Raw genomic sequence first — 57940 nt, 5'->3', positions numbered from 1 at the left:
CCTGTTGGGTACCGTCTATGGGGTCACACAGAGTCGGACACGACTGATGTGACTTAGCAGCAGCAGCGGCAAGCAATTCAAATAGACCTTCAAGATGGCATGTGATTTTACCTCAGAAGGCATTTCAAGGAAATGGAATGTGGGATGAGGCATCAGGTCAGGGAACCTGCCACATTCAGGCAGAACCTACTTTTGTTACAGCTCAGAGCTTAAATTCTCTGGGTGTGGTTCCCAGAGCAGCAGGCACTAGCATGAGTACATTTCAAGCCCCATCCACTGCTGAACAGGTCCAATGGTCTGTGTTTCAACAGCCCCACCAGGTGATTCTGAACCACAGGCAGAGAGTACATAGAGACTGGTGAAATAGAAAAGTCATCCCCCAATTTTTGACATCGTGCCTGTATTGGTAAAACATCTAGGGTTATGCATACCCATGTGTGTATATTTCTTTATACACTGTGTATAAATCTTATGTAAATTATAGGACACATGAGAATAGACATAAAAAGATAAAATAAGTAGGAATACAAGCTCTAGTATGTTCTGGCAGCACACTGTAGATCATCTTGACTGTCCCAGTGTGGAGGCCACTGATGCGGGCAGTGGCTGTGTGGTGGAGGCTCTTCTGTTTCAGGTAGAGTCCTTCTCTAGTGGGAAATAGGCAAATCAGGGTCCTGCTTGGAGCCTCATCTGGGGGCCGTGGCGGTACATTATGAGTGTTTTACTGAAGAGTGGAGCAGGGAAGCCACCTAAGCGGGCATTTCAAGGTATTCCTGGAGAATACGATCTCTTACTACAATCCTCCTTCCCCAACAATGGGGCAAGTTTAGGAGGAGCAGAAAAACTGCCCTCACGAAAAGGTGAATTTCCTAGCTACACTGAGTTTTTTGGGGGGTCAAGGATCTCTAGTTCTCCCCTACCCTCCTCCACAGTGCCTTGCAGCGCTGTGCAGATTTTTCAACCTGTTGATACTCTTACTGGGTTCGCAATTCAATCTGCAGAGCAAGCTGGGAGAATTCACATTTTTACAATAATTTTCCAAACCACGAACAACTATTTTAGTTCTATTTTGATGCTTCCCATTAAAGTTTTTACAGAATCTACCCTAATGTTTGTATGTATCTGTTGTGAGCTTAAATACATACTTCACGTTTTCTTACCTTCTTAAATGGCTGTCTCGTGCTTACAACTTCACTTACCTCTGCTGATCTTCTAAAGACTGCAACCCCAGGCGCTCTGTGCTGAGCGCCGGGGTGCGCAAAACCCGTGGCAGCCTCCGCAATCTCTACTGATTGGTAGCCAACCTCATTCTATAGCCCCGCCAGTCCTCTCCTCTCGAGGGCTGAGTGGAGGCCCGGGAAGTGAAGACCCGCGCGCCTCGCCCCGCCCCCGAGTCTGGAAGTCTACTGTCCCATCCGCCCCCGCGGGTCCGGAAGTCAGCTGGTCCCGCCCCCAGCTCCGGAAGTTGGAGGCCGGCGGGTTTTGAAGTCCTGCGGTCCCGCCCGTCCCGCCTCCGCGCCTGCAGGTTTGTGTCCGAGGTGAGTGCCGGGACCGTGCCACGGTTGCGGGTTGGGGGGCACGGGGCGTGCTGAGGGGCGGCTCCCGCAGCCGAGGTCCTTCCGGGAGCGCGGTCTTGGGACCCGGCCCGGGTCGATGCCCCGGGGGCCTGGTAGCGCTCGAGGCTAGAGGGGTGCACAGTGTGGCCGCAAGGGTCAGTGGAGAGTGTCCTAAGTGGCTCTTGCAGGTGACAGGAGTGATCTCGCCCCGCGGGCGGCCGAGTCGCGTGTGGAGACAGGCGAAGCATGTCAAGTGGAGGGAGCCGGGGCTATCGCAGGATCTTGGCTTCGTTTGTGTGAACTGAATCCACTCTTTGTTGTCAGAAATTTGACTTAACTTTACAGAGAATACCTGAAAAGCTACCCAAAACGGGGCCCCTGGAGCCAGCATTTTGAACGTATTGCATCGTGCAGGGCAGAATTCTCCACGTGTGGACGATCAGTCCCCTTTGCTGACTCGTTCATTAAGCCGGTGCTCCTGGCCGTCCAAACCCTCCGCTGGGTGCGGACTGTTGTCTCCGCAGCTGCAGGAGCTGACTTTTTCGGTCAGTGCCTCTCATCAAACCATGATGAGACTTTCAGTTCTCTTTTTCATAGGCCTGTACAGGGAAATGAGGGTGTTCTGGTACGTTCTGATAGGGTGCCAGAAGTTTGAAGGCTGCTGGGGGCTAACGGTTTCCAAGAGACTGAGGTTTCCAGGTAGGAAGTGGACAGGTGATGATCAAGTGTTGATGCTTTGTGAGCCAGAGCAGGGGACATAGCCCCAGTGCAGCCATTACATCTGTGCAAAGAACCTTCCTTACAGAGGACATGGGTCCCTGGGGGGTAGATTTGCCTGACCACAGAGACTGCAGTCAACACAGGCTGACTGGTTCCTGAACCTGTGTGGACCTTGTTAGTGGGCAGCTGGGTATCTTGTCCTGGAGAGGAGCTGGGTTCTTGTCTGTTAGCAGTGGCCCGAGGGCTCCAGCTGTCTGTGTCCTTCCCCAGGCGCCGTGGTCTCCTGTTGAAGGTGGTCGCAGCACGTTTCAGGGATGTATATGCAGGTGGAGACACGCACCAGCTCCTGCCTCCATCTGAAGAGGGCTCCAGGCATCAGATCCTGGTCCCTGCTGGTTGGTAAGGATGTTCATATTTCTCAAGTTAAAAATCCAACTTTAAAAAGGATGAAGATTAAAATTTTCTTTGGTTCTACTACCCCAGGAAATAGCAACTATTATGTCTTTACAGCTTTTATCCTTTTCGAGTGCTTGTACAGATGATCAGTCTTGTGTTTTTTCACCATTTAACATCCTTTGGCTAATAGTCTCCATGCTCCTGTGAGGTCCCTGTATTTCCTTTTTCGCTTGCTTTCATACACCCAGTCTCCCGTATATGATGTAAGTCAGGGCCTGTGTGATGGAGACAGTAAGGAGTAAGGGTGGGGAGGCCCCTGGTCCTCTATCCCTGTCAATCCCCATTGCCCTGCACTCCCTGGGCAGCTGCACATGTCGATGGGAACTGAGGTGCGAGGGGAGGTGCTGCTGCACCTTCGGCAGCCTGACTCTGGGCCTTCTTTCCCGGGACTCTTCCTGTTCTGTCTCATGCGGGGTCGTGACTCTTCACCTGCAGTCTTGTCTTCATTCCACACAATGTGCTGTCAGTGGGTGAAACCCACATCAGGTTCCTCTTTCTGGTTCCCCTGTCAGCTCTGGAACCTCAACAAAGACATGTGACCAGTGAATACTGTGACTGATGTAGAACATTTTTGTAAACAGACTTCCTGGTTGTTTCCACAACTACTGAGCCTGGCGGTTTTCTTGCCCCCTGCTCCCTGCTCTTAGCCATCCCTGGCAACAGGAAGGGGCTGCTTACCTAAGTCTGAGGGTCCTGGGAGGAGGTGGTCTCTGGGCTAGTGGTGGCCCAATGGGAAGGTACCTGTTTTCTCCCCACAGGAATCTTGTCGATCGGCCTGGCTGCTGCCTACTACAGTGGAGGTGAGGAACGTCATCTGCCCCGCCCCACCCCTAGGAGCTTCCTTAGCTGATTAGAAAATAGAGAAAAAAAAGAAACCCTGTCATTTGTAATCTGACAGGCATGATTTTGGGGATTGCCCCCACCTCTAAATGGGGCTTCCCTGGTGGCTCAGATGGTAAAGAATCTGCCTGCAGTGTGGGAGACCTGGTTTCTATCCCTGGGTTGGGAAGAGCCCCTGGAGAAGGGAATGGCTACCCACTTTTGCCTAGGAAATCACTTTTGCCTAGGAAATCCCATGGACAGAGGAGCCTGGCAGGCTACAGTCCATGGGGTCATAAGGAATTGGACATAAGTGAGCAACTAACACTTTGACTTTCTGCCTCTAAATGGTTTGCAGGCGTGGTCTCACCTTCGTGTGCTGGTGTGTCCCCCACAGCTTGCATTCATTTACATCAACATTTTCATGTCATAAAATGACATGACAAAAATGAAATGACAGAAAGGCATTCTCATGTCTGCCTCAGGTCTTGTGGCAGGTATAGTCTATGCTTTCAGCAGGTCCCTGGAAGTAGTCCCCCATCTCTGCTCTCACACCTGGTGCCATGATTGTAACCTCAAGGAGTCACCCAGGTGGAGAGCTGAGGGCAGAGCTGGTGGACCACATCCTGTCCTGTGTGACAGGGCCCACAGTGCCAGGTGGCTTTGGCAGGGGTGGGATGTCCTTGGAGGCATGGGCAGTCAGCTGGGCCCCCAGGGGCCACTCCTGCTGAGTGTCTGGGAAGCAGCTGTTCTGGGCCGAGGCACCCTGTGCAGGCATGTTGACTTTTGCCCCCCTACTACCTGCCCATGGCTGTCTCCTGTGTTTGCTCCCCAGATAGTCTGGGCTGGAAGCTCTTCTACGTCACGGGCTGTCTGTTTGTGGCCGTGCAGAACCTGGAGGACTGGGAGGTGAGGCTGATGCAGGAAGGGTGCCCAGGCTTTGGGGCTCCTGGGTTTTCCTGCAGGGCTCATCAAAGGAAGAAAGATTCCAGGGGCCTAATTCCCTCCACCCCGATCCTGAAATGTGAGCCCAGTGGTTTCTGGCCAGCTTGACTTGGCCCCTGGGCGTTGCCTATTTGTGACCATTTGTGGGCCACAGAATCTTCTGAAGCTGTTCTCCTAGAAGGGCAAGCCCACCTCCCTGTTGTCCTTCCTCATGTGCCTTTGGGTTGCCTGGCCCCAGTATTGCTGTCTGCCCTGTTCCCTCTCTTGATGACCTTATCCTCAGTGCTCACCTCTCTCAACTGTGGAGAGAAGTACCTGCTTCTCTGCACACCCGAGATCCTGGAGGGTCTGGCTGCAGGGGTCAGGGGTTTGGACTGGGATAGGAAGGAAGAGGGTGCCTCCTTGTGCCTGCTCTGGGGAGGGTGGGGACACAGTTGGTGAGTTTGCGTGTATTAGACTGGCGCACAGGCCAGCAACCAGGTGACTGCCTTGTGGCTGGCGTTCTAGGAAGCTGTCTTCAACAAGAGCACCGGGAAGGTAGTGCTGAAGACATTCAGCTTGTATAGGAAGCTGCTGACTCTCTGCAGAGCAGGCCATGACCAAGGTAAGGCATGGGGCGTGAACAGGACATGGGTTACTCTGGGGTGGACAGAAGGCAGTGAGCATCTGCGTGACCTGGAAGGGGGAAGCTGGCTGCTCGGTGACCAGAGCTGTGTCCTGCCTCATGGATGCTTTGTGTCCCCAGATGTGCCCTGGCCCAAAGAAAGTTGCCTGGTAGCCCCCAGCTCAGTGACTGGCCACTAGAGACCAGGAAGGCATTTTCCAGCAGTTGAGGAAAATGAAGCAGAAAGCTGGGCAGTCCCATGCTTAGCCAGCCCCTGATGTGTTAGACAGGTGGGCTTTTCAAGGCAATAGGCCTGCTGGATGTTCCCTCTCATTCAGACTGGATGTTAACCGGCAGTCACAGGACCCTGTGCTGTGGTCACTTTCTATGACATCTAAGGCTGGGTCCCGGCATCCTCTGGGCCTCCGACCTGGAGTGACACGCACTCCTTCATGACAAGCAGGCTCTGATCCTCTGCACTGTGCCCCCAAAGCCACTGTGTCCCCAAAGCCACTGTGTCAGCATCCAGGCGAGAGGCGCAGGGTGGGCGGGGGACATGGCTGCTGACCTTGCCCCGCCCACAGTGGTGGTCCTGCTCAGTGACATCCGGGATGTGAATGTGGAGGAGGAGAAGGTCCGGTACTTCGGGAAGGGCTATGTGGTGGTGCTTCGGTTCGCCACAGGCTTCTCCCACCCTCTCACCCAGAGTGCTGTCATGGGCCACCGCAGGTAAGCCGAGGACGGGAGACGATGGGTCAGGGCTGCCCACTATGCCCTTGCCCCCAGGCAAGTGGCCCTCATAAGGGACTGTGGCAGGGCAGAGAGGCTTCAGGAACATGGAGGAAGTGGGGCTTGGGGGGACAGGCATGGTACCACCTGCTAGGTGGTATCAGGGGTCCCTGCAGGGACGGAGAGGGGAGGGGCACATCAGGGGTCCCCAGTGGCAGAGAGGCCTGGGCTAAGGTCAGGTGAGGGTGGGGACCGGGTAAGGTGGGGTCCTGGCGGGAACCCTGGAGGGCAGTGCCTGTGAGGAGGCTGGCGTGGTCTTCTGGCTCCTGCTGGAGGCCAGGACCTCTGCCACGGTGACCCGTCCTCCCTCCTGGTGGCGGCCTGGACCAGTGATGTGGAAGCCATTGCCAAGCTTATCACTACTTTCCTGGAGCTGCACCGCCTGGAGAGTCCTGTGGAGCTGTCTCAGAGCAGTGACAGTGAGGCTGACGGCCCCGGAGACCAGAGCTGACCTCCATGGCACCCCTCAGCAGGGTTCTGATGGGGCCCCAGCAGGACTGATGGGCTGCCTGGGAGTCTTTCTCCTCGGCTCTTGGCTGTGTCCCTGGCAGCCCCAGGGCAGGACCCTCAGCCATTCCTGCTGCTTGCTTCTGTCCTCCAAGTGAAACCACAGGGGGATCTTCTCTGCAGGCTGATGTGCCTCTTCCTGGAATCAGCCCATTGGGGCAGTAGCCTGGTGTGGACAGGCCAGACCTGCTAGCCATGTGGGGCTCAAGGCCTCTGAAATGGGAAGGACACCCGGGGTCCCAGGGCACGAAGCATAGGACTGAGCTCTCTGGGTCAGGGTCTTTGCCAGGACTCAGTCCTGCAGGTTACAACAAGCTTTCAGCAGGCAGGTGTGGGGCCTGGCTGGGTCAGCCTCTGAGGATGCTGTCTCCGCCTGTTCTGTGGATCCTAGCTCCTTCCCTGTTCCCCATGTTCATCCCTTCCACTAGCCAGACGCCCTCAGTGGTCAGAAGTGAGGTGCTCACCCGTGAGCTCCTGGTGCTCAGGGTGCACGCCAAGGGGCCCATTTGATTGGTGTGCTGTTGCCATAGTGAGACCTCTAGAACCCCAATGGCTCATCTCGAGTCCAGATGAGGCAGGAGACAGATGCTGGCCTTCTGTTTGCGCTCCAGAATGGAAGTAACAACAGGGTAAATAGCCAGTGTTTGTCTCTTTTAAACACCTTAGGGTAGTAATCATGCAAAGACAAAGGGGCAAAACCCTGTTTTGAGTAAAGGATTAAGGGATGTCCACTCCTCCCTCTTGTGGGACCAGGGAGACACTGCACATACACAGAAAGGTCAAGTCGGGGTTAAAAGTCAGGATAATGCTAGGCCATAATGAGTCTTGCTCCTCCCAGAAGCCTTCAGTTGGAGATTCATCTTGGCTGAGAGGTGCATGCACACCCAAAGGAGCATCTCAGGGTAGGTCAGGTGTGGAAAAGAAACCAGATAACTGGCTGAAGGTAAAGACCTGGAAGAACTGACCTATATAAATGACTTAACCGCCCCTTTCCAGTGCTCCTCCTGAGAGATGCCCACACCCGTTCTCTCTGGGCGTGCATCTCTGCCTTGCTTCTTTCTCAACAAACCAGTTCTCCGTGTGCTCTTCCGCTTGTTGTCATGCTAAGTCTCAATAAACTTTGTACCTGCATTAACAGTTTTTGCCTCCTTGATAAATGCATTTTTCACCAGAGGCAAAGATCCATGGAAAACCAACTTCTAGCCTTCTAGCCCTTGCCGGTCTGATGGCCAGGATTGCTGGCTCTCATCCAGGATATCCAGGATATCCAGGTTCAGTTCTGGGCAGGGAATTAAGATCTCACTTCATACCACCTCTCATTGCTGCCTTGCCCAGATCACAATCAGGATTGCAGCTGGGCTCTCACAGGGAGGATAACCTCCTGTCCCTGCTCCCAGTGTAGGCAGAGGTTTTCTCTTCTAGCTTCTAGCAGCATTTAAAAATTTGCACCCATCCCTTGGAATCTGTATTCCCAGCTTCTCTCAAACCCTGGTGGTTGGGCCTGTTTGTATGTGGCCAGAATGGGCGAGGCTCATGACTGCCCCTCAGCAGGGCCTGGGCAGCTGGTTACGGCCACCCCCATGGCATCTGGGTGCCAGCCACACTGACCCTCACCTGCATTGTTGGTTTTCTTCTGCTTTCTCTGAACCCAGGTCCCTCCAAGGTACAGCACGTGCCAAGAGCATCTCTGGGGAAACCTACAAGGCTTCCACACTGGGAATGGCCTGGTAGACCCATGGACCCAGGGTTCTCAGGCTGCCTGGGTGAGAGCAACTTCAGAGAAATGAGATCCTCTTCTTTCTAAGTAATGGCTGCCAACCAGACCTATGGGGACAGTCATTTAAACATGGCAAAGTTAGGTTTCCAAATGGTTAAATCTGGAGTGCTTTTCTCTTAAAAGGTGTGACATGCCATACACTGGTTTCTGGTGTGTTCGTCCCAGGGCTGGAGGAGGCTCCAGGACCAGAGGGAAAATGTTTGGCTGACTCTGCTCCCTAGGAGCTGGGTTGGGTGAGAAGGGTCTCCGGAGCATTGTGAGGGCCCCACTGTAAGCAGCCCAGGCCAGGGTAGTAATGAAGCCTTTCAAATTTCTAGTAGCATGATTTCTGGATTCCACTCTCTTTTATTTCAAAAGAAAGTTCTAATGCTGATCACTGCATAGGCCCAGAAGGCCTTTTCCTTCCATATTTACTCTGAGTGCTGCCCACTGGCACGGCTGTCCAGGACTCAGGAGTGGCACCTGGGGCTGGGTGCAGCTAGACAGGGGTGCAGGGCTGCTGAAAGCCTGTGCTTGGCCTCTCCCCTCAGGGGTCCTGACCTGAGTCCTGCCTGGGGCTGGCCGCTTCACCCAGGTCCTGTAGAAGAGCCTGCAGCCGCCGCAGGCTGGGGTGCATGTTCTCCTCCAGCCACTCCTCCACCGTGTCCGGGTAGAAGACGCGCTGCAGGGCAGCCTCCAGCTCCCCTGCGAGGGCGTTCCACCTGGCCAGGAGACTGAGGACCAGCGAGACAGTTAGCCTGCCCAATGAGGGCCCTGGGGCATACCTCAGAGCCTCCAGAACCCCACAGGTCAGGACATCCTGGGCTTCAGTTTACTCATCCATGGAACTGGGCCCTTCGCACCAGCCTCATAAGGTGGTTGGGAATCAGTGAGTGACTGTCAGTTTGACCTTGTAACTAGCAGGCACTTCACAACTGGCCGGCAGGGTTTTTCTTGGTGCATGAACCTGCTGTGACAGCTGAAGGCATCTTATCCTCAGTGGGGACAGTCTGTGTTGGCCTCTGCTCACAGAGCTGGGGGAGCGGGGGGAGGGCCGGCTGGGACCCTGTCCCCACGGTGACACATGCGGCCACAGCCCTAGGCAGTCTGGTCCTACCAGGAGCCCCAGATCCGGCTCTGGGCGTCTGGTGACCCTCAACCCTGTCAGGCAGGAATGTCCAAGCTTCTCGTAACACCTTAGGGCACAGCTGATTCAGTTGGGTCACCCAGGAGTCTGTGGCTGTGATACCTAGTCAGCTCGTCCAGAAGGCTACCAGCGCAGTGGAGGGTGGGCAGTGCCGGGGATGGACACAGCGGGGCGGGCCGTGGGCTACCTGAGTGCCTGGGGCTGGATGTGCTCGATCATGACGGGGTGGATGAGCTTCCTCCTGCGATGGTAGGGGCTGAACCAGCCGGTCACATACCTGCAGTGGGGTGGGGGCCAGGGGGCGGGGGGCAGATCCACACACACAGGTGGGTGCACTGTGGCTTGTAAGGCCGCCTCGGTGGTTGTAAAATAAGACCTTTGAAAATCTGGTAAAGATTTTTAAAAGCTTCCACCTAGGAAGCTTCCTTGCAGTATTAGCTGTCCCTTGCCCTGCCAGGAGGTGGTGGGGGTCACTCCCCCACCTGCTCACCTGTCCCTCTCCAGCAGCGCGTCCACGGAGCTGCACAGGTGGAGGCTGACTTGTGTGACGAGGGCCAGAATGTCGCTGCCAGGGAAGGAGCCGGCGCCCTCACTGCACGGGGAGCCGCCGTGCTGAGGAAAGGCTCAAATGGGAGGGGAGAGGCAGGGCAGGGAGTGAGAGTGTTACCTCCTAAAACTCATTTCCTCTAGGCTCGAAATCCCAAGAAAGTTCTCCACTCTTGCTTTGACATTTTCAGCAAAGTCTCCTGAAACCAAACATAGACGGAGGTCAGAGAGGCCCCTGGAAGAGGTGGCCTGGACCCCGTGCTGGCTGGACCTCCCGACCTTTGGGCATGGGTGGTGGGCAAAACAATCGAGAAGGACCGCTGGCCAGGTCCAGCCGCACACATGCTGACCTCAGGGATGGATGAGCCCAAGGCCACAGCAGCCTGGCAGGAAGGTTAGAAAAGGGTAGAGTCCCAGTATCTGTCCTTCCACATCCCTGTGGCTCAGCACAATCCTAAACGTGTTCACTATTCAGTCCTCACTTTCCTCAACCACCTTGACATCTTTCTGCTCCAACAGCACATATATCATCAGGTCTCAAATGGGAGTTTACCTAACCAGGGCTTCGCCATCAAGCACGCCTGCTGGTTTCGTCCATCTCTAAGCATCTCTGCCTGCACCTGGCTGCTCTCATGAGAACCAGAAGTGAGGGAGCTGCGGGCCACACCCACTGGCACTGGGCATTCAGGATATTCACCCAGTGAAGACGGGCCCTTTCCTGCACCCTATCCATGAGCTTTCTTGTGGGTTCACTCTGCCTGAGGAGCCCGTCCCTCTACCTTCCTGGCCTCTGTCTTGGGTTTAGGCTTGAAGACCCAGGCTGTAAGACCACAGTCCAGCCAGGTGGAGGTGGCAGTTGGGGGCCCCGGCACTTGGCTTCCTGGGAGGAGCAGGGGACCATACCGTGCAGCAGTGCCTGCAGACAGACGGCCAGGGACGGGATTCCCACGGGCAGCAGCTCGCACAGCACAGAGAAGTGGTCATACCTAAGTCCGCGGGAGAGGGACTCAGCGGATGCTCGGGCATGAGCCACCGTGAGACAGGACAGGGATCGAGAAGCTTCTGCTGCTTCCAGAAGCTTCCTTGGTTTTGTGGTTATGCAGCTGGCAGTCACACTCAGATCCCACCCAGAGGGACCTGCCGGGGCTGAATGCTCTGCAGTTGCCACCTTGAAATTCTTGGAAGTTCATCTTTGACTCAGCTCTGTAAGTGAGGGCTGAGGGTCAGCAGTTAGCCCCACCTCCGGTTGCCTCCCGTGGAGTCAGGGCCTCCTGCTCTTGGTGTTGGGGCCCCTGGCCTCCCCCTCAGGATGGGACCTGAGGCCAGGACTTGCCTGGGACCAGGCGTTAACTTGTAACTCTACTTTTCAGATGGTGTGAAATTCTGAATGAGCTGAGGTCTGTCTTCATGCCTCTCCCAAAGTGGCTGGGGTGGTGTGAACATGCAGAGACACGCACGGTGCAGACAGAGCGTGCACCAGGAGGGCCAGTGCCCCGGGGTGCTAACACCCTGAGCCGCATCCCTTCAGCAGTGTGGTGTGAGGGGCTTGACCCCAAGTGCTTGTTTTGTGCGGCTGGTCCTCCCACACCCTCCTCAGAGTGCTGGCTGCTTCCTCTTGACAGAAGGTGAGAACTGAGGCCCAGACTGGATGGGCTGAGGAGGGCCATGTGTCCTGAGTGACGGGAGCCGCTTCAACCCTCCCAAGGGCATCCCTGGGCCCCCCGTGGCCTCACCTCTGCCAGCCAGTCAGGATGATGCCCCGCAGCGTGTCCGCTGGCACACTGCCCGCCACCTGCAGCCACTGCAGGTGGTTTCTGAGGTGGTGCTCAATAGGGGTCAGGCTCTGGTTCACTCCTGTGGCCCCCTTGAAGGCGCTGGCGGCCCAGAGCCAGGAGAAGCCGCTCTTCTGGTACTTCTCCACAAGGAGCGCTGGGTGAGCAAGTAAGAGGTGTGAGTGGCAGGCCCTGACGAGGTGTAGCTGTGAAGCCCAAAACACATGCTTGTCTGTGGGGAAAACCAAGAGGAGCCCATGACCGCCCGGCTCCGTTCTGGTACTGACCTTTCCCGTGGAGGTCCAGGTCGGCCCCATAGTCCCAAAGCACAGGCTCCACCAGCTGCGGCACCCTTGACCCTAGGAGTGGAGAGAGGCCATGAGGGCGGGTCCCTTCAGCCTTCAGCCCTCCTTTCTTGCATTAAAATGGATTTAAGTACAGACTCCGGAGAAGACACTGGCAACCCACTCCAGTACTCTTGCCTGGAAACTCCCATGGACGGAGGAGCCGGTGGGCTGTAGTCCATGGGGTCGCTAAGAGTCGGACACGACTGAGCGACTTCGCTTTCACTTTTCACTTTCATGCATTGGAGAAGGAAATGGCAACCCACTCCAGTGTTCTTGCCTGGAGAATCCCAGGGATGGGGGAGCCTTGGGGGCGCCCGTCTGTGGGGTCGCACAGAGTCGGACACGACTGACGTGACTTAGCAGCAGCAAGTACAGACTCAGTACTGCACTAAGCGTTTGGTCATAAACGCCGCAGCCGCCAGGCCAGTCAGCTCTGGAAGTGACTGGACGCTGCTGGAGCTGCTAAGGCCATGGGCCTTGGTGGTCCCTCAAGGGAGGGAGCTGCACTGTGTCTGCACGCGGGGCAGGCCCAGGTGCAGCAGGAATGCACTGCTAAGCGGACTTATTTATAATGAATTAAAATTTAAGTGGCCACACGTGGTAACGGCTGCAGCCAGGACACCTGGACCTTGCAGAAGCATGTGTGGCCATCTCCCCATCTCACCCCAAAGCCTCAAGCTAGGCCTTGCTGGGCTTGGGCTCGGGGGGCCTCTGCTTACCTCAACCAGCCAGTGTGAACCTCAGTGGAGCCCCTACAGGGCTGGCAGTGCAGGCGTGTGAGGCCAAGGACCCTAGAAGCACTGGGTGCTCTCATGGTCTGCTGGGGGCCCCTGCTCCGAACCCATCCCCTGCTCCCGACGGTCGGTGCCGACCCAGGGCCTCATGCTACCCTCCAGGTCAGGTCTCTCACAACCACACTCCTGCAAGACCTTTTAGGGAAATGGCACTGTCATATGAGAAACACGTGAAAGTGGTCCTAATAACAGGATGGTCTGGAACTAGAAGCTTCATTGCAGCTCTACAACAGGGTCTAGGTCTCTCCTGAGCAGCTGGGGGCTCGGAGCACTTGGCTTCCACTCCTCGTGGCACCAGGAAGCCCCCCTGCTGAGCGTGGCCTGCACCACCACCACCACCACCACCACCCCCCGCCCGCCAGGGCTGCGCCCTGCCGACCTGAGAGCTGGTCCTCTGGGATGTCCCGCAGCATGTCATCCCACATCAGGGGCGTTGTAGTGGGGTACCGGGCCCGCACGTGGCTGGCCACCGCCTCCATGTGGGACAGACACAGCTTTGCTTTGCTGTTGGGCTCCTGCTGCAACCACTGTCTTGAGGTCTCACCCTCTCCAAGGTAGTAGACCTAGGAGGAGACACGGGTGGGTTGGCCCCGGGACCACTCATCCTCACCCACAGGTTCATGCTGTGGCCTGGGAGAATCTCGGGGAAGCTGCCCATGGGGAGGGGGCGGTGAAGGGCGCCCCTGCCTCTTTACCAACACCCAAACTCAGCTCAAAGACTCCCTTGAGCCTGGGCACAGGGGCACCACAAGAGCCAGAAGGTAAAAATGACCAGACATCCAGCAACACAAGATGGATAAACAGAGCGTGGCCTGTCCACACGCTGGAATATCACTCAGCTGCCATGTAGATGAATGAAGCTGGAGAAGGTGCCCAGGGAGAGAAGCCCACGCATGCAGCAGCATTTCACTTACGGGGTGCTGGGGCGGGGGGATAATGCAGAGATGCAAAGGAGACATGGATGCAGGGGTAGAGGGCGGGGGGTGGGTGGGGAGATGAGAGGCCCTGCACTAGGCAGGGATGAGGGCTGCACAACACTGAGAATCACTGAAAAGTTACCGGACTGTTCACTTTCAATCGCTTTCGGTGGTAAATTCTATATTACATGTATTTTTTTTTAAAAAAAGGTTTTTTTGAAGAAGAGGATCAAACTCTGGAATAAAATGTCCACAAACCACTGTCCTAGCTCAGATGCCTGAGCTCAGACGAGCAGAGGTCTTTGGGTCACTGCTCGGTGGCTGGTAATCTTCCTAAGATCCTGTGTTTCTTGAGGACAAGGTGGGGCACCCCTGGGAACTGCCTTTCCAGCCAGTGCTCCATGACCCTAAAGTGGTATTTCCCTTCTCCCACTGTCTGAAAATGCACTGCTTCACCTGGAGAAAAGTAACCGGCTCAATCTCATGGCCACCTTGGCCCCAAGGACATGAACGTGCAGTAACTAGGGGCTGCTCTGCTGTCCCGTGGGTGCCTGCACCCCATTGCACCCTGCTTGGCTCAGCAGGTTTGCCCACGGGAGATCACTTGTCAGCGGGGACCACGGCCCTCACTGGGGCACATCTCCTCAGCCAGCCTTTCTTTATTTCTGGAGCTACTTTTCTATTTAAGAGAAGACCCCACAAGGTGGGAGCAGGTGACCTTGAGGTGAAGAGAAGGGGCTGCTGCAGATTTAGGGGAGTCGCCTGCTGGCAAGGGGAGGCACCCACCTCATCGCAGCCGACGTGGAACCACCGGGCGCCCGGGTGCAGCTCCATCACCTGGTCGATCATGGCTCTGACCAGTGCCACGGACTCCTCTTTGTGGGGGTTCAGGGTGTTGGGGAAACGTGCCACTTCCCGGAGGTGAGTGAGAGCCTCATGCTTCAGCACAAACTGCAGGGAGACAATAGGAAAGCTGGCGACCCTGGGGAGAAGCTTATGCCCGAGCTCCCCACAGTTGGGCTCCTGCCCCTGCACCCTGCCAGCCTCGTGTCTATTAGAGTTCCCAGGGGGGCCAGATGGGGCTGCCCTGGGCACCGGAGCCAGGGCTCTGAGCAACGAGGCTGCTTGGTCAACAGCCCTTCTCCCTTCCACCTCTAACTAGGCTGAGTGAGAAAGTGGACAAGACAGTCTCCCTTCACAGCAGAATTACATGTGGGTGGACTTCTTGCTCAAGTGAAGAGGCTGGCAAACTACCCACTCCCCACCGCTCTGCCCAACACACACATACACACACACACACACAACAAGTACAAAGTGGAACCATTTGTCAAAAACAACAATTTCAGGCCTCCAGAAACCAACCAAAGGTGAACAACAAACTGGGAAATGTTTGTTCATGAAAGACCGCCACAACTTTGGGTAAAAACAGAGATTCTGCAGCTTCTGCCCAGGGCCCCACCCTGGCTGGGCACCACCAGCAGCTGGATGTGGGTAAACCCAGTCCTTGGAGACCTGTCAGTAAGAGTGACAAACTGTTCTGAATTCTGCAGTCCTCACAGAACCACAGAGGTGACACATGTTCTCCTTCACACCAGCTGGCTGGGGCCACACACACACACACACACACACACACACACACACAGGCCTGAGAGGGCTGGGTGGAAAGCAGGAGCCACGGCAGACTGAGCACTGGCTGAGCTCTTAAGTGTGGCACCCCAGCCCCTGGGGCATGACGTGGAGCCTTACGGGCTTGGGCACAACTACTGCCCAACCTGCGTGGAATCACCAGCTGTCAAGACAGAAGAGTGACCCCCTAAGAGCAAAAAGTAAAAACAAGAATAAAAACCTAACAGAGGCATTTGTGGCCACACACATCTGGGGAGACAGAGTAAATCCAGGCAATTTAAAACTACCCATGGGGGAAGAAGTCAGATTCGCTGTAACATATGATCTGAAATGTCCAATTGTCAACCAGAAATTGAGACGTGCAAATAACTGGCAAGTGGGATGGACACTCAAAGGAAAAACAAGTCTATGGAAACTGACGTTGAGAGGGCCTAGATGTTGGATTTATCAGACAACAGCTCCTCAGCTGTTCACAGAGCCTCTCTGTGCAGCGCTGAGCTGTTCCCTGCAGGTGGCTAGCCCTGCCTGTGCATCCCTGAACCCCACACCTGGGTGCAAGGTAACTTCCCTTCCTCCCACTTACCTCCATGTGCCCAAATGTCTGCACCAAGGGAATGACCTCCAGCTCATTCAGTGTGGCCAGGTGCAGGATCTCTTTGATTTCCGAAGGGCTAGAGAGACAAAGACCACCCTAAGAGGTGCAGGCCGGCCTCCATTTAGGCTCCCAATCCCCGCTTGTCAGGTTCCTGGGGGACTCTACTGAGGAAACTAGTAGGGTCACTAACTCTGAAAAGCCCAACAGGTATTCTTAAGCTTTCAGAGAAGACTTCCATGCTACAGTTCAGGAAAACGATGCTCTGTTACGTCATCAAGTAACAGTTTACTTCTGACCAGCTATTCTGACTCAAACTCTATAAGAAGCTAAAGTCATTTTACCAGAAACTGGGCCACACAAGGAATCATAGTCTAGAACAAAGGTGGGAAGACAGGGCCTGAGGGTAAATTCACCGCTTGTTTCTGTACAGCCCATGACCTAAGATTGGTTTCAACATTTAAAAATTGTTGAGAATAATCAAGAGAAGAATAACATTTTGTGACCTGCAAAAACTAAATGGGAGGGCTTCTCTGATGGCTCAGCGGTAAAGAATCCACCTGCCAGTGCAGGAGACATGGGTTCGATCCCTGGGTTGGGAAGACCTCCTGGAAATGGCAACCCACTCCAGTATTCTTGCCTGGGAAACCCCATGGACTGGAGAGCCTGGAGGGCTACAGTCCATGGGTGGCAAAGAGTCAGACACAACTGAGTAACAAAAGAACAAAAATTGTATGGAATTCATCCTTCAGTGTCCACAAATAGGGTTTTATTGGGTCATAGCTATGCCCACTCATGGCCCACTGTGGCTGCTTTTGCCTCACAAACAGTTGTAACAGATGAGATGGGCTGCACAGACTGAAATATCTACTGTCTGGCCCTTTACAGAAAAGGCTGGTGACCCCTTTAATAGAGTACCAAGACTAGGTGGAGTGACTCATCTGAGAGGGTTTGTAACCCCATCTACTGGGGCTTTCCAGGTGGCTCAGTGGTAAAGAATCTGCCTACCAATGCAGGAGAGTCAAGAGACGTGGATTCGGTCCCCAGGTTGGGAAGATCCCCTGGAGTAGGAAATTGCAACCCACTCCAGTATTCTTGCCTGGAAAACTTCCATGGACAGAGGAGCCTAGCAGATTATAGTCCATGGGATTACAAGGAGTCAGACATGACTGAGCATGCATGCATTTGTTTATCCATCTATAAATGGACAAAACCCTTGGAAGGAAGTCACTGTCAGCACGCCTGAGTGTTCGTCCAGGTCAACGTCCTGCTACTGAGACTACTGAGGATGCCATCCGGGAAGGGCCCCGGACCACTCTACTCTGAGGTGTCATTTATGAATTCATCTCAATTTCTGTGTTTGAACCATCTCTAAAGTTAATCAGTTTTACAAATGAACTATTACATAAGGTTCTATCTTTAAATATACCTTTTTCAAGCTTCACTGGAACCCTGGTACCTTTTTCACTTTTAAAAACAAAGGAACAGAACATGTTTGTTGTACGAAGAAACACAAATACCTCTGCCATCACCACATTAATGCTCTGGAGCACACCTTTCCTGCTTCCCACTCACAGGCACGTGTTGGGAGTTCTATCACATCGAGCCAAGCCACCCTCCAGAACAGTTAGGCTGCTCTACAGCCCACCAGCAGGAGGCTAGTTTTTGCTCACCCTTGTGGACACAGAGGACTATTTTGTTTTAAAAGCTTCTCCAATTTGGTAGCCAAAATGGCATTTCATTGTTTTATTATTACCATATACTTCTTTCTTTTGGGGGGATCAAAATGTTCTTTGTCCAATTTTCTTTTGGGCTATTTGTTATCAATTTACATGGATACCCATAATTTTAAAGCCAAATGGGGTACGCCCATGACCACGCTATCTGACTTTCCTGATTCTGATCTGCTGCTGCTGCTGCTAAGTTGCTTCAGTCGTGTCTGACTCTGTGCGACCCCACAGACGGCAGCCCACCAGGCTCCCCCGTCCCTGGGATTCTCCAGGCAAGAACACTGGAGTGGGTTGCCATTTCCTTCTCCAATGCACGAAAGAGAAAAGTGAAAGTGAAGTCGCTCAGTTGTGTCCAACTCTTAGCAACCCCATGGACTGCAGCCCACCAGGGTCCTCCATCCATGGGATTGTCCAGGCAAGAGTACTGGAGTGGGGTGCCATTGCCTTCTCCGTGATTCTGATCCTTTCCCCTTTAATCCTCACTTTTCTGATAAAGATCCCACTTAGGGCCTTAAAGACCCTCCCTCCTTCTTCTGCATGGACACCTGTCAAAGTGTCCTCCATGCATTTCATATCCACAGACAAGACTGAAACATATCACAGCGCTTCCTTCTGGGGGATCATTTGTGGTTGTTGTTGCTCAGTTTCTAAGTCATGTCTGATTCTTTGTGACCCCATGGACTGCAGCACGCTAGGCTTCCCTGACCATCACTATCTCCTAGAGCTTGCTCAAACTCTTGTCCGTTGAGTCAGTGATGTCTTCCAACCACCTCGTCCTCTGTTGCCCACTTCTCCTCCTGTCCTCAATCTTTCCCAGCATCAGGGCCTTTTCCAATATATCAGCTCTTCACATCAGGTGGCAAAAGTATTGGAGCTTCAGCTTCAGTCCTTCCAATGAATATTCAGAGTTGATTTCCTTTACAATTGACTGGTTTGATCTCTTTGCAGTCCAAGGGACTCTCAAGAGTCTTCTCCAACACCACAGCTCAAAAACATCAATTCTTTGGCACGCAGCCTTCCTTATGGTCCAACTCTCACATCTGTACATGACTACTGGAAAATCCATAGCTTTGACAATATGGATGCTTATATTCTTTTAAACGTTTCCAAATTCTCTTCAGTGAACGTGCTTTATTTTTATGATTAAAAACATGCATTTAACAATTCTTACCTCCCCTCCCCGCCCTCCCCTCCAGGTTGCTGCCCTGCACATCCCATCTTCTCTACAGAGGCATTGCCCTGCTTGGCAGCTCAGGTACCTGTATGCATGCTTGGCCCTCAGCAGCCTCAGGTGGCCCTCGTAGGGAAACATGTCTTCATACTCAATGAGAATGCCATTTGCACCCAGGGCACGGAACAGGGGGAAAATCTGGGGAGGAGACAGAAACGTCATGAAAAAATGACTATTTGAATGGAAAATGACACACATGCAGGTCACAGACTCATTCTTTCAGCTGATGGACATGCATTATTGCTGATCTTTGGACTGATAATCCTCCTGGAAACTTTCCACCTGAAATGTGTACTCTGTGTTATGCCAACTAAACACAAATGTAGTGACGTGTTCACTTGACACAAGGGGCAGGGTTTCTGCTTGCTATAGAATAGCAGCTGCCTGGTGGCTTAGCTGGGGAGGGACGGCTGGGCAAGCAGGGTCAGACGGCACCTCATCTGGATGAGACTTGCAGCATGGGGCAAGGGAAGGGGCGGCCTGGGGCGATGGGAGCCTATAGGCTCTGGAGGGCTAGTGGTGAGAGCCTGGAAGAAGCCTAGAGGAGGTAGATGAAGGAGGAAAGAGGTTGTCCCTCTGTGCTTACGGGGTCCCTGCCCTGGTTCTCTCCCACTTCTTTTTCCACCTTTATCTCAAGAACATGGACTCCTATCCTCCAGGACTTTTAGGGCTGTATCTACTGTACACAGCACTGAGATTCTCTTTTAGCCTGGCATCACAGGCAGGGGTGGGGCTCCTGCAAGTATTTAGAATATAAATCCACCTCCAGACAAGGGCCACTACAAGTTTTATACAATGTGTAGCACTCTCGCTGATGTTGCTGTCAAAGCTTTCTTTCCCCAGGAACATGGGAACATTCTTAAGCATGCTGGATAGAAGGAAATCAGCTTCGGACCAGGAATTAGCTAAGATCATTTATAAAGTAGGTCATTGACAATTGACTGCAAATTATAAGAGGAGGCTGATTGTGGAAAGGAGTCAAACTAACCCAGGTCAGTCACTTGCACAAATGACACATAATGGTTATAGCATTTCCGTATTTTCCGCAGCATTTTTGCTCCTGGTTTCCCTTGCAGCCTTTAGCCATCTGACCATTGGGTGGCCTCTCTGGTATTTCTATCGGGGCTGGTAGGGATCTTCAGTGCTCTGGGTGGCTGACAGGCTGCTAAGCTCAGCCTGAGGGAGCCACCCAGCAAATCCTCGGAAACAGGAGGATTAAGAAATTGTTGTCTGAACCTGACTGACTGTTAGCAGCAGCAGGTAATGAAATGAATAAGAAATTGTTGTCTGAACCTGACTCTGTCCGTTAGCAACAGCAGGGGGCTCCAGCTACACACAAACTGGCTCTTCTTTGCTGTCTTTCACACCTATCCATTTGTCACAGTGCTTTTATCTCTTCACGTTTGACTTTTTTTTCTTTTCTGCCATTGCTTTCTCAACACTGGTTCCCATGGTGTCTATTCACTTTTGTCCTTTTTCTAGTTTAGTCTCTATTTCTGATTTTTTTTTTCTTCTTATAATTCATTCCTGAGTCTGGAGGCAATCTTTTCACAATCTACTTTTGTCTGGCTGTCGCTTTCTGTGCTTTTTAAGATATTTATTTGGCTACCGTGGGTTCTAAGAGCAGTATGGGGGATCTTTGATGTTCACTGCAGCACGCGGGGTCATTAGTTGCAGCATGTGGGACTGGGCGTTTCTATTTCTAATTCATGCTGTTCTTCCATAGCCTCTTAGTATCTCTGATCTTGTTTTGAAATATTACAGAACTGTGCCATCTGCTTTGTGGTCACATGGTGCTGGTGCACCTTCACTGTTACTCAAATCATGGTCCTCTATTTTCTGGCAATGTTTTTTTGTATGGCACAACCACACTCCTTTCCTATTGCTCATTTTACAATGAGATTTGTTTTCTTGTGTTTTGGAGAGCAGGTTCTTATGTTTGGGATGGAGCTGGGCCAGCCCAGGGCTCCCTCTGCAGCTGTTACATAAAGGATTAGCAGTTATGGACTTTGTGCAGCTACTTCCATAGCACTCAGTCTTCACTCCCTCTGGATCCTGTTTCTCCAGTATTTGAAACTTCTCTCTCCTTTACCTCAATGTTACTCCCCAGTTCAAGATGGAGTCTTTTCCCAACATTGCATTCTGAGTGTGGGGTTCTGTCCTCCTGGAAGAAGTTTCTGGAAAGTATTTTGGAATGCCTTGAGGTCTTGAGCACTCATTCTCAATCTGGAGCCAGTGACATCTCATCCAGTTTCTGACTTACCTTTACTTGTTGGGCTATTTTGTGGATTCCCTGGTCTTGGAGTCATCTGAATTTTTTTTTTCTTTTTTTAATATTTATTTGTATTTATTTGGCTGCACTAGGTCTTAGTTGCGGCACATGGGATCTTTGATCTTTGTTGTGGCATGCAGACTCTTATTTGCATCATGCGGGATCTAGCTTCCTGACTGGGGATTGCACTTGGGCCCCCCCGCATTGGGGGCTTGGAGTCTTAGCCACTGAACCACCAGGGAAGATCTTAAATTCTTTTTTACCTTTCCTCTACCATCCTCTGCCCAGCTGCTAACCCCACAGGAGTGTTGAGCTGTCTGTCTGTGGTTTGACCCCGCCCCTTGCATTTTGGCATTCACAGGGAAACCCTGATAACTTACATTTGTTTTAGAGTACATGCTTTTCCTGTGGCTGCCATAACAAGTCATCACAAACTGGGGAGCTTGAAATAGTAAGAATGTGTTCTCTCACAGCTTGGGAGGATGAAGCCCAAAATCTAGGTGTCAGCAGGGCCGTGCTCCCTCCCAGGCTGTAAGGGGCATCCTCCCTGTCTCTTCCGGATTCTGCGAGTTTCTGGCATCCTTTACCCTCCTGGGCATGCAGATGCATCAATTCTAGTCTCTGCCTCTGTCCTCATGTCCTCTTCCCTCTGTGTGTATTGTCCCCTCTCCTTATACAAACACCACTTATTGGATTAGAGCTCACCCTGTTCCCATATGATCTCATCTAATATCAGAGACATCTGCAAAAACCCTATCTTTAAATCACAGGTCACATTAACAGGTCCGCTGTGTTAGGATTTAAACATATCTTTTTAGGAGACACGATTTGGTTCACAACAGAGGTTGTGGGGTTTTGTCTTTTCTGTTTTTCCTTTTGCTATCCTGGTTGCTATCTGCTTTGTGAGGAGATATGGGGGAAATTCAAGATCTATGCTGCTGCCACCACGCCTCAACTCAGAACCCATGGTTGTGTTCCAAAAATGTATGTACAGAATGCTGTTCACAACTTCATAACTAAACCCGAGGCAAAGTGAGTCTCTAGAGAAGAAAGGGAGCTCTTACCTCCGAGAGGTAGCAGACCTTTGGTGGGGCTCCTTTCAGGTCCAGATGAACTAGTCGCATCTTAAATGGTGAGGAATCCGACATCTCACTATTTTTTGAGAAGTCATATAACTAAAAAATCTCTTTTCTGGGCACTTCTTCCTAGTGAAGAAATTCAGAGTTATATCCTTCCAATGTCTGTTTCAATTCTGATGTGAACTAGAAGGAAACTCATTTCACCAACATGAAATATATCAAGATGTCTGTCTCCACGTTCAAATACAAGGACCCTTGTTATACAGCACTGGTTTCCTTATAAGATGGCTATAATCTACAATAATACAAATGACTGCAAAATAATTTTCTGTTTTAAAGACTGTCTTATCCTATATATACTATGCCAGTGAAAACAGGCAAATATCTCTTAAACATTTTTCAGGCCCCACAATATGATGCTTCTGTAGAAAACTGATCCTCAATTTTATTCTACTTTAAATAGTATTAAAAATAATTTGCATTTTTAGAGTTTGAGTCCGCTTGGTTGCAGGGAAGGAGAAACTGTAAAAATTTATCCTAGGTCAGAGAAAACTGTCTAGGATTTAAAATAGGCCATTGATAATTTAAAAACAAATAAGTCACAAGTTTATCAGGGCTGACTAGTTTATGTTAAACTAGAGGAGGTATCTGGATGAAGCATAAAACACATAGAATTAGACAGGAAAAGGAAAGAAAATCTCTGTATATTGGTCATATATTCAGCTCCACAATTCAGACTACTCATTCTGTGCAAAGATTCATAAATCCCTGACCTTAGGGACTTTATAATATAGCAGAGAAAATAACATAATGCACATAGAAATCGATCAGTTTGATTGAAAAAAATAAATTATATTCAAAACAATCTCAATGACAAAGTTCTTAAGGCAATTACCTAAATTGCCATCTGAGAAGTGGATGAGTTTAAGACAAAGCATTTTGAAAAACTGAAATGTTTCAAAGCTGAGTTGCTTTACATTTTGAAAAAATAAATAATAAAAAAGAAAACTCTAACAATCCTCCCCCCCGCCCCCACTATAACCCAAATGTATTTTCCAGAGAATAGAGTTAAAAGAAAAATTTTTGAGCTGAGAAGTCTGTATTAGTCCTGGGTGTGCTTCCTTGTGTTTAGAGAGAAATCTTCTTACTTTTCTATAGCCCTACAGCAGGAATGAACACCGACATGTTACCTGATTCAGACACATTCAGAGTTGTTTACCAAAGTAAGTTGCTGCAAAACCTAAAGGGAAAGGAGACAGAGAAGTCAGTATTCCCTCTTGCAAGTGTGTAGTTCTTTACTTTGATTCCCTCCTGCACGAGGTCTATAGAAATATGATTATTTTAGACTTGGGTTATTATTTCAGACTTGTCACTATTGCTATCAGACAACCCGGTAGGTAGATCTGCAATTGTCCCAGTCTCTTGGGCTTCTAGGTAAGTTGCCAGGCGATGGCATCTGATTTCCCCACTTTGGGGATTGTTGGGCAGATCTCTTTTCTTGTTCAATGAGTCCAGATTTCCCCCCCCACCCCCACCCCCTCTGTATCAATAAATTACTCACCTTCTTCACACTTAATCCTTATGAATGAACCTCACTGTTAATTCCACTCATTCAGAATCTTAGGTATCTTGACAGGACTGGTTAAGATCTTACTTCTTGCCCACTGGACGGGAAACTGAATGTTGTAAACTAAACAGCAGGCCTCAGATACTAAGCACCAACAGGACCCAGTGCCCTCAGGTGTGGTATGGGCCCAGGGAGAGGAGCGTTGGAAATCCCACTGGAGAGGGTGGGAGACCCTGGGAGGAGGGCTTGGACACCGCGGGGAGAAGGCTTCGAGACTCTAGGAGGAGTTGGAGACCCCGGTAGAGCACGCACGACAGGGCAAGGACACACTTTTGTGGAAGGTTCGGAGGCTCGTCAGGTTCCGCGGAGGTCAGGGGAGGCAGGGTACGGCCAAGGCAGGTGCGCCGCGGGAAGCAAGCCAGGTCCGCGCTCGGTCCCCGCCCTGCCCCGCTCGGCGCTCGACCTCCGATTGCTCAGGCCTGGTCACCAGCCCGGAGGTTGAAGGCTGAGGGTGTCGCTTCGCGTGCCCGGCCGCGCCGGCCTCGCGCTACCTCTCGCAGCGCTCGTCCCGGGCTTGTGGCGGCTCCCGCATTCGGCCTAGCTTCGCGGCAGCGTAGCTAATGGCACCTCAGCGGAGGGGTGCTCCCAAGGCTCCCGAGGGCAGCGGGGCAGCGGAGCGTCGGCGCCAGAGCGGGTACCAGATAGCGCCGGGAGCGCGCGAACGGTGGTGTGGGCGGGGCCTGGCCCAGGGGCGGGGCCTAACAGGGGCGTGGTGTGGTGTGGCTGTGGTCTTGGCCCGGTCAGAAAAAGGTGGATCTGGTGCAGGCAGGGCCTTTCCCGGAAAGGCACTGCAGTGTGGGTGTGGCCTGGCCGCGAGGGGCCTGGTTTGTGGTTGGGCGAATCGGGCGCCTAGAGGGGCGTGGTCGTCCGGAGGGCGTAGCCTGCAGAATCCCTCCAGGACCGCGCAGGAAGGGGTTGGGCGGGGTTGGGCGGGGTTGGGCGGAGCTGCCGGTCGGGAAACCTTCCTTGACCTCCTTCCTCCCCAGTGTGTACCGAGGGCTTTGTACCGAAGGCTTTGTGCCGAGACTACGCACGGGGACTGGGACTCAGAGGTCCCCATCGTCTGGTCTCCGTGTGCTCTTCTCAGGGCTGAGCATGTGATGGTTCTCCGTTGGGGGACCCGATGAATGAATAAATGATCTCATCAGGTAGCCTTCGAGGGGATTCTGCCTAAAGCTTTCAGAGCCGGAGTGTATTCACTTCAGGATAAATTACCTTCTCGTCGTGCTTGCCCCATGGGCAATGGACCTTGCTCCAAATCCACTTCTGTTTTGGCAAGATTCTCAGTCTGCATTTGGGCCAGCTTACCCTGAACAGGGGTGCTTATTTTGAGGACACCTCAGGGAAGAATAGCTTCCAAATCTGGACCAGGAGGCTGTTTTTTCCCCTCTTGTCTCTACCTCCCTCTCTGTCCCTTTCTGTCTCAGCACCTGGGGTGTCCCAGGCGAAGGTGTCAACAGCTTTTGCCCACAGTAGGATTTCAGCCCCTGCTGCTGAAATGGGCTGGCAGTCTCCCTGCCCTACTGGGGAAGAAAAATATTAGCCCCGTTGGAGTTAGGGGCCCACCCTCGTCTAGTTAGAGGAGACTAGGTGGGCTAGAGGCTAGACAGCAGTTCTAAGTGGAGGATGGGGGTCTTTGTGACCTGGGGATCTATGCTCCCTGTTTAAAATGACCATGTATCCACCCAATATGGTCTGACTCAGCTGTGCCCACCTTGAGACTTATTTAATCGGAATTTGTGTGTTAGAAAGTACAAGTGTGAAAGTGTTGGTCGCTCAGTCATGTCCAACTCTTTGCAACCCCAGGTAGTGTACCCTCCAGGCTTTTCTGACCATGGAATTCTCCAGGCAAGAACACTGGAGTGGGTAGCCATACCTTCTCCAGGGGATCTTCCCAACCCAGGGATCAAACCCTGGTCTCCTCCATTACAGGCGGATTCTTTACTCTCTGAGCCAGCAGGGAAGCCTGTGTGTGTTTTATATATATAGCAATTTGAAATGTGGAGGGACATATAAAAATAGAAGGCAGACTCCCTGCTTTTCAGGAATTAATCATATACTTGAAGACATGAGGTGCACCTCCTGAAACAATGTCTGGATCGCTTTTCTCATTTCTGCCAGTCCTTCAAGCCCTACATATTTTTCTCAGTTAATAGAATACACGACTGTTCAGTTACACATATGAGAAAACACATACACATGTACACAGACACACATATGAGTGGGTATACACCATCCAGACACACATAGATACTCGTGTGCATGCACACACACACGCACACACAGAGACATCCCTGCAACTTCTGCATAGGCAGTGTGAATCCAACAGTTAACCCAGGTGGTACAGAAAGTGTCTTAGTGTTGAATCATTTCTGTGGTTCTTGCATTCCCTCCCTGGCTGCTTGGTGGTTTCAGTGAAATGAGTTTGGTTCGTGCTTACCTTAGTTCACCCTGGTAGCTCAGCTGGTAAAGAATCCGCCTGCAATGTGGGAGACTCGCATTCGATCCCTGGGTTGGGAAAATCCCCTGGAGAAGGGAAAGGCTACTCACTCCAGTATTTTGGCCTGGAGAATTCCACGGGCTGTATAGTCCATGGGGTTGGAAGAGATGGACACGACTGAGCGACCTTTACTACCTTAGTTCACGTTGTGTGTGAGTGTGCACCCTAGGGCCAATGCATGGGGTTGTGTCAGTCATCTTTGGATGCAGGCAATGTGATTGATGTCACAGGCTCTGTCAGGATCTCCCAGATGGTTCTCCATGGACATGGCCAGGCTGGGAGGGACCACGACTAGCAGTTGGTCTTGTCCTCGGGGGCATAGTGAGCCCTGTCTGGTCATATGGGGCGAGGGGCACATTCCCCACCATGTCCTCGTATGCTGGCAAGTGCCTCTGGATTGATGGAGAGTAGCTCTGATGATGACCAGTGTGGGACCCCTTTAAGGCTGTAACTAAGTGTGGGTGTGGTCTCTGGTGATTGTGGTCTGAGTTTTCAGCACACGCAGTTGCCTTCGGGTGACCACAGCTGTTTTCTGTTCTCAGCACCAAGAGTATCCGGGCACCTCGGGATGTGCGCAAGAAGTGGTTGAGAGTCGCTGTCCTGGGGTCCTGCACTGCGCTCGCCGCCTGCCTGTTCTGGGGCAGCCTGGGGGGTGATGACGGCATCACTGAGGTCCTGGCTCACCGCAGCGAGATCCTGCCAGGCAGGTTCATCGAGGTGCCCTGCTCTGAGGACTATGACAGTCACCGAAGGTTTGAAGGTACGCAGTGCCAAGGTGATTCAGGAAAGAGCAGCATGTTAACATGGAATTCGGTGTGTTCAAAATGCATCTGTTTTTACTTTGATGAATTGGTGGGAATCAGGTTGAAAGTCGTGTGGGGTTGGGGGGACAGGCGGCATTCCTCCCCACTGCCCACCCCCCTCTCCCCACGTTGGTTAGCTCACACCTGTTCCGGGGAGTGTGAATGTTTCAGGCCCCACCTGTGCAGGAGCAGGCCCAGGCTTCATTGCCCAGGCTATGGCCAGTGTTTTACTGAGGTGCCCACCACCTCAGTGTGGATTCCATCTGGTGGAAGAGGTGGTTTGCCTGGAAAGATGTAACAGAATTGGGAGGATATCAATGAACAAGTTGAACTGAGAAGAGGCATTTTCTGTTTTAGGGGATTGTTATATCAGAAAATGTTGCAACAGGAAACCCAGGGTCCATCCCCTCATGGCGTTTGTCCCATCCTGGCACCTGCCTGCTCTGTGGAGGGCAGCAGTTTTAAAAGCCTAGCCAGAGTGACTGGGCCTTAGAGACAGAACTAATTTTTTCTATTCAGAGCAGTGCTTTGAACTTGAACCAAGAAAAAGATTGCTGAGTCCTTCCACCAAGGGGCACTGTTGTGATGCGCACAAGTTGGGTTAAAGTGAAGGGAGGTGTGTGGGCTCCTTGGCAGAAATGGACATGCCGAGGAACTGGGGTTCCCTTTCCCCTCGGGGGTCAGGGGTGGACAGGTTCTGTTGTGGGCATGCTCTCTCTGTCTTGGTGAGCTTTTTTCCTGTAAAGTCCCAGCTTTTGACAAAGTATATTTTTCCCATGCTAAGTCACTTCAGTTGTGTCAGACTCTTTGTCACCCTGTACACTGTAGGCCCGGCAGGCTCCTCTGTCCACGGGATTCTCCAGGCAAGAATACTGGAGTGGGTTGCCATGCCCTCCTCCAGGGGATCTTTCCTACCCGGTAATCGAACCTGTGTCTCCTGCATTGCAGGCGGATTCTTTACCGCTGAGCCATTATTTCTCCTACCCCTTTAATAATTTATCAACATTAAAAACAGTTGGAATGAGGCAGAGGAGGAGCTGGTGTAGATGGAGATGGGATTTCAGTTGGGAAGGTGAGAAAGTTCAGGAGATGATGGTGGTGATGGTCACCCAACATTGTGAGTGTAGTTAATGGCCCTGAACTGGCTAAAATGGTAAATTTGGGGTTTTATATGTATTTTACCAGAAAAACACAGCATCGAAGTCTCTGGACTCCCCCTCTCTCCCCCTTGTCTCCTCCCATAGCTGACAGGGGCTCTGCCCGCCCTGGACTTGTGTGTCTGGGAGGCACATCTGTGTGCTTGTGTCCTGTGCTCTTGTGTACATGCACGGACATCATCACCACTCACAACTCACTTTCTCGCCCAAATAATACTCTTTAACGCTCATTCATATTCAGCGTGTTGTGTCCTGCTGGATTTTAAGATTTCAAGATTGATGGAATTTGAGTTCTCTCTAACTGCCCGGTAGCTGGAGACCATAACCTGTATGGTACAGAACCGACTTTCCTGTTGGGCTAATGTGTTTTTGTTAATGTTGCGTGTGTACCTGAAAAAATGTCTGTTTTTGAATGGTTGTTGTGAAGCTCTGAGCATCTCCTAGTCTACACTCCTCTGGGCACACTGTCTTCTTGGACGTCTTGCCTTGTTGTTCAGTTATCGGGAGCTGCGAGGCGGGGTCTCCACCTCAGTGGTGGGCCTGGTGGCTGCCTCACGTGTTTGAGCTGATGTCACTTGGTGCTTCTGTTGCCCCTGCGTCTTCCTGGTGAACCGTTGCTATTATCAGTCTCTTCCCCTCTCATAATTCTTTTGTCTTTAAATGTATTTCTTTGTATGATATCACTCCCCAAGCTGCTGTTTGGTTATCGTCGTTTTTGCCTGTATCATTGACCTTTAGGGAGTAACCCTTATAAAAAGCATTTTTGTGTTTTAATAGAACATGGATCTTGTATCAGTAGGGTTATATTTAGCTCCATAGAACTGAGGCACCCCTTCCCTAATGACCCCCAAGTAGAAGTTTATCCACCCAGAGAAAGTCACCCCAGGTCAGCCTGGCTCCCTGTGAGCCCTTTGCGCTGAGCCCCCAGCTCTCCCACTCAGTGTGTGGTTTATGTGGTCCCAGGACACCTCCAGGCACGTTCCAGGCAGGAAGAGGGGAAGGAGGATGAAAGCTAAAGGTCAGCCAGCCCAGCGTGTCCTGAGAGTGTTCCATTATCCACATATCCTGTGGTACACCCAGCTCGAGACAGCCAGCCTGCCCTTTGCACCAAGACACAAGGCACTTGCTGAGCTCGTCCATCTCTGGTGCTCTGCCTCATCCTGGGCCCATCCATCTGACCCTGGCCCTGTCCACCCTGACCCTGGCCATTTTATCCCTGGGCCTGTCATGCTGACCCTGGCTGTGTCCCCCCTGGCCCTGATCCCACTTTGCCTCTTTCACCCCAACCATGGCCCCTTCCACCCAACCCTGACTACTTTCACCCCAACCCTGGCTCCATCCCCATCCAAGCTCCCCCACCCTTCTCCCTCTAAGCAGCTCAGTCCTGGCTGTAGGATAGAGGGAGGCAAAGGGAGGGTGGGGAGCATCTTGGAGCAGCTCTGCAAAAGGATAGCAGCTACAATTGCAGGCACAGCTTTGTTCATCCAGGAGGGACTTGCCAACAGGTCTGGATCTGTGGTCAGGTCAGTGATCTGTGGTCAGGTTCAAGAATGTCGTGGATGCCTCCTCTGGGCAGAGTGCCTGGTGCTTCCAGAGTGGCCTGCCTGGCGTGGGGCTGCCAGGAACACAGTGAAATTTATATGGGAAGTTTCACAGTGAAATTTGATGTAGGGGACGTGCATGTACTAGAAAGTCACCATTGCTTATCTGAAATTTACTCTGACCACGTGGCCTGTAATTTCCAAACCTGGCCCCCTAATCCTGTGAAAGGCAAGGCCCCAACCCACAAAATTCTGTTGTCCCTGAGAAGGGGGGTCCACATGTGAGTCCTTGACAACGGCATGCTACTCTGTGTCAGGGTTCAGTGGGGGCTGTGTGTCATCTTGACTTGACTCTTTCTAGGCTGCTCCCCGAGGAAGTGTGGCCGGGGCATCAGCGATGCCGTCATCACCAGGGACGAAGCCCGAAGGATTCGCAGGTACACGCATCTCCGAGCTTCTGTCCTGAACAAGTGGGAGGGTGAGGCTGGGGCAGGGAGCAGAGAATTACTACTAAAAGGATGATTTCAAGAGATTCATTTAGAATTCCCTAAGAATTTCCCTGCATACTTCCAAGGCCAAGATGGGCTTTTCTGATTTCCAGGAGGAAAGGCTATTGCCCTCAGTGATGTGGTTGCTGATGGAACCTTCTGGAGGCCCAGGCCCTCTCCAGGGGCAGCTGGAGAGGTGGAGGGGGGATGCTCTGTTTTGGTCTGTTGGGGAGGTGGGGGGGATGCTCTCCCATCAGCCGTTGAGGGGCCCAATGGACACTTGTATAGAGATGGCAGGTTTACCCAGTGGCCCCAGGCAGTTTCTAGACAATATTTCAGTCTCCTCTCCAAAACTGATTGGGATCAGCCCTCCCATCAGCTCGCCATAACTCATGACTGGGTAGGAGGTCTTACTTACAAGTAGTTGGCATTGGATTCTTCCTTGTCGTTTAGAAGCAGATCTTGATGCTTTGACTTTTCCGACATGGAGTTCAGACACAGGCATGTGCCTAGTGGAGCAGTGTCTAGTTGAGTCCCAAAGGGAGACTCTCCTCCTGTTTCTAGATAACCTTGTAGGGGCCAATTGGGTAGTGGGGGGTGGTCACTGGTGTGAGGGCTGGATCCAGCCCCTAATCAGTTTCCGGGGTGGCCATGAAGCATCTGTCAGAGGCACCAGAAGCCCCTGCATCTTCACTGACACGGGTGGTCCTGTGAGGTCCAGCCCAGGGTACCACATGGCCTCTGCCTCCTGAGCTGGTGATTACAGTCTGCCTCCCAGCCTGTGATGACAGGAGAGAGACTTTCCAGCCCAGAGCAACCCATTCAGCTCAGCACCAGGTCTCTGAACTAAAGATGGAAAGTAAGCCCACTTGTCCCCAAACCGTGTGATAGGATGTTAGTAAGGTGGTGACAGAATACTAACATTTACTCAACTTGAAAGTCGAGTCCTGTGGTCTAAACATGTGATTCTGTCATAAACATTAAGCAATCCGTTAACATTGTGTTAGCTGTGTGATTGGTGTGTGTCTAGAGGTATCATAGATGATGCTGTTAACTGAATTCTGACTTAAGATCTTTCCCTACAGCATAGCTGAGAAGGGGTTGTCCCTGGGAGGATCCGATGGAGGGGTGAGTTGTCTGTCGTTCCTGCTTCAGTTTTCTTCTTACCCCTTTGGCTCTGCTCTCCCTCCAAGGGGAAATGAGGGTATAGGATGTTCAGGCCCCCACAGATGCAGTGTACGGACTGTTGTCCACTGAGTGAGACTGCGGGGGGTCCAGCAGTGGCCCCTGAAAAATGCATCCACCCAGAACTGTGATGGGACCTTATCTGGGAAAAGGGTATTTTGCAGATGTCATTAAGTTAAGGGTCTCAAGATGAGATCACCCTGGATTATCAAGGTAGCCCTAGGTCCAATGACAAAGTCCTTGTAAGAGGAAGGCAGAGGGAGGTTTGAGACTGAAGAAGAGGCCATGTGAAGATGGAGCAGAGTGGAGTGATATGCCACAAACCAAGGGACCCCTTGTGCCACCAGAAGCCCAAAGATTCAAGGAAGGATTCTCCCCTGGTGCCTTCGGAAGGACTGGGACCCTGCTGACACCTTGATCTCAGCCTTCTGGCCTCCAGACCTTGAGACAATGAATTCCTGCTGTTTTAAGCCTGCCATTTACAGCAACCACAGGGAACTCAGACAGGCCAGTGCAGCTCTGTAACTCATCCGCTTCGTGGGTAGCCTTGAGAGTCCATCTGTGCGAGTGCCTTACGTTGGAGTTCTCACGTGGTCCCAGTGGGGATCTTCTCACCCAGTGTGTCTGCTCTCCTCTGGATAGTTCAGTCATTATCTCTGTGACTCTTATTCTGCAGACTCTTTCCTTTTGAGTTCTGAAAATTAAGCTTCTCCTTTTATTTTGATTCAGTTCAAGGGGAATATTTATTAAAACCTATTTGTGTGTGGACTCATCTTTTACTCTCTGCTCAGCATTTATGTGAAAAGTTCTCTTGCAGTGAATCATCCAGGTTTAATATCTTTAAGGGCAGTTAACACTTTTTAAGCCCAGATTGTGTTCAAAACAAACCCCCTGGGATGGTCGTCGCATCAGTGAGAAAAGACGCCCAAACAGGGTAGAGGTGGTCCGTGCTCATGTCCCCTCCCCTCTTTTAAGACATGGAGAAGGCCTTCTGGACGCTGGATGGGCAGGGGTCAGAAACACTGGTGGTTCATTAAAGAGTGATGACCTAGCAATTCCGCTCCTGCGCATTTACCCAGGAGAACGAGAGCATCTCCCGTGATAAAAACGTTGTCCACCAGTGTCAGAGCTGCCTTATTTGCAACAGCCCTGAACTAGGCGCAGCCCGCATGTCCATCTCCAGGTAAGTTAGTCACAGGGAGGTGATCCTCAGTGAAAGGAGCCAGGCTGAAAGCGAGTGTACCTGCATGACTCCAGGGCCTCCTGTTCTAGAAACTAACCAGCACCTCACACACCTTTGTCCAAATGTCTTGAAACCCAGCCTGTGTGCATTGTCATCCTGACCTGTGTGTGCAAGGATACGTCTCGGGAATTTGTGTTTAACATTGATGGCTTTTAGAGCTCAGGCACCTGCCAGGCAGCCCTCATACTACTATGCCAACATCTTTTCCAGGCGTCCATCCTGGACCTGCACTCAGGGGCCTTATCTGTTGGGAAGCACTTTGTAAACCTGTACAGGTGAGAACCTGGGGTGAGAGGGTCTACCCGTTTTTTATCTGGGGACACCTGAGTGAGGCTTGTGTGTATGGATCAGAAGGGCTTCAGGTTTTGGGGAAGACCTCAACATCTGCCATCAGGCTGTGGCCAAGTGAGGACTGGGAGATTAAGCTCTTCCAAGGGGCTGGGTACTCACTCACCTTGCTTTAGGAAACAGTCTAGTCGGGAAGGGGCTGAGAGATAGGATCGGAGGGAGAGATGAGTGGCAGGCCAGGCTCCTAAAAGGTGCCTCCTGAGGGCCAGGAGAAGCAAGAGATCTCCCAACCTTAATAAATGTCACCCCAGCTGGTGGCTCAGATGGTAAAGAATCTGCCTGCAATGCAGGAGACCTGGGTTCGATCCCTGAGTCGGAAAGATCCCCTGGAGAAAGGAATGGCTAGTCATTCCAGTATTCTTGCCTGGAGAATCTCATGGACAGATGAGCCTGATGGGCTATAGTCCATGGGGTCACTAAGCATTGGACATAATTGAGCAACTAACAGTTTCACCTGCCAGGTACTGCCCTCCCACCCCCCTCCCTTTTCTCACATGGTTATTGTAGAAAGAGCAGCTGCAAGATAAGAAGGACCAGCTGATTCTCAAGGACTTGCTGGTTAACTGGAGGAAAGACTGAATTTAAAGGAAATGTGTTAGTTGCTCAGTCACGTCTGACTCTTTGCAACCCCATGGACCGTAACCAGGCTCCTCTGTCCATTGAATTCTGCAGGCCAAGAATACTGGAGTGGGTAGCCACTCTCTTCTCCAGGGGATCTTCCCAACCCAGGGATTGAACCTGAGTCTCCTGCATGGCAGGCAGATTCTTTACCATCTGAGACACCAGGGAAGACTCAAAGGAACTAAGGAAACATTAATAAAATGTCTCATTTGTTAATACTCCTTATTCTTTTCACAGATACTTTGGGGATAAAATACAAACTATCTTCTCAGAAGAGGACTTCCAGTTGTACCGGTGAGGGAAGGAACGCCTGGGTCAGAGGTGGGGAAGGTAGTGGGGGCATGGGAGTGCTGGGGTGAGTCCTGCGGAGAACTGGCACTCAGGTTTCTGGTTTTGCACAAGATACCCTGTCACATGTGTGTGAACCCATGTGTGTATCTGCTCACCTTTCCTCCTTCTCCAGTTCACATCTTTTTGTGGTATAGTTTGATATGGGTCCCGTGGACCCGTGGAGAATCCTCTTCCAGCTGCTCTGAGTGACACGTGTGTCCTCTCGGCAGGGACGTGCGGCAGAAGGTCCAGCTGGCGATCGCCCAGGCGTTTGGCATCAGTGCGTCTTCGCTGCACCTGACAAAGCCCACCTTCTTTTCCCGCATCAACAGCACGGAGGCCCGGACGGCTCACGATGAGTATTGGCATGCGCACGTGGACAAGGTGAACACACCTGGGGCCTGTCCACTGATGTGCTGTCTGTTCACATAGTTGGGGTTTTAGATGTTTCCTCTCTGGTGATGCTGTCAAGGAAATAAGACTTGTTTCTCGTGTGGTGAGGTGAGAGAAGATGGTGAAACGCATGTTATGGAACAGGGCAGGCCTGGTGGGGACCATCCTTTGCTACTTGTTCCCAGATGCAGAGCTGTCTCTGCCTGAGCGGTGAGCTTCATCAAATGTCACCTGACCCGGCCTTGATTCAGCCTTTCTGTTGGGTGGTCTCCCCTTGGACATGCATCCCCCGCCCCTGCCCAGGAGGCCCCTTTTCCCCCCTTTTTTTGTGTGGGGAGAGATCTCTTGACCAGAATCTCTTGGATTCTGTGGACTCCTCTTCTTTGACCTCCTGTTGTTCCCTAGACATGGTAACACCTAATCTATCAATGTCTTCATCAGCCACAACTGAAGCCCTCTCCCGCCTGCCCCTCAGCCCCACCCTGACCTGCTCGGCCAGCACGCCCAGCATGGCGCCAGGGGAGAGTTGGCCACAGAAACGTCTGAGGGCTGTTGGCGGTCACCCCAGCTGCGAGTGTGCTCAGGTGACCCAGATAATCTCTGCATTGCTTGATGCTGGAACAAAGGAAATGAAGTGAAAAATAAGCCGAGGGTTTGGGCAGAAGCTCTCAGATTGGGCTTCTGCCTGAGATTCGGTCAGACATTGGTGTGTTTATTTAATCTCAACTGTCTGAGCTTGACAGAAGAAGGAGCACTTCCCTGTGGTTAGTAAGACTGAGGAACCCAGTATTTAATTAAGCTAAAGTGAAGCAGCTGTATGTGGCCAGTGGCTCATCTGAGCCAGTGTAGTTCAGGGGGTTCGAGGGGACTCAGGTTGGAAGTTTGGGCATCACCCCGGGTGCTCCCATGGGCTTCTGATTGATCACTGGGTTCAGACTCATCCATTTATGATTAAGCTTCCTGTTCATTCTCACCTCACAGGTTTAGCAGCCATTGCCTCATTGAATAATCATTCTGTAGATGCATTATTTCATTAGGGAACCAGGGCTGAGACCTTCAGTGTAAGATCATCATAGACATTGCAGAGGGGAAAACAAGGTTCTATGGGGTTCAGGGCAAAGACATCATGTGCTGAGGACAGACAGGTTCATGCAGCAAATGGGGAAGGGAGTTTGGGATGGAGTCTGGGAGAATTTCCCTGTGTGAAGAAAGAGCAACCCTCTGCATAGTGGGAAGGGTGGGTTTAGGAGAGACAGCACTGAAGGTAGCCTGGTTCCTTGATCCACTTTGAAGGAAGAAAGATAAGGAAGATATTCTTCAGGCAGAGAAAACAAGTCAATAGTGATGAACAGGGTGGCCTCAGACATGTTAGAGCTAGGAGGTCTTGTGACAGGGTGTACAGGACCTGGGTGGTTGTCATAGCCAAGGGGTCACTCATGCATGGATGTGGCAAAAAGATGTCCTCCCATGAGGGGACTCCAGGAGTGAAGCATCTGCTCCTGGCTGTGAAGCTCTCCAGCCTCTGACTCAGGACAGCTCAGGCCCCACCAGCCTCTGCCATCCCCACCACCTGCTGGAACCTGCCTCCTTCCTAGGCCACTGTGCTCACATGAGTTTGGGGTGGTTCCTTTGCAGTATCTGAGCTGGGTGGGTAGGAGAGGGTGAGGCTACTGGACACCCCCCATCCCGATCTCTTTTAGGTTTCGTGCAGCTCAGTGGATGTGAGGTTCACTGCTGAAACAACTCAAGGGCACTGCCCTGAGCTGTTCTCAGGTTTAAGTCACTCTGATATTTGTTTGGTGCCCGGATACCAGATAAGGAGCCCCCAAATGGGGTCTTGGTGGGGAATGTGGAGGGAGCCCAGGTCTATGTAGAAAGTCCAGCTCCACAGACAGCGCAGTACTGAATTCACCAGAAGGTGACAGGGCCTTGGTCAACTTGGCAGGCTGGTGCTCAGCAGAGGGTTTTCTGCCATTGGGAGGGCAGTGTGAGGCCTGGGTTCTGTCCTTCCCTGAGAACCAAGCCCTCCCACAAGTAGATGGTGACGTACCCTCATGCTTTGCCCACAGGTGACCTATGGTTCCTTTGACTACACGTCACTACTATACCTTTCTGACTACCTGGACGACTTCGGTGGGGGGCGGTTTGTGTTCATGGAGGAGGGGGCCAACAAGACGGTGGAGCCGAGAGCAGGTAGGACTCACAGGTGGAATCTGGGGTGCTTGACTGTGGCCTTTCCTGGGATGCTGAGTTTATAGTTGATTATCTCCTATGAAAGTTAACAGGGAAATATGCCAAGGGTTTTCAGTTTTCCCATCTATTCACTTTCCAGCCCCCTCCATTCCCTCCTGTGCATCCAGGTTCCAACAGGTTCGTTCCTCTTCTGCCTCAGCATTTCATGGTGTGCTGGTCTTCTGGTGATGATTTCCTGAAAATACTCTTTATTTCAGCTTTTTTCTAAAGGATATTTTCACTGGAGGTGAAATTCTGGATTGGTGGGTTTTTTCTTTTTTTAAAAAACCATTTTCCTTTTCCTCGGGCTCCCTTGTTGCCATCACCGCTGTCACCTCCCTGCAGTAGCTGCCTCTTTGCTCTCCACCTGCAAGCCGCTCTCTAGTCTCTGGCTTCATCAGTTTGACTATGATGTGCCTCAGTGTGAATTTGTATTTATCCCGCTTGAAGTATTTATTCTGACAAGCTTATTGGGTTAAGAGTCAAAGTTTTCATCACAGTAGGGAAAGTGGTCATTATTTCTTCAAATCACCTTTTTCTGCACCAATATGAGCTTCTCTTCCCTCCAAAGGTCCAACCTGAGGGGTGGACGGTTTCCTGATGTCCCACAGGCCACGAGGAGATTGACTTTTCCTCAGTCTTTTCTTCTCTGTTCTTTGGTGCCTCTGTTTGCAAAGTGTGCAGAAACACTGGGGGCCCCTAGAGACCCCCAACTCTTGCTGCAAGTCAGTGATATTTGATAACCGTGTGTGCAGGGGTGGGAGTGCACAGATGGCGTGGATGGGCAAGGAGGCCATTGAGCCCACTGTGCAGACTGGCCTGGCTGCTTGTCTGATGTCTCAGGTGTGATTGAAACTGGAGAAACCAAGGACAAAATGTCCTTTAACAACTTGGGCCTCAGGAAGTGGTGTGACTCCAGATTGCTCTGGGAAAGAGTGTTCCCTTCAAGTCAGGGGCAGCCTGGCTGGTCCAGAGGAGGGTCTGAGTTCCGGGTGTCCCCAGGCCCCATGCAGAGGTTTCTGTGTGTTACATGTTTTCTTTTGTTCTGCTATTTTCAGGCGGAGCACAGTTCTTTTGTTTACAACCAGAAAACAGTGGACTCTGGTGTAGACTTTTCTCCTCTTTTCACAGATTTAGCGGTCAAGTTCCTGGCAGTGACCTTTGAAGGGAAATGAAGATGTCATGGAAAATTTTTAAAAATTAATTAATTTGTTTGTTTATTTGGCTGCATCTGGTCTTAGTAGTGGTGTGTGGGATCTTTCATTGTGGCCTGCAGGCTTAGTTTCAGGTGGGATCTTAGTTCCCTTACCAGGGATTGAACCCATGTCCCCTGCATTACAGGGTGGATTTCTGGATCACCAGGGAAGTCCCTGTCATGGAACATTTGGTGCTGGGCCACGTGGTAGGAACATGGCATCTGTGGGATCCCAGGGCTCCTCCCTAATGACTCCATTAGGGTCAACTCCATTTGTCCTAAAAAAAAAAATCTACAGTGGTGTATGTGAGGCCAGTTAAATATTGGAACACATAGACACTGGGTTCTCTGAACACAGATGGCTGGAGGACCCACCCACTCCAGGACCTTCAGAAGCCCTCTCCTGTGTCCTGTCTTTAGCTGCCCTGGGAGGGAGCTATAGATGCTGGGTGTTTGCCTTGACCTGTTTTTCCTAATTCTCTGTTAAAACATTGTCATCACCCTCCAGGGTTTGGTTTTGTTCCAGGTGTGATTAGAAATAAGATCCTCAGGTGGGCCTGGGGAGGTCACATGGCTTGTAGGGGTCCCTGGGGTGGGTGGCAGGGCCTCACTGAAATTCTAGGCTGACCCACAGAGAGGCTGTGCCCAGGACTGGGGCATCCTTCATCCTGCAGGTTTGACTCCAAGCCCTGACTTCCTGCATCAGTGGTTTCTCCAGCCCACAGGTTCCTTGTGTCCCTGAGTCGGCCTGAACACAGGTCCTCTGAGGCCCGGTCATGTGTGTGACCTCAAGGTCATGCTTTGTTCTCCCCTCTCCCAGGTCGGGTATCCTTCTTCACCTCCGGGTCTGAGAACCTGCATCGGGTGGAGAAGGTCCACTGGGGCACCCGCTATGCCATCACCATTGCCTTCAGCTGCAACCCCGACCACGGCATCTCGGACCCAACGCTCACGTAGCCCCCCAGGCGGCTCGCCCAGCAGCCCTGCCCGGAAGCAGCCATGCTGGACATGCACCCCTCCCCTCCTGCTCAACTCATTTCTACCATTTCCACTGAACAAGGTGCCTTATGAATCATCCCAAATTTTGATTTGCTAACGTTTGATCATTTTTCAGCTGTGAGTAAATAGAGGGGACCAGCTTCCCCTCACAAGGATCAGTGTTGACTCTGCTGTGCTGACGTGGGGCCTGGGAGCTGGCAGGGCAGCCACTCCCTCCTTTCTCAGGAAGGAGTCCTGTGCCCGGGGTGGAGTCCCTATTTGTCAGCAAACAGAGGGTCATTCCCTGGCCACTGGAGACCGACTTAAGTGCAGACAAAGCCAAGTGGGGCCAGCAGCCTCCACTCGGGGAAGCAGAATCAGTGATCATGACACCTTGAGAAGGTTCTGGGGGGCAGGCAGCTCCAGGGGCAGCAATAGTGGGGCTGGGAGAGCTAACGGTGCTGGATTCTGGATGGAGGTGAGCATCTGATATTCTGGTAGCTCTGTGCAGAGCACCCCAATGCTGCCGGCCCCTGAGAGTCACCCTGACACTGTGTTCATGCCAGGCTGGGCTCTGCTCCATCACCGGCCAGGGTCCCTGACACAAGCCTGGAGTGTGCTCCCAATGTGGCATCCTCAGCTCACCTGGGACTTCCTGTCCAGCTGAGGGTCTGTCTGCACAAGCTCAGGTCTTTACAACCCCCTCCTCGTCTCAGAGCCATCCATGCCTTTTACGTAAAAGTAATGGTCATGGGAGCCAGGAATGGTAAATAGACTAGCCGTGGGGGAGGCCTAGGCAGCACAGCCCAGGGGGAGGGTCATGTTCATCAGTTGGCTTCTGCCAGGGTTGGGCAAGGTTTCAGGGCTGCCCTACAAAGCATCTGGCCTGGGGTTTGGGTACCTGCTGGGAGAAGAGTTAGTCATCCTGCTCCACCCGCCTTGAGAGAGCCCCAGAAATGGCTGTGGGGGCAGGACTCTCCTGGCCACCCTGACCCGGGAGGAACCGCAGCACCTTCTCCTCCGCCCACCCAGTGTGAACACTTGCCCCCTATGTTACAGAAGGCTGCACCCTTGGCCACCACAGCCCCACGGGTTCCCCAAGCTCTGCAGCCATCGGGCTCCAGGGAGGGGCAGAGTTTCTGGACCCTGGGATGAGCCCTTGTGAGGCCCATAAGGCTTCATTGAGGGTCTGGAAGCTGGGACCCTTGGGTCTGCACCTCGGTCTGCCGGGAGTCCCTCCTGCTGGCGGGAGATGATATGCATGTCTCAGCACTGTGGGGCCTAGCTTCCACGTGCAGACGATGACGTGGGGTGTGCTCCCCTCTGGATCGTGACGACAGGTTGTGGGGAGGTGGGTCCTCCATCCCCACAGGAGCCTGGATCATGGTTCCTATGTCTAAAGGACTTTGGGCAGATCTGGGAAGGATGAAGGCCAGGCTCTGGGTGGAAGACCGGGGTGACCTCAGGGTCGCAGTGCTTGGACACACTGTCTCGAGGTTGGACCAGCGGCCTCAGTCTGTGCAGGAAAAGCTGTCTCCTCCCGTTCGGGTTGTCCTCTGGCTTCTCCCAGTTTGGCTTTTCAGAGGTTGGTTGCTCTGGTCTCCAAATGGGATGCTGTGAACTCTGATAGGGAAGCCCAGCGTGGGCCTCTCTTTGTTCTGTAACTTTTGAGTTATCTGAGTGACGCTGTACCCTCAGTTTGAGGATGGGCAGACATCCCTGGGTGTTCCATGGCCCACATGGCCACTTGCTACATCTCAGGGCGGTCATGGTGGGGCGGGCGTGGGTCTGATGGTTTAGTTGTGGTTGAAGTGTTTTAGAAATAACTAAGATACTGGTTTTCATTGACAGTCTTTGCTACTTATCCTATTCATACTCATCACAGAGGTTCTTGGACAAAGAAATAAAGATTTGGGCAAAAACAAAATTGTCCTTTGTTTAAAGAAAAAATGTGTAAGCCCCGGAGATATATGTGCACGTGCTGGGTGGCCCCCAGCAGTGCTCACCTGGGGCCTCGTGAGCTCCTCAGTCCTGCAGGGAGGTCCTGACCGAGGGTGGAGGTGGTCTGTTTCAGGGAGAAATGGGGGTCCCGACATACCCTCTGCTGAGTGACTTATTTCCTATTAAAAAGTGTTTAGCGTCTGAATCAAAGAAGGTGAGCATTGGTCTCACTGCTGGAAAGAGGGGCTTGCCACTCCGGCTCTGCTGGCGAGCCAGCCACCAGGGCCAGGCCTGAACACGGCTGAGCCTCCATGAGAGTTGAAGCCGAAACGTCAGGTCAGGAGCTGACCCAGTGGGGTGGGACCTGAGCTGGCCTTCCTCCCTCAGGCTGCAAGTTACCTTTCCTGCCCTGCACAGGAGAAAAGGGCAGGAGATTGCAGAAGTGACCGCAGTGTGCCAGGGAGGGCGTCCAGGGCAGGTGTGGCCCCACCAATTGTGCGAGAGTTGGGCTTGGCCAGCGCAGGGATAGTGGGGTTGCTTGTGTCCACCTTGAGGCTGGCTTTGCCGCTCACAGCCTGGCGCCTCTGCTGTGCCAGGCCTCTGGCTTCTTACTGAGCGGGCAGGTGCAGCTGATGCCTCACCCAGCGCAGTGGTGCCTGGGCCTCAGGGAAGCCTGGGAGGAGGAGGGTCTTGGGGTTTGGGGAGGCTTGGAAGGTGCTCAGCAGCAACAGATGGCAGGACCAGGCATCAGCACGAGCAGGCAGGAAGGACGTGGCTGTGCCATCCCCATGATTTGTGTGAGGCCCGTGGGCAGGGGCCGCAGAGCAGGGGGCAGTGGCTTCAGGGGGTTGTTGCAGGGGCCACAGGGCTGTTTCTGGAGGGATGGGGGATTTACAGAAATCTCCACAGCTGTCCACCCCATCTCAGGGCTGATCCAGAGCAAAACACCTGCTTGTTCCCCTTCGAGTTACAACTGGAAGCGCCTTGAAGGGTCTTGGGATCCATGCTGGTTCTTAGTCTGGATCTTCTAATCCTGGAGCCACTTCTCTTCCCTGTTCTCCCCTCCAGCATGGTCTTCACATGAGACTGGGACCAAACCGCCCCCGTCCCCACCAGCCCTCAGCCCCCAGGCAGCACCAACTCCCAGGTACCTTGTGGGCTTGCACTGTGGGGCCTTGGGTGGGCCTTATAGGCTTGTGCCGAGGGTTTTCTCATGCCGTCTAGGGAAGTGGTCCCCACTGCCAGCCCCCTAATCAGTGGCATCTCTGCCCTGCCCACTGGGTACGGCTCATTTGCCTTCTGAAGTCACAGCATCTCAGGGCCTCCCACACCTTCTAGAGGTTTTCACAGGGAGGAGGAGTGTGGGGACACTTCTGCTCATCCCTGAGGCTAGGCGACCAAGGACCTAAGACTCTAGTGATGTGAGTCCCCAGCGACACAGCATCTTCCAGAAACCAAGCCAGTCACACCAAACTCTGGGCCCTGGCAGTGCTCAGCCTGGAAAGGAGGGGCTGTGGTGGAGTGGGATGGGCAGCAGGTGGGAGCAGCAAGATTTTATCCCCTAGCATGTGTACAATCTGAGACACATTGACAGGTTACAAAGCAGTACTTTGGAAGGAATGATGCTAAAGCTGAAACTCCAGTACTTTGGCCACCTCATGTGAAGAGTTGGCATCACTGACTCGATGTTCGTGAGTCTGAGTGAACTCCGGGAGTTGGTGATGGACAGGGAGTCCTGGCATGCTGTGATTCATGGGGTCGCAAAGAGTTGGACACGACTGAGCAACTGAACTAAACTGAACTGAACTGAAAGCAGATGAGATGGAATAGCAGATTGAGGCCAAGCAGGGGAGAATACCAGTGAACCAGACATCAGTCAAACTTCAGGCTGGAGACTCCTGGTGGCCCCGGGGAAGAGGGAGACATCCTCAGTCCACATCCAACCCATGTCGGGGTCTCCTTGGACTCACTGATATGTAAATACCAGTTTCTTAACTTGATCTTGAGTTTCAGGAGAAGTGTAGTGCCCCCATTCCTCCCCGGAGGAGACCCTCCAGGCTTCTGCCATCCCAGCGCCTCCCACCCCCCAGTTACCCCTCTGTAACTGTTCACCCCTGGGGGCCTGAACCCCCACCTCCTGGCCAGCACACCATGCCCTGCAGAGTAGTGGGAAGGGTCTGGGCCAGGGTGGATGGCTGTGCTCTATCTCCTGCAGATCTGTGGGCCCATCTTGATGTTCCTTCCGTCTCAGCACCTTTGAGGCCAAGCAGATCCCAGTGGACCTGGGGGTGCAGGTCAGCCCCCCTTCCTGAGGCCATCAGAGACACCACTCCCACCTGCAGCTTGGGGGTCATGGCTACTAGCCTCTATCCCAGTGGACCCAAAAGGCGGGGGCTTGGAATCTTGCTGTGGCCACACACCTGGCCAGGTGCCCAGCTTGAGCCCTTTGCCCCTGCCAACTGTCCCTGGGTTTCCTAGACATGGGGGGGCACTTACTCATCTCCTCTCATTCCCCTTGATAAAGAACAGACAGCTGGGGAACACTCAGGAAGGACCTCATTCCTGAAAAATTCTGGTGAACAGGGAGGAGGAGGAGGAGGGAGGGGAGAGGAAGGGGTGGTGGGTGGCCGCTGTCCAGGGTCTCTGCACACCCAGGGTGGGTCCTGGACCAAGACCTCCTTCCCAGGAGAAAGCGGGCCATGTGCTTATACCTATTGCCCGCTCCCAGAGTCGCCGGCCCCCCAACGCCCTCCCTGCCCACCCCACATAGCCAAACCTGCCCCTCCCCCTGCCCTGTAGGGACTCTGAGGCACTAGCAAGGTTTGTGGGGTGGAGGGGATGTGGCAGGGAGTCGGGGCGAGCAGTGGGTGTTGTAAGGTGAGTGCAGAGAAAAAGAGTGAGCGGGGTTCTCAGGCAAGAAAAGGAAATTTATTAGAGGGAAAAGAGAGGGTGACTGGCTCTTAAGGAGAACCAGTGTTCTCTCTTTCTGACAGAGTCCTTCTTATACCCCACCAGTGAAAAATTCTCTGAAGGGATGGTCACATAGCCAGATGTCTGGAATCTGGTGATCTTGCAGCTTTGAGAAGATAGGTGCCAGTGAGATAACAGGATGCCATTTGGGCAATTTGGTCAGTCTCACGGATCACTGTGATTTATTCTTTGTTTGCGAGGTTGACATAATGAGCCATCTTATCAATGAGACCCCGTGCGGGCCCTATCGCATGTTCTCCTGTGCCTGTGTCTCTATGAGGACAGTGCAGGGTGGGGGTGGGGTCGCTGTTTCCTGGGGACCCCCGCCCTCCATGCCCACCAGCTCCTCGGAACCCTCGCTGAGGCCTTGCATCCATGGTGTGTGGGTCTTGCCTCCTGGGGCCGGGCTTCAGGCACAGACCCCTCATAGGGGGATTTGGACCCCTCAGCCAGGTTCAGGACCTGCCCAGGAGACCCCAGCTGGCGCCCCAACTTCACTGTCAGCTCAGGCGGTCCTCCCATATCCGTCACAGGTGGTGATGCGGGCTAACGTTACTCTTTCAGCACCTCCCCCATCCCTGTAATCATTCATGCACCAGGACCACCTCCTGGCCATGTCTCCCGGGCTTCAGCTGCCCACTGCCCAGCCTGGCGTATCGTGGAGCACACACAGTCCATCCCAGCTCTGCCCAGCTGCCGAGGCTTGGGGAGGACACAGGATGAGGGGAGGAGTGGGGAACATTGGGAGACCAAGGGCAGAAATGGAGGTTCCCCATCCCCCATCAGGCCCCAGGCCTGGCCTCAACTCGTCGCGGCCCTGGGGAAGAATCTTGGCACGGGGCAGCCAACTCTGATGCCCAGGCAGCCTCGGCATTTCACACTGACACACAGTTTTGGGTTGAGATCAGGCTCTGGGCTTTCAATCACACTGCGGGGTGCCTCAGGCCATGAAGGGCAAAGGGGAATAGACCCACTGAGCTGAGGATGGGTGCTCCTGGCTCCTTGTGGGTCCCGCGTGGCCTGGTTCCTCAGCTGTGAAGTGGGAATAAAAAGAATTTTGTAAAAACAAAAGATGACCCAATGGTGAGCTCGCTGAGGGGCCCTCCTGGGGGGCCAAGGAATTTGCACATGGAGGAAGGGCAGAGGGGGTGGACTGGAGTTCCTGGGCCGCAGAACACCCAGCTGCCTCCTGGCTCTGATCCTGCTCAGCACTCAGGCCCACCAGGCCTCTGTCTCCACAGCTCCAGGAGGGGAAAGGTGGCAGGACAGAGCCATCCCGCCTGGGGGCCCGCCCTGGGCAGCTCAGGGGATGGGGCTCTCCTAGCTTGGCCCCAGGAGAACCCCCCCACCCTACCCCCTCATGGGCTTGGGCCCTTGGCCAGTCTGGGAAAGGCAGGAGTCTGGTGCTCTTGGCTGCTGGCTGTTGGCAGCCTCTCGGTCTTCCTGCTCAGAGCGTCATCTGTCTGGAATGCCAATGGAAAAACCTGCTCCTGCAGGTGGCCCCGGGGCTCTCAGATTCCCAGTTTGGTGGTCTGTGGGTGTATACGGCCCAGGCTAGACTCTGGCCATCCCCACCTCCTGCCTGGGGTGGGGGCTCCCCGCTTCTGCTGGCTGAGGTCCCTCCTCTCTCTTGCCTGGTGGGTATGTAACTGGAGGTGCCTGTGAGCCGAGGGCTTTCTCCAGGATGGAAAGGAGCCCCAGCATCCTGCCCCCCAAGCCTGGCCCTTCAGGTGGGCGTGTTCAGGCGTGGAATCAGGTCAGAGTTCAGGTCTCTACAAATTGGCTGGGCCGCCCTACCAGGCAGGCCCACTGTCGCTGGTACTGCCCACCCCCGAACTCCATTTGATAAGGATGGTCTACAAGAGCAGAGAGAGCTCCCTGGGCAGGTAAGCAGCGGAGTCTACTGGTTGTAGGTGCAATCTGATTCCCAAAGAATGAGTTCCTGAAAAAATGAGGAGTAGCGGAAACTTTGGACTGTGTGTGTTTCTTTGTTGATGAGAAATTTACACCAAGTGCGCAGTCTTGGGCGTGCAGCCGGTGACTCGGGCACTCTGTGCTGGTGCAAGAGCTGGGCTTTCTCCACCTCCCACCCCTGGGGACCCACGGGAGATTGGAGGGCGGGACTCAGGGCACAAGTTTGTGGACTGGGACAGGCCACTCTCCTGGGTCTGAAAAAGCCCGCGGGTCAGCAACCAAATCCTGGCCAAGGCTGAGCTTCTTGGAAACTGTCCGGCCTGTGGGGCAGGAATGTGCCTGCACCTGGTAAATCCATCACCCGAGCCTCCACCACTAGGCTCCTGGATGCCCCTGCCTCCTGTGAGCTTGGCTGTGAACTCGGCTGTGCACTCATCCGGCTCTGGTTCCTTCCCCCCTCCACCATCTCCAGGAAGACAGAAGACAGAATATGGAAGGGCAGCAGGTCCCTAGCAGAGGGACACAGTTTGTCCATTCATACATTCATTCAGTCATTCACTCCCCAGTGGGTGCCGGCCACCACTGTCCTGGTCACAGGCCCCACAGCCTGCCTGATCACTGTCCCCGCTCCTTGTTTTCGCTATAGGAACTGAGGGGAGCGGGCTGGGAAAACTCAGGGAAGAGGGTGCAGGGGGTGAGGATGGGATGGGGAGACATGCCCATAGGCCTGGCCCTGATGCAGTTGGGCACCCAGTCCCCATGGCTCTGTGCCCAAGGTCTTCTAAAGGAGCTTCACGCACCAACCCCAGCAAAGACCTCCCCATCCAGCCAGTACCCTATTAACCCAGATTCATGGGAGCCCTGCTGGAACAAAATCCATATTCACAAAACATTCCATTGGAGCACAGTTAGTGTCTCACAGAGGGATCCCAGCAATCTTCTCTGAAAAGAAATTCGTTCCCCCGATGCAGGGTGGGGGCTGGGGGTGGTCCTGGGCAGTGGTCAGGGACCCAAGTCAGTGTAATGGTGCTTTGTAAGCTGTCAGGAGCACTGTGGGCTGAGCCTGGCCTTGGTGTTTTGCCTCCTCATCTGCAAGTCTGGAGGTTGGGTGGCTGGCATTTAAATGCCGAGACCTCATCCATCACCCTGAGTGACCTTCAGCATGAATGCTCATCCATCAGTCGACAGCCTGCTCATCCCCACTGCTAACCACCACGGCCCTGGAGGCCCAGGCTGGACTCAGACAGCAGGTCCTCTTAGCTCCTGACATCCTGTGCTGTGGGAGAGGAGCACTCACTGCACCTCCCATCCTCCCTACTCACTTCCCACCCCCTCCCACTCCTCTCTCCCCCATCCTCTCCTCCTCTTCTCTTCCCCCATCCCTCCCCTTTCCTCCTCCCTCCCTCCCTCCTCCCTTTTCCACACCCCCTACTGGCCCCTCTGCCCAGCAGGGCGGTGGCCCCAGGTGAGACCTCCACCTGGTTTCAGGAGCTCAGTTTGGGTCTGATGCTTGTAGAGTGGAGAGTGACACTGTCCCCATTTTCTGGAGTGGCGGCCCGTGTCCCGCTCCCTCCGTCCCTGGTTGCATGTAAAGCAGCTCCGTGCACAGCCTGGTGGTCCCCTGTTCAGGAAGAGCAGAGGCTGTCATCCAGGACGTCCAGTGAAGACTGTTGGGTCACTGGGGACCCTGACAATGGGGAAGGATGCCTGAGCAGAGGCCCAGGCCCAGTGGCACCTGTGGGGGCCTGAGATTCTGGGGCAGGCAGGGAAGGGACAGGAGGCAGGCAGGGAGCAGCCCACCCCAGGGAGGGCCCTGCAGGACAAGGCCCGTCACCACAGGCCCCAACGGTGGTTGGGGTGTGTGGGGGTTAAGGTCAGAGGGCCCCAGCGCCCAAGGGTGAACATCCCTTTGGGGCTTCGCTGGCTCTGTTCCCTATGACCTGCTCCCATGGCATCCACACTGCCTCCCATGGTGTCCACACCACCAGATGTCCAGCAAAGCCCTATGGTCTTAAGCCCCAGATAACCCAAGGCAATTTGCAGAGCAAACCCTGGGTTCGAAGCCCTCCTCCCTGCCTTTGAACTATTGGAAAATACTCGGCATTTGGAGAAGCCCCAGCCTCCCAGCAGGATGTGAGGCCTGTGGATGTGCCTGGTCAGTGTCTTCCTGGGGACAGGGAACAGGAGACCTGGTCAGGGCCTTCCCCAGGTTGTGGGGATAGGGTGGTGACCTATCCAGTGCCTTTCTGGGGACATGGGAAACTGGTCAGAAGGGTTCACACGACCCGTAGAACCAGGACAATCCACAGTGAAGGTGGCCATGACGATGTCCCCTTCTCCTGAGGGGCTCTGCCGGCTGCCCCTCCCTCGGTACACATTACCAGGTGGGGACGCCCCAGGTTCCTGGGACAGAGCTGGAGGTAAGGAAGCCTGGACTCACTCCTGTTGGAAGCCAAGGTGATGCGGATGGGAAGGGGGTGCCCCTGCCTGCACCAGCCTACCACCACCCATCAAGCAAGGCCTAGGGCCCCAGCCCTGCAGATGCATGACTCTGAGAGACGGTTGCCATCACAGAGCCACCTGTTTCGAATCCGAGTTTACCCAGAACAGCTGCTCTTTTGTCATAAAACAGTGCCTGCCCAGAGCGAGGGCAGGGTGGGCAGGATGGAGAAGCCAGGAGACTAGGAGCCCTTACGCAGGGCGGCTGGAGGGGTGGCAGCCGCATGGCCACACGGGTGGTCACGGTGGCCTGTTCATTTAGGGAAAAGGTGGAAGCACCTCATATGCCCACAACCAACACGTGTTCATCCACGGGGGCACATTCAGCTCTGCCCACACTACAGAAGGGCGTCTGTTCCCGGAACATGGTGGGTGGGGCTCCTTCAGGAGGCGCTTAAAGTTCTTCCAGCAAAAACGGAGGTTTCTGGGAAAGAAGGAATTCTGCCCCAAGGCTGCAGCGTCTTCTCCCTGAGTTTCCAGCCCGCCAGCCTGCTGCCCCACCCGCCAGTGGATCCCAGACATGCCAGTCCCTCAATCACTATGCCAATTCCTTCAAAGAACCTTTTAATATTTATACGTCTGTCCTATTGGTTGATTTCTTGGGAGCTCCCTGCCTGACAGGACAGAGGAGCCTGGCAGGCCCTACAGTCCAACGGGGTCATAGTCAGACGCAACTGAGCACGCACACCCGGCCTGACAGATGCCCCGAGACTGAACTGTGATGTTGGTTACATGACTCTGTCCTTTCACTGAAAATCATTACTTGTACTTTCAGTGGGTGAGTTTTATGGTGTGAAACTACCCCAGTAAAGCCGTAGCATTTGAACAGGAGCCCCGACCTGCTATTCTAGAGCCCTATTCTAGCCACACACAAGCTCACCCCAGTTGGCCCCTCAACCCAGGGCTCTCTGCTCTCTGGCTTGCCAAGGGCCAGGCACTGTGCCTGATGGGCTGATGACTGTGGGTCTTGAGCCAGACTAGGCCTCCATAAATCACTGATCCCTGACTGGTGGGTCCTGGGGGCCTGTGGTGAGGGGAGAGGGAGGGGCTGTGGGCGGTGGGTCCAGGGACATTGGCCAAGCCATAGTAGGCCAGTAGGAGTCTCCACGTGGCTGTGTGTGTGAGTACACAGGCGTGAGAGCCTGCTGGACATTTTTAAGCACTCTGAAACACTCACGGTGTTATCATGAGGCTCCCCAGAGGCTGGCAGGAGGGTGGGAGCACTTCTAAGTGGGAGGTGGGAAGACCCGCAGCTATCCCAGACCTGGCAGTAGAAGCTCAGCCAGCCCACGTGGGAGCACTAACCAGGGTACTCAGGTCTTAAATTTAGGGCCAAAAATGTAAGTTCTTCAGTATCATGCCAAGAAATAGTGCAAAGAGCACCTTCACATATGCAGATGAGTGGGGATTGCAGGGACACTTGGGGTAGGGGAGGGTCTCTGTTTTCCAAGTTTGGGGCCTTCTGGGTGCATCCTGGAATCAGGATTCAGGAAACAGAGACATGGGGCCTTGATCAAGGTACAAACTTTGGGCTGTTTTCTTCCCAAGACATTGGGGGTCCCAAGTGGGGCCAGTAGCCTCCCACTCCATACTTAGTGGCCAGATCTCCACCTGCCCACACATTAGGATCCAGTCAAGGCCTTGAATCTGATGTGTGTGCAGCCATGGCTGGGGCCCAGGTGTGGGATGTGAATTAGGGGCACAGTGTGGAGTGAACTGGTCGCCGGAGAGTGGGATAGGGGTTGGGGTAGGTCCAAAACCTTTCCCTGTGGGTGGGCTCTCTGTGGTCAGGGCCTGATGGTTTTGGTGTCCATAGGAGGTCCAACTGGGATGCTGTACACAGGAGGCATGAGATAATCCCCTACTGCGTTGTATGTGATCCACCCCCACCATCCCCCCAAGGTCTGGGGAGGGAGAGGCAGGTGAGCTGCAAATGGGAGAGTAATTCTGGCTCATGGTTTTAGTTTGGGCTCCAAGTTCCTGCCCTGGAGTGAAGTCCCAGCCACCCGTCCTCCCTGAGCAGGTTGAGGCTGGTGGCTCCCCGCCTCACTCGCCCCAGGGTCTCAGGCCCCACACCCAGGGCCTGGCTCAGGCCGGATGGCACCCACCCCCCATGTCAGGAAGGCCTAGTGGCCAGACATGTCCCCTCCCCGGTCAGGTAGATGGGCTCCTCCAAGTGCAGGAGGACGTCCTGGGGGTCCTGCCTCCCTTGACACCCCACCCACACTGCTGTGGCAGACAAGGCTCAGGGAGCTCAGCGTTTATTGTTCCGGGTGCTGAAGCTGTGCGGGATGGAACCACATGGCAGTGGGGAGAAATGGGTGCCACCGGGGCCACGCTCGTGCCAGGAGGAGGGTCCCACGCAGGCGGCTTGTGTGGCGACATGGTGTCACCTGCCACAGTGTACCCTGTCGTGCGTCAGGCACGCAGTCACATCTGCAGGGGGCCGGTGAAGACTCCACTCACCACGGTCTTCAGGAGCTGGCCCTGGGCCCGAGCCTCCCACAGACCCTCACAGATGGACAGGGTTGGGGGCGCTTCTGGGTGTTATGAGGAAAGTAGCTGCGCTGATGGAGCTGAAGTGAGTGAGGGGTGAGGGAGAGCCAGGAGCTTTCTGGAAGAGGCCTGGGGAAGGGAGGCAGACCGTGGGGAGGGTGGTCCAGGAGGGACCTGGGCTCCAGGGGCCACTCCCCACGGCCTACCCCCAGGGCCCACGGGGAGGCTGGGGACGCTCAGACGCAGAGACTCCTGGGAACCGCCTGGGACAGTGCGATGGTCTCAGTGGCTTGCTGGCTGCTGGAGGTCACGGAGCGACCCGAGCCCCGCTGGCAGCGGGTGTGGCCCTGCGGGAAGCTGCGGACGCCCACAGGCCCACCGGTGCCCCTGCTGTGGAGCGAGCGTTGGCGGTAGTCACGGTAGTTCTTGGTGAGCAGCGTGTAGAGGAAGGGGTTCACACAGCTGTTGCCATAGGTGAGGCAGGTGGTCAGGTAGTTGACGATGCGGGCGGAGCGGGGAGCGAGCGGTGGGGCCCCGCGGTACTGGGCAAGGAGCTGCCACAGCCAGAAGGGCAGGAAGCAGGCCCAGAAGAGCAGCACGATGCCCAGGATGAGATAGAGCACCCTGGGGTTGGGCAGCCGCCGCGTCTGCGTGAAGGAGGCCCGCTGCGACAGCCAGTAGGCCCGGGCCAGGCGGACGTAGAGCAGCCCGATGACCACGCCAGGCCCCACGATGCTGGTCCCGAAGAGCAGCGTCAGGTAGGCGCGGTGGGTGCGCTGGCCCCAGGCTGGCAGGCAGAGGCTCTTGTGGCCCCTGCGGACCAGCCGGATGGCCAGCATCATGGGCAGTGCCAGCAGCAGTGCCAGGAGCCACGTGCCCAGCGCCAGGACCTTGCGGTAGCCCTTGGAACGCTGCACCGTGTCCAGCGGCCTCACCACGGCGGCATAGCGCTCCCTGCTCATGAGGGTCAGGGTGAAGATGCTGGCGTGCATGGTCAGGAAGTCCAGGCTGAAAAGGACGCGGCAGCCCACGTCGCCGAAGTGCCACCTCTTGGTGATGTAGGTAGCTACAATGAAGGGGATGCTGAGCAGGTAGAGGAGGTCTGCCAGCGCCAGGTTGATGACGTAGACATACATGGAGGCAGAGGCGTGCAGGAAGCGGCACATGACCGTCAGCGTGTACACGTTGCCTGCCATGCCCACCACGCCCATGGCTGAGAGCACCACCCCGATGGTGCCCGTGGCCACCAGGTCCTCCAGGGAGTTGGGTTCCGTCGGGCTAGCCAACGAGCTGTTGAGGGACGCATTGGGGGCACCAGGCAGCTCGGGCATGGCGCTGCCCATTGTAGCTGGCACCAGGAACCTGCTTGATGGCTCTGGGCTCAGCGCCATCTCTGCCACCTCACACTGGGCTTGGGGCTGGGGCCTGCTGCTCCTTTAGGTAGAGAGGGGGCATCTGTGGGCAACAAGCTTGTCCTGCAGGAGAGGATGCTCATTAAAGATGTAGGTTAGGCACCCCTTCCCACTCCCAAGAGGCCATAAGAGGCCACAGTTCCCACCAGGCTGGGAGGGCTGCAGAGGGACAGTGCTCACCAACCGTGACGCCCCCTTGGGGACTCTCTGTGCAGAACTCTAACACTCTGCTTCAGTTCCCCAGCTATCCAGGGGGACCAGAGAACCACCCAGACCAGTTGCCCCCCATGCATGCCCCAGTAGCATTCCCACCCTGGGCCACAGTGCAAGTTCAAAGGCCTCTCAGCTGGATGGCCTTTCCTGAAAATCAGAGCACAGCAGGCGTGAACCAGAATGGTTCACTCCTGGATGAACCAGGAGTTCTCACTAGGCCTTCTCACTTCCTCATCCCTGAAGGGCAGGGAAGCCCGGCTGACCCCTATGTCTTCCTCCCCATATAGTTCTCCTGTATGTTTAAAAAAAATACATTTTGTTCAGATTGCAAAAGTAATATCTGCCGACTTTAAAGTTCAAATAGGAAAATATGTTAGATAAAGAGGGGAAAGCCCTCATAATCTTCCTTTATTCACATGGGGGAAATAAACCTGATTCCTATCTCCTACCACACAAGAAAACAATTCAAGGTGGACTGTGTACCTGTATGTAATAGATTATATCAATTAATTAATCAAGCTCTGGAAGAAATATAGGAGAATATCTGCATGACTGTAGGTAAACGAAGATTTCTCAAAAAAAAAAAAAAAAGGCAAAAAATGATTTCAGTAAAAGACCCACCAATTGGATTTCATGAAAATTAAGAACTTCACTGAGAGAGTAAAAGATGTAAACCATGGACTGGGAAAAGATTATCAGAAGACACATATCAGACAACGAACTAGTAATCAAAATATATGAAAGAACTACAGATCAATAAAGAGCAATGACTCAACTGAAAGAAAAAAAAAAAAAGACAAAATTTGAACAGGAAATTCGTAAAACTGCTGGGAGGACATGAAGGAAATGAACTCCTGAACTGCTAGTGGAGGACAAGAACCGTGCAACTGCCTGTGGTGAACAATCTGGCACCCTTAGTAAAGTTGGACACACGTCTGTCCTCTCATCCAGCAATTCTACTCTTAGGTTTATGCCAAGAAAAATCAGTGCAAATGACTGCAAAAAGCAAGAGTGAGAACGTTCATAGCAGTCAGAAGCTGGAAACCACCCAAAGGTCCGTGAATAGTAGTGTGGATAAAGAAACTGACACCCCTCCCCAATAAAAATGCTCCAAGGCGATGAAGAAAATGAAATTATTGAACAGTCAGCAACTTGATGAAACTCAAATATGCTCTGTTGAGTGGGGGGGATGAAACAGAAACCACACACAAAGAGTACACACTGTGTAATTCCCTTTACCTGAATGAAGCTGGGGAAAAGGCAAAATCTCTATGAGTGGTTGAAGAGGGTGTCAACTGGTAGGGGGCACCGGAGAGCACTCCGGGGAATGGACTTGTGCTATGTCTTCATGTGGCACTGGTTACACAGGTGTTCTGGTGGCTCAGATGGTAAAGAATCCGCCTGCAATGCAGGAGACCTGGGTTTGATCCCTGGGTTGGGAAGATCCCCTGAAGGAGGGCATGGCAACTCACTCCAGTATTCTCCCCGTGGACAGAGGAGTCTGGCGGGCTATGCATTCCATGGGGTCCCAAAGAGTCAGACACGACTTAGCGACTACGGACATGTAAAAACTCCTGGAGTTGCACACTCATGACCCGTGCTTACTGTGTGAAAATTACCCTCATGAGAAAAAAAAGACCTAAAACCTGAATACTTGAATGAGAGGAGAGGCCCCTTTATGGCCCAATCTCCCCACATCCAGGGATAATGTGGCCGGATAAAACTGGTTCCCGGTTTTTTCCCTCTACAGGTACAGCGTTCGCACTAACATGGATAAACTTGGGGCGTCCAACTGAGCCCTCGGTGCAGAAGGGCAAGCTGGGTGTAGAGACGCTGTCCTAGGCCCCCTGCCCATGGGACAAGTCTCATGGCTCAGCCTCGGGTCTGGCGAGGGGAGTTGGGGTCCTTCCTACCGGCCCGAGGCGCCCTCCGCGGCCGCAGCCCCCAGTGGGTTCTGGTTCCAGAGCCCTCCCGCAGGGGCTGCCGCGAATTTGGCGGAGGACCTCCCGGGAGGGACGCGAAACAGCCGCCGAGCCCACCGCGCACACCTCACCCTCTCCACCCTCCGAAGCGCCGCGCATCTCCCAGGGTCCGCTGGGAGGGCTTCGTGGCCGAGCGATCCTGCCGGGAATTGTGCGGGCCAGCGGGGAGGGCACCCCGCCCCCGGGAGGGTCCCGGCCCCTTCTTCCGCCCCGCACCCTCGCAGTGCCTGCGCCCACCTCCGTCACCAGGCCGTCAGGTGTGGGCTCCGAGCCCCCTGGGGTCGTGCTCTGGACGGGCGCTTGCTTAGTCGCTAAGCGTCTCCAAACACTCGGCGCGGCACGGGAACCTTTCCGAGGGCTCTGCCCGGTAGGGGCGCGCAGAGGACGTGGGGGCTCCCAGGGGCGCGTGGTGGAGGGGAGCCCACCCGCCGGTCTCGCCCAGAGAGCCGCGCTCCGCGCCCAGGCCCTTGTCGCCGGCGCCACCTGCCCGGCTGCCAGCTGGGAATGCGCGGCGGCCCTGCGCCCGGCCCGGATATTAATAACCCGGGGGAGGGGGGCGGCTGGAGAGGGGGCGAGGATGCGCTGCGGTGGGGGGAGCCATGGAGGCCCGGGGAGGGGAGGGCAGCAGGGGCGGGAGCAGGGGGGTGGCAAAGCGAGAGGGCAGATCACGGCGCAGCTGGGACTCCAGACGCATCCGTGGGGTGAAGCTCAGTCCAGCCTGGCTGGCCCCACCGCGGAGCGTCTCTGCTTCCCTTCGCCCTCTGCACTCCACCACCCCTCGGTTTCCCAGGCACTGAGCCTCGGACTCGGATTCAGATTGTCAGTCAAGCCCTGGACCCTCCTCTGCACCTGGGGCGGGGGGATGCAGTGGGTGGAGGGTGGTTCTGAGAGACCCATGCGAGGCCAGGACCCAGTGTCATTACAGACATTCATAATGTGCACTGGTCACTATTTCCAAAGCCTTTTTATCAACACAAACCTTTTATTGTCCCCATTAGACAACTCCACATCCTATTCCCCCAGCCCCTGACAACCACTTTTCTCCTTTGGTCTCCATGGATTCCATTACTCTAAGGACCCCCTGTGAGTGGGACCATACATTCGTCCCTTAGTGTCTGGCTTCTTTCACTTATTATGATGTCTTCGAGCTTCCTTCATGTTGTAGCAAGGGTCAGAGTTTCCATCCTTTTCAAGACTGACGAGTCTTCTGTGAAGACTTAAGAGTGAAGTATTCAGAAGACTGAAGACTATCTTCTGATTGAAGGTAAACCACTTTGTTTTTCCCTTCATCCCTGACGGTTGATTTTGGTGATGGTGACTAGTGCTGCTATGAATATTTTGATTTATAATTTTCTGTTCCTTTCATGCATCATGGTCCTTCCTTTATTTCTTTGAAAAATCCTAACTGTCCTTAGTTGTCAGATTTTTTCCAGATGACTCCATTTTCAGGGGCCCTGGGGCCCTCCAAGCACTGCTCTCCACTCCTCATTGACCCTGAGCCTGGAGGCCCCTGGCATTGGGGGTGTGCGTGAGTCACCCCACTGCTTCTCTTGGACAGGTAGACTCATAGGCAGGTCTTCCTCTCATCCTCCTGTCCTGTGGGCAGGTGATTCAGGCTGGTCGGCCTCATGGTGTTCAGGCTCATCTGCTGCCTTTGGTCCAAACACCCTGTGACCAAGGGCATGCCCAGGTCACAGAGAGAAGCTTCCAGGAACACCGCCAGGGTTAGCTGCTGGGGTCACTGAGCAGCCTGGCTTGACATAGGCCCTCAGGGCTGCAGCCTGGGAAATATGGATGATCAAGGACAGCATCTGTTTAGGTGTTGGTCAGCTCCCTGCCCATCTCAGAGCAGCCTTGGTCCCATCTCCTGATCACGACGTCCTGCAGAGCCACAGGCCACACAGCCCATGGCCTCCTCTCTGGGAAGGACAGACACCCATCCAGCGTGCATGTTACACAGACCCCATGGAGGGTAGGGGAGGGGCTGGGCTGTCCTGAGTGTGAGTGACAGGAGCCAATGGAAGGAGAGGGAAATATTGTGAGACCTGAAGGTGCTGGTGGCTGATATGTCCTCTCAAGGGACATCATCAGGGAGATTATCTGAAACTTTTCCTCTATTGCACTGTCCTTAGCCTGGACCTGAGAGGACCCTAATGGCTCCAGTGGTCAGGGCTTGGGGCTTGAGGAAAGAGGGCCAGGATCCTTCAGGGAGCTGGTGCTGCTGTCCTCGGGTTAGTGGACCACATCCCTAAGATCTACTGTGTTCTTTGCAAACTAAACTCTGCCTGTCTCTGATTCACTTTATGGACCATTAAATCATAATCATAAAGCTCCCACTTTCCACAAATGTGACTTTAAACTTTGGTCTGCATGTAATGGGGCTTCCCTGGTGGCTCAGATGGTAAGAAATCTTCCTGCAATGCAGGAGACCCAGGTTTGATCCCTGGGTCGGGAAGATGTCCTGGAGAAGGGAATGGCTACCCACTCCAGTATTCTTGCCTGGCGAATTCCCTGGACAGAGGAACCTGGCAAGTTACAGTCTATGGGGTCACAAAGAGTCGCATGACTAAGCCTGTCTCTGATTCATTTTATGGACCATTAAATCATAAATCATAATCACAAAGCTCCCACTTTCCACAAATGTGACTTTAAAGCTTTGCTCTTCATATAATGGGTTCATTATATTTTGAAATGATCATTTTTCTGCAAGAACTCTTTTCCAGCTGGATTACTAAATTAGGTGGAAAATGAGATGCCATAGGCTGAATCTGGCTTCATGGGGTCTCTTCACAGGTGTCCACCCAGCCTGACCACAGACTTTTCAGAGGCACATCTTGTCACTTCCTGTCCCCCCAGTCCCTAAAAAAAATGCCTTGGAAAGAGAAAGGGAAGGGAGTAGGACTGGGGGTAGAGGGAAAACAGGCCTCAATGCACCTGTAAGAGTCTAGGCCAGCCCCTTGCAGGAGAGCAAAGAGTGGAAGGAGTCCAGAGTTGGGCTGAAATGGCCCACATAGCCTCACCTGTCACTGACAGAGACTGTCTGGGGCCCAGCCGGGGGGCCCCGGGGAGCCCCAGAAGGAGGTCCCAGAAGGAGGTCCCAGAAGGGACCCACCTGCTTGGCTGCCCCTCCCCCAGCCCAGGGCCCTTCTGCAGTCAGTAGCTAACTGTTTTCCAGGAGATTCTTCCCCTGATGCCGCTGCTATTGTTGTTACTTGATTTCAATTTCAGAAACAATTTCCCCAATCCTTGTCTCAAATACTCAAGATCTGAGACCCAGCTGGAGGGATGAGGATTGCAATCAAACCAATTAAAACCTGTCCAGGTCTCCAGCTGGAGGCGGGCCCCTATAGACTAGCAGACAGCCTCCAGCATCCTAGCAATCCAGGTGACTGAACTCATGAGAGTTCAGAGAGGTCCCAACTATAAATATTCGGGTTCGGGAAAGCTGGATGCGGGGAGAGGGAAGAGAAATGTCAAGTACACACAACACTGTCTCTCTCACTGTTGACACTGGAGCCCCTACGGGAGCCCTGTGGCCCTTTTGTCTAGAGGAGAGGTGCTGCAGGTCCAGCGCTGCTGCCTCCCAGGTCCCAGGGGGCCATTCAGGCCTGGTAGCATGTGGAAAAGGGCCCCAATTCAGAATCCATGAAACTGTGCATTCTGAGTG

At 53.6% G+C, this 57940-nt stretch overlaps 4 protein-coding genes across 11 annotated transcripts; 2 read left to right on the top strand and 2 right to left on the bottom strand.

Moving 5' to 3' along the window:
* Window positions 1–1408: 1408 nt before the first annotated feature.
* On the top strand, window positions 1409–8189 carry LOC129648794 (cytochrome b-245 chaperone 1). Of its 6 annotated transcripts, none has more exons than XM_055575458.1 (7): window positions 1409–1538; window positions 2547–2675; window positions 3491–3532; window positions 4387–4460; window positions 5004–5100; window positions 5685–5829; window positions 8049–8189. In XM_055575458.1, the coding sequence occupies exons 2-7, from the start codon at window positions 2591–2593 to the stop codon at window positions 8125–8127; spliced, it is 522 nt and encodes a 173-aa protein (XP_055431433.1). In that variant the 5' UTR covers window positions 1409–1538; window positions 2547–2590; the 3' UTR covers window positions 8128–8189. The 6 variants fall into 6 exon arrangements, with proteins under 6 accessions (XP_055431433.1, XP_055431435.1, XP_055431434.1 ...); XM_055575460.1 differs by lacking the exon at window positions 8049–8189 and adding an exon at window positions 7238–7533; XM_055575459.1 differs by lacking the exon at window positions 8049–8189 and adding an exon at window positions 7235–7533.
* Window positions 5139–24328, bottom strand: HEXD (hexosaminidase D). Its single transcript, XM_055575452.1, has 14 exons — window positions 23767–24328; window positions 23396–23445; window positions 22191–22331; window positions 18883–18992; window positions 15885–15972; window positions 14462–14626; window positions 13138–13321; window positions 11905–11976; window positions 11579–11774; window positions 10749–10831; window positions 9967–10045; window positions 9790–9891; window positions 9487–9576; window positions 5139–8886 (listed from the first exon to the last, which is right to left on the bottom strand). The coding sequence occupies exons 3-14, from the start codon at window positions 22272–22274 to the stop codon at window positions 8700–8702; spliced, it is 1440 nt and encodes a 479-aa protein (XP_055431427.1). The 5' UTR covers window positions 22275–22331; window positions 23396–23445; window positions 23767–24328; the 3' UTR covers window positions 5139–8699.
* Window positions 24327–39025, top strand: OGFOD3 (2-oxoglutarate and iron dependent oxygenase domain containing 3). Of its 3 annotated transcripts, none has more exons than XM_055575454.1 (9): window positions 24327–24466; window positions 26875–27092; window positions 30195–30270; window positions 31407–31449; window positions 32960–33024; window positions 33956–34012; window positions 34279–34432; window positions 36511–36634; window positions 38689–39025. In XM_055575454.1, the coding sequence occupies exons 1-9, from the start codon at window positions 24393–24395 to the stop codon at window positions 38823–38825; spliced, it is 948 nt and encodes a 315-aa protein (XP_055431429.1). In that variant the 5' UTR covers window positions 24327–24392; the 3' UTR covers window positions 38826–39025. The 3 variants fall into 3 exon arrangements, 2 of the variants coding, with proteins under 2 accessions (XP_055431429.1, XP_055431428.1); XM_055575453.1 differs by having other exon boundaries at window positions 24362–24499; XR_008712868.1 differs by lacking the exon at window positions 38689–39025 and having other exon boundaries at window positions 24362–24499; window positions 34279–34549.
* An 11877-nt stretch (window positions 39026–50902) lies between these two features.
* Window positions 50903–52057, bottom strand: UTS2R (urotensin 2 receptor). Its single transcript, XM_055579855.1, has one exon. It carries the CDS (start codon window positions 52055–52057, stop codon window positions 50903–50905), a length of 1155 nt encoding a protein of 384 aa, XP_055435830.1.
* Between the last annotated feature and the right edge of the window lie 5883 nt (window positions 52058–57940).

The sequence above is a fragment of the Bubalus kerabau genome, chromosome 4 (assembly GCF_029407905.1).
Source record: "Bubalus kerabau isolate K-KA32 ecotype Philippines breed swamp buffalo chromosome 4, PCC_UOA_SB_1v2, whole genome shotgun sequence".
Classification (NCBI taxonomy): Eukaryota; Metazoa; Chordata; class Mammalia; order Artiodactyla; family Bovidae; genus Bubalus; species Bubalus kerabau.
The sequence above is the reverse complement of the archived record's forward strand: the minus strand, read 5'-3'. Positions and strand labels throughout refer to the sequence as shown.

Bases quoted from the DNA above. Each gene is read 5' to 3' on its own strand.
- LOC129648794 (XM_055575455.1), top strand. From the start codon at position 2,591: ATGTATATGCAGGTGGAGACACGCACCAGCTCCTGCCTCCATCTGAAG. The intron at 2,676-3,490 runs GTAAGGATGTTC...TTCTCCCCACAG, and splicing joins ATCCTGGTCCCTGCTGGTTG to GAATCTTGTCGATCGGCCTG. The intron at 5,830-6,219 runs GTAAGCCGAGGA...GGCCTGGACCAG, and splicing joins GCTGTCATGGGCCACCGCAG to TGATGTGGAAGCCATTGCCA.
- HEXD (XM_055575452.1), bottom strand. From the start codon at position 22,274: ATGTCGGATTCCTCACCATTTAAGATGCGACTAGTTCATCTGGACCTG. The intron at 14,627-15,884 runs GTAAGTGGGAGG...GTCTCCCTGCAG, and splicing joins AGACATTTGGGCACATGGAG to TTTGTGCTGAAGCATGAGGC. The intron at 9,892-9,966 runs GTAACACTCTCA...CTCCCCGTGCAG, and splicing joins GAGGAAATGAGTTTTAGGAG to TGAGGGCGCCGGCTCCTTCC.
- OGFOD3 (XM_055575453.1), top strand. From the start codon at position 24,393: ATGGCACCTCAGCGGAGGGGTGCTCCCAAGGCTCCCGAGGGCAGCGGG. The intron at 33,025-33,955 runs GTGAGAACCTGG...TTCTTTTCACAG, and splicing joins CACTTTGTAAACCTGTACAG to ATACTTTGGGGATAAAATAC. The intron at 34,433-36,510 runs GTGAACACACCT...CTTTGCCCACAG, and splicing joins GGCATGCGCACGTGGACAAG to GTGACCTATGGTTCCTTTGA.
- UTS2R (XM_055579855.1), bottom strand. From the start codon at position 52,057: ATGGCGCTGAGCCCAGAGCCATCAAGCAGGTTCCTGGTGCCAGCTACA.